We start from the raw sequence: 72,089 nt of genomic DNA on the forward strand, positions 1-72,089 counted from the left end.
TCTTAGCATGCCTCCTTGCTCTATCAGAATTCCCACACACACCTCTACCCACTCGGTATTCCCCCTAAACCCGAACAGCATTGCAGCATGAACGGGAATTTGGATTGAGGAGGGAGGCATGATAGGCTACTCCGTGCAGTTCTGCAAAGCTAGTGTGCCAGAGTGGCGTAGCGGTTAGCGCATCTGTCTAGAGGGTAGGAGAGCTGGGTTCGAATCCAGACCTTGGTACGAATTTTCATTCGTCTGCACCTATGCATCATAAAATTAATATTATTATACACGTATAAACCACTAGAGGACCACACGAAGCCTCTACCTGATGTGAGATTTTCTTAGGCACCATAATTCATTCATCTTCTCAGTGTGCATTTTCTTTCTTTCTCCCGACTAAGTCGTTCCTGTCTTGAATTTTTTGATCGCTTGGCTCACTTTCCGCATGAGTACTCTGTGACCAAAAACAAAATTTCAAATGGCAGCTACAAGAAGAAGAGCAGCATTAAAATGGAACAGAATCGTGACACGTTGAACAACATCTACAGAACTTTATATTCTTACTATATCACAGAAAAGCAAACTGCCGGAACTGTCTATAACCTATATACACGTCTCAAATGTAAAATATGTAGTACACACAAAAATATGTACATATACCGGAACACTGAAGATTCTTTGCAAATAATAAAGGCGAAACGCATATGGCACAAAAATTGTGTTTCGTTCACTATTAGTTAGAAGGTACAAAAGTAAAAATTATCAGCATACCGTAATAGCTGTGACTGAATGTTTTATCTATCTTGTGTATCTGAGTATGTTTCGCCATCGTCTTTCACGTCTATAAATTTTTGATGGTATGCAGGAACCAGCCACAAATTGGTTTTAGGTTATCTTATTCAATAAGTACCATCACTGGTTTCGAATTTACACAGTCCATCATAAGATATCATTAATGCTTTTCTCAAAACATATGATGCGTTTGTTTTATGTAATTAGTTAGCGTGAAATGTCCATCTTGAGCATTTGTTTCCACAGTTTTTTTCCAAGACGGACACTTCACGGCATCTCGTCAGTAAATTCATATCAAGAAAGGATATGTTTTGACGAAAGCATTAAAACTGTCTGACGATGAACTGTGTAAGCTTGAAACCAGCAACTGCATTTTTTGAATAAAGTAACCTAAAACCAGTTTGTGGCTGGTTGCTGTATACTAACAACAATTTATTTCACATAACAGCCGTGGTCACCACAATGCGTGTATTTGACAAAATTTCATCCTTTAGGTCTTCTCTGACTGTGGTAATCCACTTCGTGTTCTTAACGCTTTCTGTGTATTCCAAGGAGTGTTTAGTTTGTCGGCTGTCAGGCATGTTCTTTATATGTCCTTAAAATTTCAGCCCACGTTTTTTTATGCCATGTACTGCGTTAGATACCTGTTCGGTCTTCTGTCTACTCCGCAGTCTGTAGCCTTCTCTCTTATTGGGCTCTAGGATTTTTCTGATGAGTCTTCTATCTAGTTCTACATCTACATCTAGTTTCTTGATATTTTCTATTGCACCCTTCCCCTGACCATCGTTTCTGGCATGATGCCAGTATTGTGATGTCTCACTTTTACTTTACGCAACAAGCATGATTTATTGTCGACATTGCCAGTCTTCTAGGAAGATCTGCTCATCTTTGATCTCTCTGTTCGTGAGCTTTTCGCTCTATGCCATTTGCCTGTATCATTTCCCCAACATTGGTTGTAACTTTTTTTTGTTATCTTTTTTGCCTGTCGCCTCTATTTATTTCTGCCTCTTGCTTTTTATTGATTCTCTATCGCAATCGGATTCATCAGGATTTGTCTTCTGTGCAATTCCTCTCAGAGGACACTTTCCGGTTAGATACATATTGGGTGGAAGGCTTGCTGACCTCGTAGTTTGGCCCCTGTGTAAATACTCGCGTCATAAATGCAGATTTGCTTTTATGCCTTTGATTTCCATGCTATGAATTTATGCATCAATAACTCAAGTTATACATTCTTAACTACTTATTTCTCGTTGATTCAGGCAAATTCTATAACCAATGATAAAATCTGTATAAAGAAAAATTCAGTAAGTATCCTTGAAGCAGCAAGGTCAGACAACTGCTGTTCGCTTTCATAGCCACAGAAAAATCAATACGATGAAAAGAAAGTTTTTAACGACAAGAAATTTTCTACTCCCATTAGCTCAATTCTGCGAGAGCCTAAGAAAAGCCTGTAATGATGGGTGAAGATAATTGTTCACAAATATACACTACTGGCCATTAAAATTGCTACACCACGAAGATGACGTGCTACAGACGCGAAATTTAACCGACAGGAAGAAGATGCTGTGATATGAAAATGATTAGCTTTTCAGAGCATTCACACAAGGCTGGCGCCGGTGGCGACACCTACAACGTGCTGACGTGAGGAAAGTTTCCAACCGATTTCTCATACACACACAGCGGTTGACCGGCGTTGCCTGGTGAAACGTTGTTGTGATGCCTCGTGTAAGGTGGACAAATACATACCACCACATTTCCGACTTTGATAAAGGTCGGATTGTAGCCTATCGCGATTGCGGTTTATCGTATCGACACATTGCTGCTCGCGTTGGTCGAGATCCAATGACTGTTAGCAGAATATGGAATCGGTGGGTTCAGGAGGGTAATACAGAACGCCGTGCTGGTTCCCAACGGCCTCGTATCACTAGCAGTCGAGATGACAGGCATCTTATCCGCATGGCTGTAACGGATATTGCAGCCACGTCTCGATCCCTGAGTCAACAGATGGGGACGTTTGCAAGACAACAACCATCTGCATGAACAGTTCGACGACGTTTGTAGCAGCATGGACTATCAGCTCGGAGACCATGGATGCGGTTACCCTTGACGCTGCATCATAGACAGGAGCTCCTGCGATGGTGTTCTTAATGACGAACCTGGGTGCACGAATGGCAAAACGTCATTTTTTCGGATGAATCCAGGTTCTGTTTACAGCATCATGATGGTCGCATCCGTGTTTGGCGACATCGCGGTGAACGCACATTGGAAGCGTGTGTTCGTCATCGCCATACTGGCGTATCACCCGGCGTAATGGTATGGGGTGTCATTGGTTACACGTCTCGGTCACCTCTTGTTCGCATTGACGGCACTTTGAACAGTGGACTTTATATTTCAGATGTGTTACGACCCGTGAATCTACCCTTCATTCGATCCCTGCCAAACCCTACATTTCAGCAGGATAATGCACGACCGCATGTTGCAGGTCCTGTACGGGCTTTCTGGGTACAGAAAATGTTCGGCTGCTGACCTGGCCAGCACATTCTCCAGAGTTCTCACCAACTGAAAACGTCTGGTCAATGGTGGCCGAGCAACTGGCTCGTCACAATACGCCAGTAACTAGTCTTGATGAACTGTGGTATCGTGTTGAAGCTGCATGGGCAGCTGTACCTGTACCAAGCTCTGTTTGACTCAATGCCCAGGCATATCAAGGCCGTTATTACGGCCAGAGGTGGTTGTTCTGGGTACTGATTTCTCATTATCTATACACCCAAATTGCGTGAAAATGTAATCACATGTCAGTTCTAGTATAATATATTTGTCCAATGAATACCGGTTTATCATCTGCATTTCTTCTTGGTGTAGCAATTTTAATGGCCAGTAGTGTAGCAAGGAAGAGAGTTTACAGAAGAATATACAGTATCTAAACAGTGGCTGCCCCGAACCAATATAGTGGACTCACAACGAGGGTTTTCATCTACTCGAATTGCGTTTAGCCGCGTGCTGCTAGCGCAGTGTTGCGACATATGATGGCAAACTAGAAAGTAGCACTACACACGAAGTGTTCATTACATTGCACGTTCAGCATTTATTATTTATTTTCTCTAATATAATTTCATGTCATCGTTTTACCATTGATTTCAACCCCACTGATTCCATTCATTTCATTTTGGCCGATTTCATTCAGTTGACCCATATCACTCATGGCAAAATAAGGTACATTAGTTCATGGTTTGGATCACGAATGGAGCTGTATAATGTGTAATTATCTCTGGGAGTAGTATTTGGATACAGTTGGAGGAATAAGTTTATCCATTTTCAGTTCGTGGAATGGTAACTATGTCTGATTGGCAATAAGTAATGATAGAAGGAATGTCAAACACTGTCACTGTAAATAACATTAAAAGAAATTGTCACTGGAGACCCATGCAAGCTATACATTTATGAGGTTAGTATGATTATTCACCATACCTCACTTGATAATGGCTGCTGGTCTTCTGAAGAATCTAATGTGATGACTGAAGTAACTCGCTGTAGCAAGGATTAAACTTTTTTTATCACTGCATAATAAAAGGTACATCAACGACAACGGAATTTGGAGAGACTGCAGATGTGACCAGACAGCATAATCGCTCCCAACGTCGCCACTGTGGCCACGAAGGCCCGTACATAACTCTGAAAATATGAAACGATGAACTGTGGAAATGTTGGAGACAATACAAAAGAATCATTAATGAAAATTTAAATTTTAAAGGAAGTATAATTTGGTATTATTTATTTACTTTCATAACCTTCATACATGGATAAAAAGTATAGTAACTGAACTGTCAAGCTGATAAAAGCCTCTTTTTTCACTTAAACTGTATGTATGTAAATAAACGTCAGATTTCAGGAACAGAGCTAAGGAGCTAGCCGAAAGTCTTAACATCAAGAGTGAATGGAAAGGCTGGAAGGGAGGTTGGATGTCCTAAAAAGAAAAACACTATTCCTCACTTTCACTCAGAAGGTGTAGGTTCGATTACCACTACAACAAGACTTTTGTAAAGTCACCTCACTGGATTTCCGTTCTTCTTACAGCTATTTCTCCTCCCTGCCATCTTATAGAGCAGGGTCTCAAGAATCAGACAAGCTGAGGAAAGAGCAAACAGTACAGGTTGAAATGAGTCAGCTGTTTCAAAAAAAATTTTAAAAAATCAAATATTTACTAAAAATGAGTAAGACAGTTCCTCACAAAAATCAGCGAATCTAAGCTCTAATTCCAGTCTTGGTGAATTTTCATTTTTCACAACACATTCACTAGAGTTTGTTATAGTTACTTGTTTCTTAGAATGTAGACACAGTCCAAAGATTAACTTTAAAGTACTGCCTTAATTACATGATTATTTTTTTATCGCAGTTTCAAGTTCCTTCTAAAGACCGCTTCTAAATGTATCTACCGAAAAATTAGCTTCAAACATTTACTTGAAAACGGCCCTTAGGGCAGCGAAGTTGCTCCTATAAACGTCCGCCATCGCTATTTACACCTCACCTAAGATATCGCGAAGGCACAAACTCTCTCTCTCTCTCTCTCTCTCTCTCTCTCTCTCTCTCTCTGGCGCGCGTGCGCATTCGAAAGCGAGAACAGTTGAAACTCTTTGCGCAGAAACAATTGCCGGCGGAAGCAGGGGCGGTGGCGCCTCTCGCGGCCGAACTGCGCGAACGGCGCGAGGCTAATTACGCTTGAAGCTGAAATATCTGGCCGTAACGCCGGAATGCGCAAATCTGGCGCATTATTAACATAATCGGATGTTAATGAATTTCATTTTGCAACAGTGGCGGAGCGGCAGAGGTCGGGCGTCTGATGCCACTTTAATTAATAATTCCACGCGACCTAAAATTCGGTGGCGCAGGGCCGTTGTAACCCGGCTGCCACCGAAACTGGGTCGTAAAGTAAGTGGGGGTTTCCCCATTACGCTGAGAGCCAACAAGCTGTTTCCAGAGTCTGTATAGAGGGTGGGAGCTGTAACGCAGGTAACAGACTTCCACAAGATGAACGCACTCTCTCTTGCGGCACATTTATTGCCTTATTTTCTAATTTACACAAATCTAACGAAAGTGCGCCAAATTTCATTTCAGCCTCAATCATGAAGAGTGAGAAATACCTTGAAACATGATTCACATGTTCTATACACTCCCTCTTGGCCAACAGCCTGAATAAAACAGTGTATGAAGGCATAAAGGAATGAAGGATATTACCTGCCAGTGGACACTGATTTACATCAATGGGGCAAACTGAAAATTTGCGCTAGACAGGGATTAGAACCAGCGTCTTCTGCTTACTAGGCTAACGCGCTGATCATTACGCCATCCAGACACAGTAGTCCCCATAACCACACCCCGACTACCCTTGCACAACTCTCGTCAGACCAAATTTCTTAACTTATTCCACACACTGCTGACATAGTGCCCCAGCTCATGTCCGCCCCCGGCAGCTGAGTGGTCAGCGCGACAAAATGTCAATCCTAATTGCTCGGGTCCGGTTCCCGGCTGGGTCGCAGATTTTCTCAGCTCAGGGGCTGGGTGTAGTGTTGTCCTACTCATCATCATTTCATCCCCATCGACGCGCAAGTTGCTGAAGTGGCCTCAAATCGAAAGACTTGCACCCGATGAACGCTCTACCCGAAGGGAGACCGACATTTATTTTTTGCCCCTGCTCATTAGCCTCATTACTCGCTGTCATGTTAATACTGTTAATTATGAATATGTGTTGTCTGTTCTTTCGGATATGCCCAAAAGAACTGATACCGTTTTGAGCCTGCATCCACTATGAATCAAGACACAAAGGAATAAAAGACATTAGCTGGCACTGGGTATTGGTAATGAACATGGAAACAGCATCAGTAGTGCGTGGTATGAAATGAGAATTTGGGTCCAAAAGGAGGCGTCGTAGTGTAGTTCGTGCAGTTGGGTTGACCACTGTGTCCAGATGGCATAGTGGTGAGAACATCTGCATAGTAAGTTAGGGACCTGGGTTCGAGTCCTGGTGCAGCACGAATTTTCAACTTGTCGTATTGATATAAATCAATGCTCACTGGCAGCCATGTCTTTAATTCCTTTGTGTCTTGATTCATTCTAGCTGCTGTGTCGAAAAGGTGTGTGTTCTTTTGGATATGTCCGAAAGAACATATTTAGGAAGAGTGGCTATGGTGAACAGAACGATTGTTGGTAAGTTTCCCCTTTTTTGAGTCATCGGTCTTTTGACTGGGCCGGCCGCGGTGGCCAAGCTGTTCTAGGCACTTCAGTCCGGAACCGCGCGACTGCTACGGTCGCAGGTTCGAATCCTGCCTCGGGCATGGATGTGTGTGATGTCCTTAGGTTAGTTAGGTTTAAGTAGTTCTAAGTTCTAGCGGACTGATGACCTCAGATGTTGAGTCCTATAGTGCTCAGAGCCATTTTCTTTTGACTGGTGTGGTGTGGCCAGCAACGACTTCCTCTCCTGTGTAACAAGGATGAATCCTGTAGGAGACAGGAAAACTGAAATTTGTGAGTGGTTCACCAACATCTGTGAAGAAAATGAACTTTTCAACGAACTAATTCTTTGTTCGGATGAAGCAACCTTTAAATTTAATGGATCGATCAATCGTCATACCTGCGGGCTTGCTCCAATTATCTAGAGATACCGGCATTTATTAGCAATCGAAACGTCGTAAGTTCCGTGTTCGAACCCCGCCGCTGCCTACATCATTTTTCAAAAAAAACATCATCAGTAATGGCGGCCGAAGACTTACGGCACAAGAAGTCAAGGCTTGTGAAAGAGTGTGGAGGAGCGGACAGAGGTTCGGGGTGGTCTCTTGTCCTAAGGGTTGGAAACTATCACAAAGGCCGGCTGAATCAGCAATGATCAGTGGCATGAGGATGCAGAAGGCAATTGAAACCAAGGCATTAAATACATGTGATATGTATCAACAAGACATGTGGCCTGTAATTGCAAAATTGTCATGATGATCTCTCCAACGACAAAATATTCCGAAATAGTCCGCGTTCAGATCTCCGGGAGGGCACTACCAAGTGCGAGGTGAACAAAAAGTTGGATAACCAACGAAACGACAACGTTCTATGAGACGGGGCGTGGAACGTCAGGACTATGACGTGGTACGGAAGCTATAAAATCTGAAAATGGAAATGCTAAGGCTCCATCTAGATATAGCGGTGGTCAGTGAAGCGAAATGGCAAGAAGGAATTCTGGTCAATTGAGTATATAGGGTAATATCAAAGCAGCAGAAAATGGTATGGCAGGAGTAGGATTGTTCATGAATAGCAAGGTAGGACAGAGAGTGAGTTACTGTGAACAGCTGAGTGATTAGGATGTCCTCATTAGAACTGACAGCAAGCCAAGTCAGACAAACATAGTTCGGGTATACATGCCCACTCCACAACCTGAAGATGAAGAGATAGTTTTGTAAACCCTCGTCACCAGTTTTTGTAAAGGTCTCGCGGCTACTGCTGTGGAGGCCGAGTTGCCACTGTTGTTATGGTGGGCGGAATTTGTGAGTTCGTAAAAATGCTTCTGATGCAGTACACCGCTAAGACAATTTCTCCCTGCCACTATTACATAGCTATTCCCCGGAGTCATGTAACAGTATAGGAAAACGTAGGTTCTACAACACTCCAGTAAATTAGTAACAAAGCCACACAAATGAGTTAAAATGGTTTACTGATCTTGGCGACTTGTTGAATAATAAAAATCTCCAACACTGCTTGTAATATAACACAAAAAGGCCTCAATGGCCAAGTGCAAATAATCGTAGGTAAACTTCTAAGAGTTCACTATATGACGTTCCCTCCTTGTCCCAATACTTGCATATATGTACAGATTCTAGTAATAATAATCTTCTATGGCTCAATGCCCTGGTGCTAGTCTTTAAATAGGGTGTCAGTTCAGCGACCTGTGTCTCCCTAGTTATAATTGGAAGGAGAAACAGCATTGTTCGAATTTTTTGTTTTATTATCCACAAAATCGATTTTCGCTCACTTAGTGACCATCCTCAGTGCTGTAATATACAATTAAAATTGGTGGGCGCTGGTATCAACAACCTTAGAGCTTTTGCGGATAATAAAACAAAAAAATACGATCAATGTTGTCCTTAGAGCTCTAAGCTTGTTGATGCCATTGCCTACCAATTTTAATTGTATGTTACAGCACTGAGGATGGTCACTAAGTGACCGAAAATCGATTTTGCGAATAATAAAACAAAAAAATACCACCAATGCTGTTTCTCCTTCCAATTATATCCATTATCTGGTCGTGGCGCACAGAACACTCCATGGGGTCGCCAATCTCCCTAGTAAGTTATCATACCTGGACAAGGCGACCACCAGTTGAAAGTGCAATCCGAAACACGTTTCGTTTCTGGCGAATCTCAGTAACAGGGCAAAGTTCACATGTCCCCAATTGTGGGCTACCTACATCAAGAGTAAATTTAGCTGATTTATAACACCCTCCCCTCCCTTAACCAGCTGTTTTGTTAATTGATTTATGACTACCTAGGGGTTGATTTATGACCCCATTGGGATAATATTTCCTTTTGAGAAATTCCCCATCCCTCGCCCTCCTCCTCCCCATAACTGAAAAATCTCCAACCCCCCCCCCATGTCCCTCACCGATACAAGCACATTTTTATATCAAATTGATTGACTAATTAATTAAATTGATCAATTAATTATCGCAACCCCTCCTGGGAATCCCCCAGTCCTCCCTTCCCTACCCAACCAAAAAAAAAAAAAAAAAGGTTCAGTCTGTGCTGGAGAGAAAGGATCTCATGATACAGAATTGAAGTCAATGTCAATTATACATCAGAGGATATACTGTTTATTTATAAAATTCAATTTTCAAGTGTTGGATGTCTTTATTTGGCGGGAAAAGCTCACATCCAGCAACTACATATCTCAATTCCGTAATTATACTGCTACAGATTGGAGGTGTTGCCTTGTTGGAAAATTGTTGTTGCCCTGGACCAAGTGAGCTTCTGTACGTTTCCATCCGGTCATTGACGGATTGTCTCGGCCGGCAATTGACCGTGGCGATGTTGATATGTCCTCAGCGCCGCTCGTGGTGCTGGTGGAACTTCGCAGGTGGCGATTCTCTGTGACGCTGGCACCAGCTCGCACCTTTGCGCCCGTGGTGTATTTGCCCTAGTGTTGTTCGGACGACACAACAGAAAGCATATGAAGATAGTGAACGATTAATTAAACACATAAAGGGAAATGAAAGTCTAATAACCATGGGAGGCAAGAATGTACGGAAAGCAGTAGAAAAAACGGTTGCAGGAGGATATGGGCTTGGTACTAGGAATGATAGAGGAGAAAGACTAATTTTATAATGTTACTTATAATCCGTCTTGATTGCAAATTTTTTTTTAAATTCATATGACCGGTTTCCGTTCATTCAGAACCATCTTCAGATCTGATATTTCAGTTACAGGAGTAACCCGTCCAAATTCAGCAACTTTCACATGCAGGTTTCGGTTCATTCAGAACCATCTTCAGATCTGATATTTCAGTTACTGGAGTAACCCGTCCAAATTCAGTAACTTTCACATGCAGCATGTGAAAGATCTGAAGATGGTTCTGAATGAACCGTAACCGGTCATATGAATAAAAAGAAATTTGCAATCAAGACGGATTATAAGTAACATTATAAAATCACTGATTCCTGTTATCCCATCAGACATTATGTCTGTTTTTGCAAAGAAAGACTAATTGAGTTCTGCTATAAATTTCAGCTGGTAATAGCGAATAGTCTGTTCAAGAATCACAAGAGGTGGAGTTATACTTAGAAAAGGTTGGGAGACATGGGAAAATTTCAGTCAGATTGCATCATCATCAGGCAGAGAATCCGAGATCAGATATTGAATTGTAAGTCGTACCGTGGAGCAGTCAGAAAACAGTTTACTATTGACGAGGAGTAGGCTTAAGTTTGAGAGATTAGGCAGCAAGAATTAATAAGCAAAGAAGTGGGATACGGAGGTACTGAAGAATGAAGAGATATGCTTGAAGTTTCTTAAGGATATATATATCGCGATAAGGAACAGCACAGTAGCCAGTTCAGTTGAAGAGGAATGGATGTCTCTAAAGCGGGTAGCCACAGATATTGGAAAGAAAAACCTAGGTACGAAGAAGTTAACCACGAAGAAACCATGAGTAACACAATAAATACTTCAGCTGATCGATGAAAGAAGGAAGTACAAAAATGTTCAGAGAAATTCAGGAATACAGAAATACAAGTCACTTAGAAATGAACTAAATCGAAAGTGCAGGGAAGCTAAAGCAAAATGGCTGCATGAAAAATGTGAAATTAAAAGCAAGGGTGGTAACAATAAGAGTGCAATGTCAATTCCACTGCTATACGCAGAAGAGAGAGCAGATAGATGGAAAGAGTACACTGAAGGTCTTTATGAGGGGGAAGAGTTGTTTGATGACGTGATAGAAGAAGAAATAGAAACCAACATAGGGGAGATAGGTGCTCCAGTATTATAACCAAAATTTAAAAGAGCTTTGGATGGCTTGAAATCAAATAAGGCAGAAGGGACAGATAACCCTCAATCAGAATTTCTAAAATCATTGGGGTGCAGATGTATGAGTCACGCGATAGGCCATCTGACTTTAGAAAAAAAACATCATTCACACAACTCCAAAGGCTGTAAGGGCTGACAGGGGCGAGAATTATCGGAGAATCAGCTTAAAAGGTCATTCATCCAAGTTGCTGACAGGAATAATATGCAAGAATGGAAAAGAAAATTGAGGATGTGTTGATGATGATCGGGTTGGCTTTAGGAAAGATAAAAGCACCAGAGAGGCAGCTTTGACGTTGCGTTTGACGATGGAAGCAAGGATAAAGAAAAATCAAGTCACGTTGATAGTATTAATCGACCTGGAAAAAGCGTTCGACAATGTCAAATGGTGCGAGTTATTCGAAATTGTGAGAAAAATAGGAGAAAGCTACAGGGAGAGACGGGTCATATACAATATCTACAACAGCCAAGAGGGAACAAGAAGAGTGGAACAGCGAGAATGAAATGCTCGAATTAAAAATTTATAAGACAGGGATGTTCTATATATACGTCGAAGAAGCAACTACGGAAATAAAAGAAAGATTCAAGAGTGGAATTAAAATTCAAGGTGAGAGGATGTCAATGATAAGATTCGCTGATGACGTTATCCTCAGTGAAAGTGAATAAGAATTGCAGGATATGCTGAATGGAATTAATAGTCTAATAAGTACAGAATATGAATTTAGAGTGAATCGAAGAAAGACGAAAGTAATGAGATGTAGCAGAAATGAGAACAGCGAGAAACTTAACCTCAGGAACGGTGATCGACGAAGTATATGGCCGTAGTACAAGATGACTTTTATAAACGAATATACTCTCCGAAACGACAAACATATTTGCAATTGTCACGTTGAATTGTGATTTACCTGTTGCTACTATGGTCTAACGCGCTTACATAAAGTACCAAATGCAATTAAAATCTCAAAATACAGCTAGAGTACATTATAGCCTTAACGATATAGCAGGTAAGAAACGAAAACCATATTCTAACTCACACATTTCGCGTTTATTTACTTATTTTATTTTATATTCGTATTTCTCAATGAATTTCTCTTCAACAACAGATAAATGTAAATATTATGGTCTTAGAAAATTACAGGTAAGTAATGACAGTCAAATATTGTCATGAGCAGTAAATGACATTTCTTTACTTTTTTATTTTGTGTTTATAGTAGCTCAATAATTATTAACTTTTGGCAACATCAGGGTGGTGTAAATACTACTGTCAGGACTGTAAACCGGATACTTTGCTCCTGTGGAAATATTGCCTTCAACGCCTGGGCCGTAGTCCAGTGTTCAGAATTATACTCAGTCAGTTTGGGTAATTAAATTTTCAGGGAATATTGACAGAAGCATTTTGGGCATTTATTCTTTCAAAGCACAGTTTCTAATTTTATGCGTGATTTTTACCTTGTTAATTTCGTGTATTAGAATTGCAAGTAACGTACTGTGACGTCATGTACTGTAGTACTGTGCACTGCACTGCATAATAGAGAGTTTCACATGACAGCTTCTTCAGTGTACTGCTTCAGGTTTCTTAAAGTTACACGGAATACAGTTCATATTACAATACATACACAGACGAAAATTAAGAATAGGAGACCTTGCGAAGGGCGTATCACAACACTTTTTTTTCTCGCCAATTTCGGTTGAAAAAAATGTGGTATTTGTTGTGGGACTTCGTGGAATATTCCCGCTTCAGCCCCTATAGTTTCATGAATTACCGATAACTGGCGGCGCTTTGCGCAACCTACAAAATGTCGTCTGTAATGGAGGTGCAGTCCAACCAGAGAGCGTTCATTGAGCTTGTTTTGGCGGAGAACCAGAGCATCGTAGATATTCCTAGGCGCTTGGAGAGTGTCTACGGAGACCTAGTAGTGAACAAAAGCACGGCGAGTCATTGGGCGAGGCGTCTGTCATCATAGCAACGAGGTCGTGAAAACCTGTCCACTCTCCCGCGTGCCGACCGGACGCACGCAGCTGTGAAATCGAAGAGACGAGTTCTGTGTGTTCGTCGCCACAAAAATGCAAACAAACTTCTTCTCCGCGACAGGGCAACGGCTCACATAAGTCTGCGCACCCGAGAGGAGCTCACAAAATTTCACTGAACTGTTCCTCCTCGTCCACCCTACAGCCCACATCTCGCACCTTCCGACTTCCATCTGTCTGGCCCAATGGAGGATGCACTCTGCAGGAAGCAGTACGTGGATGGTGGGAAGGTTATTTGATGAAATATTGTGCCCGTTGCACACTGACATCAGGCAGTTCACTCGTGAACTACTTCGACATGAACTACGCCAGGAAAACTGAAGACACCTCATTCAAAGTGTGCCCAAAAGGATTCAGGTCGTCATATAGGGTGAGGGTGGACACACCCAATTGTAATGTGCACCCATATATTTCGAGATGCTTTCGACCAGACGCTTAGTGTGTGACACTGTCGACAACAGCAGTAAGATAACTCACATACTTACACATACATGGGTTAATTCTTAAACTTCCTTTCTCTTTTGGCTTTTTGCCGTTCAGTTTTTGCAACCCTGGTATCTCTGCACCCTTGGCGGGTCCAGTATCTACACCCATGTCAACATACATACACACGTACAGACTCCGCAAACCATTGTACCACTACTAGTTATTTCCTTTCCTTTCCACTCGAAAATAGAAAGAAAAACGAATGTCTATATGCTTCCGTATGAGCACTAATATGGTAGCGGCAGTACAATTGTTCTGCATTCAGCTTCAAATGTCGGTTCTCATAATTTTCTCGATAGTGTTCCTCGAAAAGAACTTCGCCTTCTCTCCAGGGATTCCCATTTGAGTTCCCGAAGCATATATCTAACACCTAGGTATTGTTCGAACCTGCCAGCAAAATGAAATGCTTCGATGTCTTCCTTTAATCCGTCCTGGTGCGGATCCCTAACACTCGAGCAGTATTCAAGAATGGGTCTCACTAGTGTTCTGTATGCGGTCTCCTTTACAGATGACCCACACTTTCCTAAAATTCTCCCAGTAAACCAAAGCCGACCATTCGCTTTGCTACTACATATCTTACATGATGGTTCCGTTCCACAGCGCTTTGCAGCATCACGTCGAAATATTCAATCGACATGATTCTATAAGGAGCTCATACTACTGCTAATTCGAACGATACAGGTTTGTTTTTCCTACTTATCGGCACTAACTTACATGTTTCTACATTTACAGCTAGACGCCACTCATCACACCAACTACACACATTAAAAAAGTGTTGCATCACCCCGGTTCACAGAACTGAAGATAGACGTTGACTGTGGGAACTGTATCACAGACAGAGTCCATTTGACTTTTCAGAGATCGCACTAAACCAGTCCCAAGATGTAAGCAACCATGCATGAGCAGCGCCTATTAGATGGAGGGGGTCCGACAGCCGATCAATTCCAGTCATTCCATCAGGAAGGAGGTACACGGCTCGTGTTGTCTATAGTTCAACCATGCTTAGACGATCATATCGCGGTTCGATCGCATCCGCATTGTTACTTTGTGCCAGGAAGTACTCTCAACAAGGCAAGCGTCCAGGCGCCTCGCAGTGAACCAAAGTGAAGTTGTTCGGACATGGAGGAGATAGGCAGAGACAGGAGCTATCAATGACGTGCCTCGCTGAGGCCGCCCGAGGGCCACTACTGCAGTGAATGACCGCTACCCGTGGATTATGGCTCGGAGGAACCCTGACAGCCACGCCACCATGTTGAATAATGCTTTTCGTGAAGCCACAGAACGTCGTGTTACGACTCCAACTGTGCGAAATAGTCAGCATGATGCGTAACTTCACACCTGACATCCATGGAGAGGTCCATCTTTGCAACCACGACGCCACGCAGCGCGGTACAGCTGGGGCAACAACATGCCGAATGGACCGCTCAGAATTGCCATCACGTTCTCTTCATCAATGAGTGTCGCATATGCTTCAACCAGACAACCGTCGGAGACGAGTTTGGAGTCAACCCAGTCAGGCTGAACGCCTTAGACACACTGTCCAGCGAGTGCGGCACGGTGGAGGTTCCTTGCCGTTTTGGGGTGGCATTATGTGGAGCCGACGTACGCCGCTAGTGGTCATGGAAGGCGCCGTAACGGCTGTACGATACGTGAATGCCATCCTCCGACCGATAGTGCAACTATATCAGCAGCATATTTGCAAGGCATTCGTCTCCATGGACGACAATTCGCGCCCCCATCGCGCACATATTGTATGACTTCCTTCAGGATAACGACGTCGCTCGACTAGAGTGGCCAGCATCTTCTCCAGGTATGTTCCCTATCGAACATGCCTGGGATAGACTGAAAAGGGCTATTTATGGACGACGTGATCCACCAACCACTCTCAGGGATCTACGCCAAATCACCGTTGAGAAGTGGGACAATCTAGACCAACAGTGCTTTGATGTACTTGTGGATAATATGCCACTATGAATACAGGCGTGCATCAATGCAAGAGGACGTGCTACTGGCTATCAGAGGTACCGGTGTGTACAGAAATCTGGACCATCACCTCTGAAGGCCCCGCTGTTTGGTGGTACAACATGCAATGTGTGGTTTTCATGAGCAATAAAAAGGGCGGAAATGATGTTTATGTTGATCTCTATTCCAATTTTCTGTACAGGTTCCGGAACTCTCGGAGCCGAGGTGATGCAAAACTTTTTTTGATCTGTGTAGCAATTTCGTCCAAGTCATTTCATATTCTCCTGCAGTCACTCGACTTCGACACTTTCCCATACACCACAACGTCATCAGCAAACAGCTGCAGATTGCTGTCCACCCTGTCCTCCAGATCATTCATGAACACCACTGGCCATTAAAATTGCTACACCAAGAAGAAATGCAGATGATAAACGGGTATTCATTGGTCAAATATATTACACTAGAACTGACATGTGATTACATTTTCACGCGATTTGGGTGCATAGATCCTGAGAAATCAGTACCCAGAACAACCAACTCTGGTCGTAATAACGGCCTTGATACGCCTGCAACTTCAACACGATACCACAGTTTATCAAGAGTAGTGACTGGCGTATTGTGACGAGCCAGTTGCTCGGCCACCATTGACCAGACGTTTTCAATTGGTGAGAGATCTGGAGAATTTGCTGGCCATGGCAGCAGTCGAACATTTTCTGTATCCAGAAACGCCCTTACAGGACCTCCAACATGTGGTCGTGCATTATCCTGCTGAAATGTAGGGTTTCGAATGAAGGGTAGAGCCACGGGCCGTAACACATCTCAAATGTAACGTCCACTGTTCAAAATGGTGTCAATGGAAACAAGAGGTAACCAATGGCACCCCATACCATCACGCCGGGTGATACGCCAGTATGGCGATGACGAATACACGCTTCCAATGTGCGTTCACAGCTATGTCGCCAAACACGGATGCGACCATCATGATGCTGTACACAGAACCTGGATTCATCCGAAAAAATGACGTTTTGCCATTCGTTGAGTACACCATTGCAGGCGCTCCTGTGATGCAGCGTCAAGGTTAACCGCAGCCATGGTCTCCGAGATGATAGTCCATTCTGCTGCAAACGTCGTCGAATTGCTTTTGCTGATGGTTGTTGTCTTGCAAACGTCCCCATCTGTTGACTCAAGGATCGAGACGTGGCTGCACGATCCATTACAGCCATGCGGATAAGATACCTGTCATCTCGACTGCTAGTGATACGAGGCCGTTGGGATCCAGCACGGCGTTCCGTATTACCCTCCTGAACCCACTGATTCTATATTCTGCTAGCAGTCATTCGATTTCGACCAACGCGAGCAGCAGTGTCGCGATACGATAAACCGCAATCGCGATAGGCTACAATCCGACCATTATCAAAGTTGGAAACGTGATGGTACGTATTTGTCCTCCTCACACGAGGCATCACAACAACGTTTCACCAGGCAACGCCGGTCAACTGCTGTTTGTGTATGAGAAATCGGTTGGAAACTTACCTCACGTTCTCACGTTGTAGGTGTCACCACCGGTGCCAACCTTGTGTGAATGCTCTGAAAAGCTAATCATTTTCATATCAGAGCATCTTCTTCCTGTCGGTTAAATTTTGCGTCTGTAGCACGTCATCTTCGTTGTGTAGCAATTTTAATGGCCAGTAGTGTATATAGAAAATACACTGGGGTACTCATGGCGATATCCTTGTCTCTGATGAACATTCGCCGTCGAGGACAGAGTACTGGGTTCTGTTTTTTGGTTCAAATGGCTCTGAGCACTATGGGACTTAACATCTACGGTCATCAGTCCCCTAGAACTTAGAACTACTTAAACCTAACTAACCGAAGGACATCACACACATCCATGCCCGAGGCAGGATTCGAACCTGCAACCGTAGCAGTCACGCGGTTCCGGACTGATCGCCTAGAACCGCTAGACCACCGCGGCTGGCATTTAAGAAGGCTTCGAGCCATTTACATATCTGGGAACCTATTCGATATGCGCCTACCTTTGTTGACAGTCCGCAGTGGAGCACCGTGTCAAATGCTTTTCCGAAACCTAGGAATATGGAATCTGCCTGTTGCTCTTCATCCACGATTCGTAGTATATCGTGTGAGGAAAGGGCTATGCTTCCTTAAACAATGCTGTTTCGTGGACATAACTTTTTTCGTATATCGGAAATTTATTGTATTCGAACTTAGAAATATTCAATAATTCTGCAACATACCGATGTTAAGGATAGTAATTTTGCGGTTTCGTTCTTTTACCCTTCTTATATACAGAAGTCACCTGTGGTTTTTCCCACTCGCTAGGGACTTCGCTCAGGACGAGAGATTCGTGATAAATGCAAGCTGTTTAAGGGGCTAACCGAACTGAAATTCCGTCCGGACCCAACGACCTATTTGTTTTCGACTATTAGTTATTTCTCTGCCCCAGGGATGCATTTTACTGTGTAGTCCATCGGGACTGTGTGCGATGGTCTTACGACGGGATGTTTGTACGATTCTCCTGCGTCTCTCCACCCCGTCGGTTCGGCGCGAGCCCGCGGACGGGTAATCCTTTATTGATGACCCGCTAACAGCGAGAAAACGTCGCTGGAAACACTTCCAACTTCGGAGAGAACAACTGCGGTCGGAGACGCCGGTCGATGCTGGGAGGAAGGCAAACGGCGCAGCAATTGGCTGTGGCGGAAAGAAGCGGCCCGGCCGGCTGTTATTGCGGCTCGTCAGCTCTGCGGACTCTTTGTGGGGCCCGGGACTCCGGCGTGCAGCACTACAGTATTTCTTGTGGCGGCCGGCGCAGCATCGGAATTTAATTTGGCGGTGGCGGCGGCGGCGGCGGCGGCGGCGGCGGCGGCGTCCGGTCCCCTTGGGGCCCAGCCCGCAGTAGAGGCGAAGCGACTCGACGGGTCGCAGCGGATACAGCGACCGCGGAGGCAACACAAATAACTGCTAATTACCAGTGGCCGTCCCGTCCCCAGGCGTGGGCTAGCTTCCGTTCTCTCTCTTTGTCTCCTCTTCTCTCTCTCACTCTGTGTGTGTGTGTGTGTGTGTGTGTGTGTGTGTGTGTGTGTGGAGGGAATGGAGAGCGTAGGGGGAGGGTGGGGGAGACCAGGCACGAAAGTGAGTCAGGAAATAACGGGAATTTACAGGGCGTGGTGGCCAAAGCAGGCCAATCGAAATACCAGGTGATCAAAAAGTCAGTATAAATTTGAAAACTGAATAAATCACGGAATAATGTAGGTAGAGAGGTACAAATTGACACACATGCTTGGAATGACATGGTGTTTTATTAGGACCGAAAAAAATACAAACATTCAAAAAATGTCCTTCATCTGATCAGAATAGCAATAATTAGCATAACAAAGTAAGACAAAGCAAAGATGATGTTCTTTACAGGAAATGCTCAATATGTCCACCATCATTCCTCAATAATAGCTGTAGTCAAGGAATAATGTTGTGAACAGTACTGTAAAGCATGTCCGGAGTTATGGTGAGACATTGGCGTCGGATATTGTCTTTCGGCATCCGTAGAGATGTCGGTGGATTACGATACACTTGCGGCTTCACGTAACCCCAAAGCCAATAATCGCACGGACTGAGGTCTGGGGACCTGGGAGGCCAAGCACGACGAAAGTGGCGGCTGAGCACACGATCATCACCAAACGACGCGCGCAAGAGATCTTTCACGCGTCTAGCAATACTTTTTTTTTTTTGGTTCTACTAAAACCCCATGTCATTCCAGGCATGTGTGTCAATTTTTACCTCTCTATCTACATTATTCCGTGGTTTATTAAGTTTTCAAATTTATACTGACTTTTTGATCACCTGGTATGTACAGAACGAGTGCAGTGTCCACGAAGTCCCAGCAACATTTCAAAAAATCGTTACCTGGAAGCTACACGGTCCACCCACGTTAATGTGACCGCCGCCCGTGTTCGACATCAGTAACCTCGCTCTGACGGCTGGTGTCAGTACTAACAATGCAGCATATAACTCAACCGCCAAAGAAATTGGTATAGACATGCATATTCAAATACAGAGATATGTAAACAGGCAGAAGACGACACGGCCGTCGGCAACGCCTAATAAGACAACAAGTGTCTGGCGCAGTTGTTAGATCGCTTACTGCTGCTACAATGGAGGTTATCAAGATTTATTTATTTATTTATTTAACCTGATCAGATTAGGGCCATCAGGCCCTCTCTTACATCGGACCAGTGTTCCACACATGCAGCATTTCACACATCAGAGTTACATCATGACCATAGTTTAAATGAGAAAATTAGCTTACTCTAGTGACAATATGAATAAAAAGTAGTGACTAAGACCTAATAAAGTAAATGCAGCAGTATTTTTACGACAGCTGCTATACATACAGATTATGATAAAAGCAATAATAATAACAGTAAAAGAATCAAATAATAATGACAAACATGAGAAATATTGGCAATAGTAATGAAGGTTTGTGCAGATGTACATTAATATCTTGGTGTGTAAAGTAGATTTTTACTAGTATAGCGAGTTTTGGGGAAGGGAGATTTAAGGAGGGGGAAAGAGGGAAGTAATGAGGTGAGATGCATTCATGTACAGAGGAAGGCATTACTGTTGCTTAAGTAGATACGTCATTAACTGTTTTTTGAAGCCGGTGATGTTTTTAAGTTCTCTAGCATAACGAGGGAGGTTATTCCAGAGTCGGGTTCCCGCTACTGTAAAGAACTTGGAGAAGGTGATTGAGCGATGCAGTGGAACGGAGAGGATTTTATTATAATGGGAACGTGTGTTTCTGTCATGTTGTTCCGACATGAGCGTTAGGCACGAGGAGAGATATGAGGGACAGTGGACATTTATAAGGCAGTAGATGAGACAGAGTGTATGGAAATCTCTGCGTTTGTCTGCACGCAGCCAGGACAATTTTGCATATGCCGGTGAAATGTGATCAAAAAGTCGACCGTCACAGATATATCGGACGCAGGCATTCGTGACCAGTTCTAGACGTCGGGAATTTTCCTGAGAGAGGCCTTGTAGGACAATATCGCTGTAGTCAATGATTGGGAGTATAAGCGTTTGTACTAATTTCTTTTTTAGATCGAAAGGGAAGAGTTTTTTATATTTTTGTAGGACATGAAGGGATGCTGATGCTTTTTTGCACACTGCAGTTGCGTGCTCTGTCCAATTTAGATTTGCATCTATTATTACTCCCAAACTCTTTGCTGAAGGAGAGAAGTGGGTTTAAACGTGGTATTATAGTCGGCGCACGAGCAATGGGACACATCTCCCACGTCGCGATGAAGAGGGGATTTTCCAGTACAAGCGTTTCTTGAGTTTATTGTGAATCTGTGAATGTCAGGGATCCGGTAAAACATCAAATCTCCAACATCACTGCCGGCGTTAAGAGATCCTGAAAGAACGGGACCAACAACAACTGAACAGAATCGTTCAATGTGACAGAAGTGTAACCCTTCCGCAAATAGCGCAGGTTTTAATACTGGGCCATCAACAAGTATCAGAGTGCGAACCCTCACATGTGTACCCTTGATGACTGCATGACACAAAGCTTTATAGCTCGCCTGGGCCCGTCATCACCGACATTGGACTGTTGATGACTGGAATCGTGTTGCCTGGTCGGAGTCTCGTTTCAAATTGTATCGAGCAGATGGATGTGTACGGGTATGGAGACAACCCCATGAATCCATGGACCCTGCATGTCAACATGGGATTGTTCAAGCTGCTCGAGGCTCCTTATGGTGTGGCGCGTGTGCAGTTGGAGTGATAAGGGACACCAAATACGTCTAGATACGACAAGTACATAAGCATCCTGTCTGATCACCTGCATCCATTCACGTTCTAACAATCCTACCACAACAAAGGTCAAAATTTAATAATGATTGTGGTGTTGCTCACGCTGCTAAATACTGCATTTTCGGGCAACAACAAAGTTATTATGTGTCAGGTGTCATTAGAGCACAGTTAATAAAGTCATTTCATGTAATAATGAATAAACTAGACACTCATCTTTTCGTGTTTCCCACGCTGGTATCGCTGTAAAATCATGGCCCAATCGTCGAAAATCTAGGTGGTGATGATTCCAAGCTCGGATGCAAAGAGGCCTAGGTTTTATTCTGCTATATTCAAAAGTTTTGTAGATGCGCTTCACAAACCATTCTTGAAGATTACACTTTTGCAGGACAATGGTGATGTAAAAAAGTAATCAGCACTCCGAATTTAAGTTATACTTCTTTTTTTTTACTTTTGCTGCAATATCACGTAACACACAAAACATCACTTCACAATACAAAACACACTCGAAAACATCTTCCTCACTGTTAAAGTTCACATTTTATAAACTGGCTACAATTTGAGTCTCTTTCCAACATGACGTCCAAGACTTGACTTTCTCAAGGTCCGACTCTCTAACTAACTAATAATCACTTACGCGCCCAAAATTCAGAGTTACAAATACGTCAAAGATCATAGTGACAAAAGAAAGAATACACATAAGAATAATAGCATTGCAACATAAACATATCGACGTATCAAAGTACCTCTACATTAATGAAATCAAATCTGAATGTTGTCTCAGAAACATGTTAACTACTTTACAGAAACACAGTAGAATATTGCTGGTATCGAGAGGTTCAGGTGAGCTGCCGTAATGGTTACGTAATTCAAGTACCATTAGAATGTCCATTGTGCATTCCGCCGGCAGCAGGAAAAAGCGACACCCCCACATATCCAGAAGTGCTACACAGTGGCTCAAGGAACACTCTTCTGAGTTTAAACACTCCCTCTGTCCACCAGACTCCCCAGACATGAACATTATTGAGCTTATCTGGGATGCCTTGCAATGCGCTGTTCAGAAGAGATCTCCAACCCCTCGTATTCTTACGGATTTAAGGACAGCGCTTCAGGGCTCAGGGTGTTATGGTGTTATTTCCCTCCAGCACAACTTCAGGCATTAGTCGAGTCAATGCCACTTTGTATTGCGACACTTCTGCGTGGTCGCTGGGGCCTTACACGATATGAGGGAGGTACACCAGTTTCTTTGGCTCTTCAGTGTATAAAGCATGACGGGGGAACATGGAAAACAGTGTAGTTGTTACAATGCGGAAAACGAGCAATTTGTCTGACTCCAAAATGGTAAGAGCACTGGCTTTCATGCCGAGGGTGGAAGCATTTCTGAAGTGGCTAAGTTTATAAGCTGTTCGAATGCTGCCGTGGTTAAAGTACACTGTGTATGGCACAATGGCGCTATCCAAATCTGGGATCGAGGCAACTATGACGCACCACGCACATTAGACAGCTGGAGCGAATGACAGCTGCAGAGATGTGTACACGCAAATAGACGTGCAAATGTTGAGAGCTGCCCAGCCTGGTGAACCAAGGGACTACTAACTATCTCCTCAATGACCGTTCAGCGAACGTTGCTGTGTATGGGCCTCCACTGTAGACTTCTTCTTTGTGCACTCATGCGGACTGCTGTTCATCAGCGAGCAAGGCTGGAATTTCCCTGCCTGTACCACAACTGGATATCCACTAAGTACTGAGAGATGGCCTGCGTAGATGAATCACATTTAATGCTCTATTGGACAGTTGGCCTTTCCCGTGCACAGAGCTGCAACAGTTGATGAAAGTGCCTAGATCTGAGGATGGAGTGGTATGGTTTGGCGAATAGTTTCATGGGATTCCTTGGGTGGTTTCATCTTTCCGGAAGGCACACTGGATAAGCACAAGTACGAGGTTTGTCCGGAAAATACGTATAAAAGATGAATAATGTCCTTATGTTACAAGTTGCAGTCACCGCCAGGTGGGACAACTGCTGTAATCAATCCCATCAACGCTCAGTTCGAGTCAGAGCACTCTGCGTGAAGGTGGGAGTGTGCGGCAGCTTGTTGGCAGTTACCCTTTTTCACCTGCCGTCGGCATGGAGATCTCTCTGATTGAGGAACAGCGCGTCAACATCAAGTTTCTTGCAAAGCTAGGCAAGAATGGCCGTGAGATTTTTGAGTGTTTGGAACAGGTTTACGGAGACAATTCTCTGAAGGAACCAACCGTGAACAAGTGGTTAAAAAGGTTCCGAGATGGCCGAGAAGAAGTGAACGATGACCCTCGCCCAGGACGGCCGTTGAAATCGAGTTCCGATGCAAATGTTGAACGAATTCGGGCATGTGTTCTTAAAGACCGTAGATTGACAGTCAGAATGATTGCTGACGAGCTGTCAATCCCCAAAACAATCGTTCACGAAATCCTGACAGAAAAACTTGAAATGAAGAAATTGTTTGCGAAAATCGTACCGAAGCTCTTGACGCCAGAACAGAAAGCAAAGAGGGTTGAGTGCTTTGAGGATTGGTTGGAAGCGGAGGAACGAGGGGACTTTCTCAACCGAGTCATCACTGGAGACGAGTCCTGGTTTTACGAATTCGATGTGGAGCTCAAATCTCAAAGCAAGGAATGGAAACTAGCAGGAGAACCGAGAACAAAAAAGTCGCGAAAATCAAGGTCCAATGTGAAGACAATGTTGATTGTTTTCTTTGATTCTAGGGGCATTGTTCACAAGAAATTTGTCCCTTCCGGCCAGAGAGTGAACGGAAATTTTTACGTTCAAGTTCTGACACGTCTCAGAGCTCGTGTGGCCCGAGTTCGACCGGAGTTGGCAAAAGGGGGCAGGTGGATCCTTCATGACGACAATGCGCCCGCTCACACGTCGCTCGTTGTGCGCGAGATTTTGGCCCGAAGCTCAATCACCGTGACAGACCACCCGCCTTATTCACCCGATTTAGCCCCGTGTGACTTCTTCATGTTCCCGAAATGCAAAATGGTGCTTCGGGGGCGGCACTTGGGAGATGTGGAAGCCATCAAGGCGGAAACGACACGGCAACTGAACAACATCACAACTGAAGACTTTCAGCAGTGTTATCAACAGTGGAAACGGCGTTGGCAGAAGTGTATCGCGTCTCAGGGCGAGTACTTTGAAGGAGACCATATTGTAATACCTGAATAATTGTAAAATAAAGTTATTATTCAACATTTATACGTATTTCCGGTCAAACCTCGTATACATCTATCCTTGGGGACCGTCTTCATCCTCATACGCAGTTTATTTTTCCTCAACACAGTGGCCTCTACTGACAGCACAATGCAAGGTGTCACACAGAGTGCAGTGTACTCTCTTGGTTCAAAGAGCCCAGGATGAGTTTACCGCACTGCCCTGGCCACCAAGCCTTCCAGATTTAGACCTAAGGGAGAATTTGTGCGACCACCTCAATTGGTTTGTTCATGCCACGTAGCTTCAACTGTGAAACCTAGTGGAGCTGGGGATGGCACTGGAGTCAGTATGGCTCTACATCTCTGTCGGTACCTTTCAAAAACTCGTTGACTCTCTTCCTCCAAAAGGCTTTTCGCTGGACTGTGTGCATATACTTTCTTCTGTGGAACTGTGAAGGGCACTTCGACAGGACTTCCATGAAATAAGACTTACAGAACTTTATCAAATCATAACAATGTCCCATCATCAGGAGACGAAGATCCTCAAACTTCAGCCCTACTCTAAACAAACGCATAAGACAGGTACAGTACATATATATGATTGGTGCCTATTCTGTCGGACATTTCTGTTGGTACAGCGGTTACAGAGATATGATATTACCAGAAGCAGGACTTCATCCACCTATGGGCATTAAAATAAATCAGTTTGAAGGTTGATAACTTGTACTCGACCAGGACTCAAACCCAGATACTCTCCTTCTTTATAATGGTCGACTTAAATGCCTTGGCCATCTGGACACGCTTTTTGGCCGACCCAAATCCTCAACCTGTCCTGCACAAGTAACACCTCCTTCCATTACCCTCACTGCTCATAACATTTTCAAAGTCCAGCAGGATCCAGAAGACATGGTGCATCTGCACAGAAAGCAGGTCCACAATGTCGAGGCAGTCCAAGGCAACCATTTTAGAGAAGTGGAGCATCCGGGTACGAGTCCCACATCTGCACAAGTTTTCAGCCTTCACCACTGATTTATTTCAGTGCCCGTAGCCAGCTGAAGTCCTGTTTCTCATAATGCTGTATCTTCATGGCCAATGTATCTCCAGTAGTGTCTGACAGACATGTCCGACAGAAAAGACACCACATTTCAGTATATATGTGAATGAGGATACCTCTACGAACTTCCAGTGGAGATGCACCACATCTTCCGACCCTACGGGAATTAGTGAACGCTGTGGCCAGCAGGGCTAAAGGAAGCATCCGCTATTTGCACATAACAGGTTAAGAATATTGGTTGGCCATGAAGCTCCTTCGGACGGCTGAGGCAATTAAGGCAACTGTTCTAGAGAAGCGGAGCACCCGTGTTCGAGTTCTGGTCGGGCACAAGTTTTCAACCTTCACCACTAATTTATTCCAGTGCCCATAGGCCACTGGAGACCTGCTTTCTCTTATATGATTCGTGTATTTATCTGTGAGCTTGAAGCCCATCAGTCGGTGCTCTGCTGTTTTACTGATGAGTCAACTTGTTCAAGAGGTCATTCGAACTTTCATTACCTACGAGATAGTTCAGAAACTCGTTACAATTTTGATTTAGATCTGTCGCCAAAATGCTACAGCTGTTGTATGCTGAAAGATATCCTTAACGTATGAAGGCCACACAATCTTTCTTTGCAAACATTACTTTAAAATTTCAGGAAACTGGTAGTGTGAAGAATAAAATACACCAACGACAAAAGGTGGTTCAAATGGTTCTGAGCACTATGGAACATCAGTCCCTTAGAACTTAGAAGTACTTAAACCTACCTAACGACATCACACACATCCATGCCCGAGGCAGGATTCGAACCTGCGACCGTAGCAGTCGCGCGGTTCGGGACTGAGCGCCTACAACCGCTCGGCCACCGTGGCCGGCACACCAACGACAAAAGAACGCCAAATGATGAGGGAAGTACAACTGTGGTAGGTCACAATCCAAGTGGAACTGTGAGGCATATGAGAAGTGGGATTATTCAAAGCAATATTCTGAAAAAACTACACATTTCAGTGCGTTTACAACTTCGTGGCAATGACTTTCAAAATGGGTTACAGTGTCCAGACGGTGTTAACAAACTTTCAAAGTGATGTGGCATTTCTATGCAATATTTTGTTTATGGATGTATCGTCTCTTACATACCATGGGCAAATTAATCTTCACAATACGCTCTATTGTTCAGTTAAAAAAATCATCGCTGATCATTGGTGAGACTCTAAATAGCCACAAGCATCTAAAGTTCATAACAGATATGCTGCTACAGATAATGGGAGGAATTCGACTGGAGATGAGGCAATATATGGGTCACAGAAAAACTATATAACTCCATTTTAAAAAAGGGATATCAGTGTCATAATTCGGCAGTTACAAACGTCGAACTTACGAAGACACATTCACACCAGACAGAACGGAACATAGCAGAACCAAATGTCAGAAACTTTCATTTATTCATTCACAGGCAATTTACATTCTAGGCGCATAGTGTGATACAAATACAATAGGTACATTTTTCATGGTGCACAAATAAAGAAACCATGACGTATATCTATATAAGGGCATAACACTTACAAAATATGCAGAATGCAAATGTTCTGAATTTAGAACATAAGCAGAATAATATCAAATCTAGAGAAATCAATCATCAGTGGCAGTGCACTACAGCAGACACAGAGCACATCCTAAGTAAGAGGGTTATTCGGAAAGTAAGGAACGATAGGTCACTAAATGGAAACCACAGTGAAATTCCGATGAAGTTTTGCACAGATGTGTTGGGCAGTGTCTCCAGTACGCCCGTCGATCGCGTTACGTCGTTCTTTTTAGTTCTGAGCACACAGGGACCACATAAAGATACCTAGAACAATAGTGTCTCTCGCCAAGTACGATGGCCTGGTGAGAAATTTCGCCTGAAGCTATGCACCCAACATTACATAACTGTCGTGGGATTTCTTCTTCAAGAAAATTCACAGCCGCATTCTCCAGGGCCAATAAAGATGCTCCTGCATCGTTTTCAATTGGAAATGTTTGATTACCCACAATACAGCCCGTTAATTGTTTCTCTCTGAGTTTAATCTCTGCTCACATGAACCTCTGGGTATGAAGACAACATTTTGGCACAGACAACGAGCTATAGGTCAGCGTAGAGAATTGGCGGAAAGCACTGGTGGCTGTCTTCTATAACGAGGGTATTCGGAAGTAGATACAATGCTACGACAAACGCCTAAGTCGGATCGGCGACTATGGAGATAAGTAGCTGGAAGCTGTAGCTAACTGTTCCTTACTTTCCGAACAGCTCTCGTACATAACACGAATTTTTTTTTAATTGTGTAACAGTGATAATCTTCAGTACACTACATAAGAGAAGTAACTCTGCAGTAGTAATATCTTTACACAAAACAAATTCTCCACATGTCTTTCTGTGGCTTCGCATGTGTTATTGTTTGGTATAGGAACAGGGAAAGCTGGATGAGTCTTCACAACTGACAAAACAGATAATAGTTGCTTAGCATGTAGAGAATTTTCACATGAAGTGTTTATTCCCCTCCCCAATTTTAATTTCCTTTTTTTTCAGTGAATTTTTTCTACGAATATTTATTCACCTGGCAACAAACATCTAGAGACGAGTTGAATCTTCAACTTACTTTTGAATATAGTCACTTCTTTTTTGCTCTTCATATTTAGTGACAGACCTCTACCTCTTGTTTTAAACATTTTGCTGAAAATATGATAACTGTCTCTATTTTTTTGTATCGTGCTCATGGAAGTCTCTATTTAATTTATCATTAAAAAGATAATTGTTTCATGTATGTACAAACTAGTTACAGTTAACATTTGTAATTCTTTAAATTTATTTTCGCGTGGTTTCTTAGATGAGAAATTCCACAATTCATTTCACATTGTGTCTTTCATGCAGACTGTCAGTGGAATCGGATGGACAGAATGCAACGTCAGTATCAAATATTCGTGGTAAGCAGGTTTCGACATTGAAGTTGATGGGATAGAGTGGCGTCGTGTGCTTACAATGGAAATTAATCCACTCTTGGCGTACTCACCAATGTCATAACAGTGGATTTTGATTCTTCTTACTCTTCCCTCCCCTTTTTTCTTCTTCTTCTTCTTCTTCTGGGATGAGATAACTATGGATATCGCACCAACTTCAGTTCCTTGTTCATTGTTCTTTTTTTTTTTCTTACAGTAACTCTTTCATCTCTTCACTGTGTTTCTTCTTTTCTTCTGACCACTTCAGACAAGTTTTCTTTCTCTGACCTGCCTCAGAATCCTTCCACATTCGATGCTTTTTCCGCAAACGTTTCTCTGTCAGTTATGTCTTCAGCTTTCATACTATCTTTTTCTAAATCCTCTTTTGGTTCATGGATCCAACTTGTTGACTTCTTATCCCACAAATACCTGAAAGTATTTTTGATTAATCTATTGTCTTGTATTTGATATAAATGTTCAAAATTACATATCTTCTTTTTCTCGTTTCTTCTGACATGCTTTTATGTTTTGAAAACTTCCATAATTATTTTATAATTTCCATATATCTTCGTGCGCCTAATATTTTCATAATTAATAGCATTTGTAGTATTTATATTTTTGTAAATTATAGTTTAATGCTAGACATTCGCCTGCCTGTAGATATTATGGCTTCACAATTGTATTGTAATGTCTTCTTTTTGCTTTTCTTGACAGGCATATTTATTGTAAAGGTGTTTAGCTATACAATTTGCCCTTCCTATTTTATATATCCTCTCGCCTATAGTGGCTTGTTCCAAACCATTTTCTTCGATTATATGCCTAAGATATCACAATTTTGTAACCTTCTCTATTTGGACAATATCTGTTTCCGAAAATATCGATGCATTTTAAATTTTTGTTAAAAATTTATGTTTGTGCAAAAATCCTTAAGCTGGACCTACTGCCTATTTTTCCTGCAAGATTAATTTATATTACAACAGTTGTCACATTTACTGAAAGTGTAGCAAAGTCATCTGCAAATACCTGACAGTTTATTCCAATATTGTTGTTAACCCTTCCCAAACTTATTGGTGAAATCATATTCATTCAGTTTTTCAATCAGACTGTCACTGTTTTCTTTCTAGAGAATAATTAAAAAGAATTTGGGTTAGGCCATCACCTTGCTGTACACCTACGTTTATTTCGAAGTGTTGAGATGTTTCTCCCATGAATTTCACTTCACATACTGTGTCTATAAGTATTTCACAAATTATATTTGCTAATTTAGACTTCACACAAAACTCTCGGATTATTTTATCAATAGTTTTCCTGTGCATAGAGTCAAAGCCTTTTTTAGAAAACAATAAACATTACTGCATATTATGAATTCTGTAATCGGTGGTGAAAGCACTGACTTCCTATAACGCCTAGATATTCACCTAAAACTATCTTGACATCCACCTAAATGCGGTCCAATGTTGTTTTTACTGCATTTGATAAAATATTGGAAATTATTTTATATGCAACTGGTAGCAAAGAAACTCCTACGTAGTAATTAACGTCTTGTTTATTGCCAAGTAAGCAGAAGTAAAGCTGTGAGTACCGGGCGTGAGTCGTGCTTCGGTAGCTCAGATGGTAGAGCACTTGCCCGCGAAAGGCAAAGGTCCCGAGTTCGAGTCTCGGTCGGGCACACGGTTTTAATCTGCCAGGAAGTTTCATATCAGCGCGCACTCCGCTGCAGAGTGAAAATCTCATTCTGGAAACATCCCCCAGGCTGTGGCTAAGCCATGTCTCCGCTATATCCTTTCTTTCAGGAGTGCTAGTTCTGCAAGGTTCGCAGGAGAGCTTCTGTAAAGTTTGGAAGGTAGGAGACGAGATACTGGCAGAAGTAAAGCTGTGAGTACCGGGCGTGAGTCGTGCTTCGGTAGCTCAGATGGTAGAGCACTCGCCCGCGAAAGGCAAAGGTCCCGAGTTCGAGTCTCGGTCGGGCACACGGTTTTAATCTGCCAGGAAGTTTCATATCAGCGCACACTTCGCTGCAGAGTGAAAATCTCATTCTGAAAACATCCCCCAGGCTGTGGCTAAGCCATGTCTCCGCTATATCCTTTCTTTCAGGAGTGCTAGTTCTGCAAGGTTCGCAGGAGAGTTTCTGTAAAGTTTGGAAGGTAGGAGACGAGATACTGGCAGAAGTAAAGCTGTGAGTACCGGGCGTGAGTCGTGCTTCGGTAGCTCAGATGGTAGAGCACTCGCCCGCGAAAGGCAAAGGTCCCGAGTTCGAGTCTCGGTCGGGCACATGGTTTTAATCTGCCAGGAAGTTTCATATCAGCGCACACTCCGCTGCAGAGTGAAAATCTCATTCTGGAAACATCCCCCAGGCTGTGGCTAAGCAATGTCTCCACTATATCCTTTCTTTCAGGAGTGCTAGTTCTGCAAGGTTCGCAGGAGAGCTTCTGTAAAGTTTGGAAGGTAGGAGACGAGATACTGGCAGAAGTAAAGCTGTGAATACCGGGCGTGAGTCGTGCTTCGGTAGCTCAGATGGTAGAGCACTTGCCCGCGAAAGGCAAAGGTCCCGAGTTCGAGTCTCGGTCGGGCACACGGTTTTAATCTGCCAGGAAGTTTCATATCAGCGCACACTCCGCTGCAGAGTGAAAATCTCATTCTGGAAAATAAATGTTCATTCGCAGCTACATGTCTGGAGTCCTGGTACTGTACCACCCTGGTATGGCAGCCAAGAGAAAATGGTGTGTCGGGCATTTTAAGGTGAACAACGCTGCAACAATCCATGCTGAGTTGATGAAAGCGGACAGCAGAAATGCACCATCATGAGTCGCTTCCACTATGCTCAAGCAAGTCCGAATGACAAAGGACGAAGCAGCAGATCATCTCTCTGTGAAGAACCAGGAGTCGCAAGGAAAGAGATAGCTCCGGTGCTTGAAAACCGGCGAATCACAACTGAGAAGACTGTGGAAAAAGGGAAATCCAGCCATGCAACAATATCCATCATGTTACACAACGTTTTGAACATGACAAAAGTTGTTGCCCTCGGTATTACACGTCTGCTCACAGCCATTTAAAAAGCGTGCCAAACCGAGGAAACAGTAGAAATATTGCATGTGTCAGATGAATCTAGATCGCTTCTTTAGCCGCCTAATCGCCATTGACGGATGCTGGGTGTATCACTATGTCCCCAAGACGAAGGAACAGAGTAAGCAGTGGAAACATGTGGATTCACAACCACCAGATATGTCGAAGAACCAACAATCATCAGGCAAGATGATGGTGAGTGCTTTTTGGGCTTCTGTAGTGTCGCGCCAGCGATCATGCTCGAAAGGGGGAAGCCATCATTTACGCACGTTACTGCAATCACCTGACGAGTTTCGAGGAAGTTGGTAAGACAAGTAATGAGAGAAGCTGTCTCATGTGGTTACTTCCTCCACGACAACGCCCCAGCTCATCCTGCACAAGACATAGTCATATGTGCTGCTTCTTTCGGCTAGAAAATTTTATCTTAGCTCCATGTTGTCCTGGCATAGCGTTCAGTGTCTTTTTGCTCATTGCTTGGTTGAAGAGACCATTGCATGTTAGACACTTCCAGAATGATGATGAGGTGATCTTCGATGTAGGACGTATCCTGAACAGCTAAAATGTAGACTTCTGTAACAAAGATGTCTGTCTAGCCATCCATTGTTGTGTAACAGCTTAGATCACAGCAACAGTTAACAGTTATAATCGAGGTGCAATCCATCGTCAACATTCATGGTCAGTGATCTGCCTTCTCAGCAACCCTAGCAACAGTATGATATTTCTGCACTGGACTTCTACAAGTCAACAGCTGGTCTGGAATATTAACCAACCCTCAAGCGGCTTTGGCAGTTTGACCCATTACCATATGCTAACCATCACACCTCGGTCACTGACTTCTGCTCGAAACACTTCGGTGTGACACAGAAAAATGACATCTTCTGTGTGGTCATTTCTCAACAGCTATATTTACTTCCCAGGGCCACCTGGTCTTCAGTCTAGCCAATGTAGTGGCACCCAATCTGTGTTAGCAAGGCATCACACCAGACGATATTACAATACCTTCTGTTAGTCAGTCACCACTGTGAGAATGACGATGTTCTACTGATGCAATCATTGTAGGTACATCTAGGGTCACAATGTGCCAGAAGACTCCAGACATATGATGCAGCCGTCACCACTACCACCAACCCATGAACCGACGACCACAAATGGTTCAAATGGCTCTGAGCACTATGGGACTTAACATCTATGGTCATCAGTCCCCTAGAACTTAGAACTACTTAAACCTAACTAACTTAAGGACAGCACACAACACCCAGTCATCACGAGGCAGAGAAAATCCCTGACCCCGCCGGGAATCGAACCCGGAAACCCGGGCGCAGGAAGCGAGAACGCTACCGCACGACCACGAGCTGCGGACCCGACGACCACATAACTCTGTTCTGCTGACGTCTGGTGATTGCTGCTATCCAGCCCTCAGTCCAGAGCTTGACTCCGCGCAATGCCATCATCTGCTGCATCGCAGGGACGCTGGACTCCATCGCTAGAAGACGCCATTCTCTGCCGCTGGTGGCATGAGAGCCATGTCCAGTGCTTCATCTCCCGCTGTCAAGTCAGCATCGTCCGAATCGGCATTCATCTTGCCAGCAACCTGACTCCCAGGTGTGTGCGAATGTTGCAGGTCTCACACCGCACCTGTCACATGTAGTGGAAATTTTACGATAGGCAAGCAGCACCAGAGATGTGGGTTCATCCATATAATTCTCCAAGTCAGATGGAATGATAAAGAATTCTTATATACACTCATGTTTCACCTCTGTTATTTCAGAAACCATTGCATTTTGGAATCACTCCTAGCTTCCTCGCCATCATCAAAATCCCCTTGACACCTCCATGTGAGATTGAAGGTATCCTGATAAGCATCAAGACGGCCCCCACCACTCAGTAGTGGTCATTACATCCTCGACCCATTACACTGGGTGTCGCAGTTTGTTTTATGGTTGTGAACTGTAGATTAAAACTGATGAAAATGCAAAAAGGTAGGAAATTAAGGAGATGGGACACGGATAAGTTGAGAGAACCAGAGTTTGTTGAAAGTTTCAGAGGAAGCATTAGGCAACAGTTGACTAGAACATGGAAAGTGAATACAGTAAAAGACGAATGGTTAGCTTTAAGAGATGAAATAGTGAAGGCAGCAGAGGATCAAATAAGTCAAAAGACAAGGCCTAGTATAAATCCTTGGATAACACAAGAGATATTGAATTTAACTCATGAATGGAGAGAATTTGAAAATGCAGCAAATGAAACAGACGAAAGGAAACACAAACATCTAAAAAATGAGATCCACAGGAAGTGCAAAATGCCTAAGCTGGAATAGCTAGAGGACAAATGTAAAGATTTATGAGCATATTTCACTATGGGAAAGATAGATACAGCATACAGGAAAATTAAAGAGGCCTTTGGGGGAAAGAGAAGCAATTGTATGAATTTCATGAGCTCAGATAGAAAGTCAGTCGTAAGCAAAGAAGGGAAAGTTGAAAAGCAGAAGGACTACATAGATGGTCTATACAAGGGAGATAAACTTGAAGGCAGTATTAGAGAAAGGGAACTGAAGGTACATGAAGATGGGAGAGGAGATATTACTTTGCGTTTAATTTGACAGAGCTCTGAAAGTTTTAAGTCGAAACAAGGCCCTGGCAGTAGACAATATTTCATCAGAATTACTGATAGCACTGGGAGAGCCAGCCATGACAAAACTCTTCTATCTGGTGGGCCAGATCTGTGAAACAGGCTACATACCCTCAGACTTAAAGAAGAATGTGATAATTCCTAGGAAAGCAGTTGCAGGTAAGTGTAAAATTACCAAACTATCAGTTTAATAACTCATGCTTGAGTTAAGGAAAGGAAAGTGTTAAGGAAAGACAAACCTACATTTAAAACATCTGCAGACTTAGAGAAAGCTTTTGGCAATGTTGACCGGAATGGTAATTTTTGATGATAGCGGGTTTTTTTTTTGTTACTTTAAAATGAACATACACAGTCTCAACCACAAGAAACTATTATTTTCATTTTTGAGGTTACTTGTTTTGGTCTGTTGTAGAACTCCAAGAACAGTCAGCGTTCGTGGAGACATAATACCTGCTCCATTCACTGCCACTGCCTCATGGTATGAGGTCTAAACAGATCGAAAACGGTAACCTCAAAAAGAAAAAAAAAAAGGAAAGTTTCTTGCGGTCGAGACTGTTTACGTTCATTTTGACTGGAATACTCCCTTCGAAATTCTGAATTTACAGAGAGCGAAAGGCTATTTACAACTTGTACAGAAACCAGACGGCAGTTATAAGAGTCGAGGGGCATGAAAGGGAAGCAGTGGTTGAGAAGAGAGAGAGACAGGGTTGTAGCCTATCCCCTATGTTATTCAATCCGTACGTTGAGCAAGCAGTAAAGGAAAAAAAAGAAAAATTCGGAGTAGAAATTAAAATCCAGGGAGAAGAAATAAAATGACATAATAATTATCTCAGAGACAGCAAAGGAGGTGGAAGAGCAGTTGAAAGGAATGGACAGTCTCTTGAAAGGAGGATATAAGATGAACATCAGTAAAAGCCAAACAAGGATAATAGCATGTAGCCAAATTAAATCAGATGAAGCTTAGGAAATTAGATTAGGGAACAAGACACTTAAACTAGTAAATAAGTTTTGCTATTTGGACAGCAAAATAACTTGTGATGGCTGAAGTATGGAGGATATAAAATCTAGACTATAAGTGGCAATAAATGCATTTTTGAAGAAGACAATTTTTTAACATCAAGAATAGATTTAAGCGTCAGGAAGTCCTTTCTGAGAGTATTTGTGCGGAGTGAGCCATGTATAGAAGTGGAACATGCACGATAACCTGTTTGGATAAAAACAGAATAGAAACTTTTGAAACGTGGTGCTACAGAAGAATGCTGAATATTGGGTCGATACATTACGTAACAAAAGAGGAAGTACTGAATAGAATTGGGGGCAAAAAAATTTTTGACACACCCTGACTAGAAGAAGGGATTGGTTGGTAGAACATATTCTGAGACATTAAGAGATCGCCAATTTAGTGTTTACTGGAAGTGTAGGGGCTAAAAATCGTAGAGTGGGACCAAGAGATGAATAGAGTAAGCCGATTCAGAAGGACGTAGGTTGCAGTAATTATTTGGAGACGAAGAGGCATGCTCAGAACAGTGTAGCATGCAGAGCTGCATCAAACCACTCTTTGGACTGAAGACCAGAACAACAACAGTTACAGCTTAATGACTAAACCTCATATGTTTCTCAAAATCTGGGTGAAAAAAGGCCTGCATTGTACATTAACGACAACATAAACTGATGAAACGATTTTCAATTAAAGGCTTTTTTAACACTGAAACAGCCAGTTGTGTTAAAGGATAAAAGTACAAATGTTTTGTCGATAATTGTTGGCTAGAAAGAAAATAAAATACAGTGGATAAGACAAAGGTGCCCTATGTTCAGCCTTTAAAGTATTGTTTGATGTATTTTTATTATTATTATTTTTTTGGCAAATAAATGTTGATGTTCTGAAATATTTGGATGACGCTTTCACTATTCCTTCATTTCTCAGCAGCATGAAAACTTTACAATTCAGCTGTTGTCAAGAACATCAGTTATGTATCTGTCTTTGGCCATTAATAAACTCTGTCACTGGTAGTTCTTTAATTCTGGTGCTATAATTCGACTTTTTATATCATTCACCATTTGGTACTGAACTGAGCAAAGTGAGATGTTGTCTTCCCATCTACTCTGAACATAGTTCCAATTGGCAGTGAGATTTCCTTCTGTTCCATTTCATTGCCCTCCAGAGTAAAAAAAACCTTAACACGGCATCTGGATCCAAAAAGCGTACAAATACTACATAATTTACTACATCTGAACATTATGAGGACATTAACATAAGATTGATAGCAAAACAAAATTAATAGTTCATACTACCATAAGGTCTAATTTCATTATACACTGCGAAGCACTAAGCACTGTATAAGATTTTGTAAATGTACATACATACAGAAAGAATAAAGTGTACTAAATTAGCAAATAAAAGACCTACCTGTACAAAATTTGTTTAAAATGTGTGTGATAATGTCACATATACCACAGTTACCTGTATACATTTCATCTACTTAGTTTTTGTACACTTTTTGAAGAAAAAGCTTGACTTAATAGGTTGACTAGAAACTGGTTCATTTATGAAAACTAGTCATGACTATATAGTGCTATAGCAACTACTTGGTGGTGTGAGCATCGTATGCTCATACGTTGGTTTAGTACATGCAGTAAAACCATGAGCCAGGTCAGTGATGAAAAAAATTTTAATAAAAGTATTTTCTTCATGTGGTTTTTAGTGTGCTGAACACTAACACCGCAAAAGAGCAGTATCAGTTGCCGTTTTCCTGTAATTAAGTCACAGTATTTTAAAAATTACTGTTTTAAACGATTTCAGTGATACATATTTCATATACTACTTCAGTTAATAACATCAGTTGTGAATTATACAGTAGGAAACGAATCCTACATTGGTCCAAAATAAGTTGTACCGCAAAAAAATCTTTGAAGTGTAGGGATAAAAAAGTTAGGCAAAAAGAGTTACAGTACCAACTTACTCTGCGCATAGCATTAGACCTATTAGAAACAGTTGCCAGAAGATGGAGACTGTTTAAACATCTCTGTAAGAAATTTCCTGAATGAACAGATGGCACTCTTTTGGATTTCAAAAGTGATGTTTGATTCTAATTTTTTTAAAGTAGTGAAGCAATAATGTATTTGCTTCATTCTATTATCTTTTACATTTGGATCATGGTAAGTGAATATGACAGCTTCCTCTATGAAAGACTACTACCTTTCACAGCAATAACCCCTTTTAAATGCTGGAGGCCGTTTTGGCAACAAAATGTTTGAACATGTGACTGTAGTTTGTTAGGACCCCCATGTCCTAGCTGAAATAACTCACGACAAAAGTAGTTTTAGCAACATTTGATTAATGAAAAATTAGGTTTTGGTCCTAATTACCAGAATATGCCAAACCAATGAAAACCAAAAAAAGACAAGAGTTGTTTTTTAAACAAACTTTTCAACTCTTTGAATGCAATATTGGTCGTATGCAAAAAGTAAGTCGAAAGATGTGAATTACACTGCAGTATCTATGGATAAAGCTCTGAATGGAAACTTCAAAACATTTCCAGAAAATTCTTAATAAGAATTTATCATACATCTGCAAATAGTTTAATTATGTGCCAGTACTTAGATATTAACTTTTTATCAAACTCAAGAGACAAAATAGAGCTAGGAAACATACATTCTTCTTCTCAATTATACCATTCATATTTTAATTAGAGTAAGACATAATAATCGCATTACCTTTGATTTCACGATTATACATGTTGAATCCTGTACCTTTAAATGCTAGGTAAAAAATATAATTTATCAGACCCCAAAACATGAACATAGTTGCAAGACATGTACTGAAGTTAGGTGATCACTGTTTTATATCTTACAGTGCAGTTCGCACATCTAATATAAAGTACATAAAGAAAATGCTGCCACAAGAATACTGGTGAGTCTTCTACATATACAAGAAGTTAAAAAAGTATTCCATATTTTAAAACGTGGTAGTACACACCAAATCGAGGAAAAGTCATTGATAAAAACTGGCACTGTAATGTATACCTTAAGAGCTATGAGCACTCTCATCTGCGCTACTGTGAAACACATGTACTGCAAGTTCTTTGTTATTATGAACGACCTACAGAATTAAGAAAACAAAAGAGAAGTCATTATTCTGCTACTGTGATACAGAAGAGCTTCTAATTTAATCTGCTTGCTATTACACATGAGCTACACCTGTGAGGCGTTACTAAAGGATGTAGTCACTGTGATGTCATTCATAGTAAGGCACACTTCTGCACAATATCTAGGCAATCGTGAAGTCCCTAAAAAATTCCATATTGGCCGTGATGCACTGGCAGGCATTGGTGACGCATTCCTGAAGTGCTTGCATATACTAAAGATTTCAAAAGTCTTCATTTCCCATGTGAAATAAGACGCTTCCATTATACCAGTCAGTACGAAAACAAAACTACAATCTAAAAGGATTTCACGCATTTATCAAAGCACAAACTGGTTCCCTTAGAACTAATGATGTATGCACTGCACTTACTCATAACTGTGAATAAGGTTTACAGTACCAACAATAACAGATGTTTACTACAAGCTGTATTCACAAACAAAAACAGAGGAATCAAGGTCTGTAGAAAAATTTAGGAATGTCTCCTGATTTGTTTAATGCATTTTGTAGGTCGTTCTTAATAACAAAGTACTTGCAGTAGAAGAGATGTGGTTCACAGCAGCGAATTTGAACAAGTCCTTAAGGCGTACATTTTAGAGCCCATGTTTGTTAGACATTTTGGTTCATACTACCACCTCTCAAAATATGGAATACTTTTATTAAATACCCTGTACACTCCATAAGCCATTGTACATGGAGGAGGGAACACTGTACCACTATTTTCTTTCCTATTTTATTACGTATTGAGTGAGGAAAAAAAGCGCTCTCTACAATGTGTACGATAAAGCTAAGCACTTCTTGTGTAGGGTGCTAGAAGCTTAAGCACACAATTTCCACCTAGCACTTTAGCTGCTCAGGCAGGAGTATTGGTGTGCGAGCACTTAGCGTGCCGCGCTATTTCTTAGCTAAGGTTGGAAACCTGGTTTCCATCTATTCCTCTGCCCCTCTTCCCCCCTCCTGAAAGGTATCAAGTTATATCGTTCAAATAATACATGCCTCTGTATATGTCTTAATCTGTCTTACCTTCTTCTCATGTTCCCTACCTGACAGCTGAAGGCCAATTTACACTGGCCATCACAGCACTTCACGGCACTGTCATGTCATGGTATATTCACACTTTCAATTCACGTCATGTGATCTCAACTCACATGGCTGCCCCCAACTGCTTTTTCGCAGGAACTGCGTTCTTCGCGAGGTGATACTCAACTGTTTTAATGCGGGAAGTGCACATACACAATGTGGTAGCATTTATAAATGGATGCTGGAGTCCACATTTGTACGAATGTATCGTTTACCGGACTCAAACGATTTGCAGCTTGCAGGGGTAGCCTGCATACACTGATGAGCCAAAACATTATGACCACCTGCTTAATAGCTTGTTTGCCGTGTATGGAAAAAAATTCATAACTAATTCAGGGTATCACGGAACTAATAGTTTGTTGTTGTGTTTGTGGAGGTACGCTATGTGTTAAAAAGTATCCAGACACCTGGCTGAAAATGACTTACAAGTTCGTGGCGCCCTCCATCGGTAATGCTGGGATACCGTGTAGTGTTGGCCCTCTCTTAGCCTTGATTACAGCTTCCACTCTGGTAGGCATACTTTCAATGAACTGCTGGAAAGCTTCTTGGGGAATGGCAGCCCATTCTTCACGGAGTACTCCACTGAAGAGAAGTATCCATATCGGTCGGTGAGGCCTGGCACGAAGTGGGCGTAACAAAACATCCCAAAGGTGTTCTGTAGGATTCAGGTCAGGACTCTGTGCAGGCCAGTCCATGACAGGGGTGTTATTGTCGTGTAACCACTCCGTCACAGGCCGTGTATCATGAACAGGTACTCGATCGTGTTGAAAGATGCAATCGCCATCCCCGAATTGCTCTTCAACAGTGGGAAGCAAGAAGGTGCTTAAAACACCAATGTAGACGTGTGCTGTGATAGCGCCACGCAAAAAAACAAGGAGTGCAAGCCCCCTCCATGAAAAACACGACCGCACCACAACACCACCGCCTCCGAATTTTACTGTTGGTACCGGGCATTCGCCATACCCACACCCTGCCATCGGATCGCCACGTTATGTACCGTGATTCGTCAATCCATTCAACGTTTTTCCATTGTTCAATCGTCAAATGTTTACGCTCCTTACACCAAGCGAGGCGTCATTTGGAGTTTACCAGTGTGATGTGTCGCTTATGAGCAGCCGCTCGACCATGAAATCTAAGTGTTCTCACCTCTCGCCTAACTGTCATAGTACTTTCAGTGGATCCTGATACAGTTTGGAATTCCTGTGTGACGGTCTGGATAGATGTCTGCCTTTTCAACTGTCGACGGACTCTAGCAGTCACGAAACGAGGTCGACCTTTACGCTTTTGTGCTGTACGTGTCCCTTCACGTTTCCATTTCGCTGTCACATCGTAAACAGTGGACCTAAGGATGTTTAGGAGTATGGAAACCTCGCGTACAGAGGCATGACACAAGTGACACCCAATCATCTGATCACATTCGAAGTCCGTTAGTTCCGTGAAGCACCCCATTCTCTTCTGTCACGATGTCTAATGACTACGTGGCAGTAGGTGGCAGCACAATGCAGTGAAAAACGTATGTTTTGGGGGGGTTGTACTGATACTTTTGATCACATGGTATATGTGGTATTAGATTTCTAAGCACAGGTCACATAATTCACCTACATAATGGGCCGCTAATTTGTTTACGATGTGATGGCGCCTGATGGTGACCCAGACAGGTTCCATAGGATATACATCAAACGAATTTGGTCACCAAGACATCACAGTAAGTTCACTATAATGCTCCTCAAACCACTGTTCTTGCTCTGAAACACAGACAATTACACTGCTGATAGATGACATCTTCATCAGGGAAGACATCGAGCATGAACGTAATGCAGCGTGTCTTAGATTACTACCACAGGTCCGATGTAAGTGCAGGATAATGTCTCCCATAGCATAATACGCTCTCAGCAGCCTGCGTCTGTGGTGTGTTTCGAGCCGCCACGAATATGGCATTCATGGAGACGACCATCGACGTAGTATAGTACAAATGTGATTCACCTGACGATTCGACATGTCTCCATTGATCGACAAGCGAATGTCGATGGTCCCGTGCCCACTGAAATCGTAATTGACGATGTCGCTGGGTCAATATGCGAACACGCAGGGGTGCTCTTCTGTGGAACTACATGTTCAACAATGTACAGTGGACGGTGTGCTCCGAAACATTTGTGCATGCACCAGCATTGTGCTCTTTCGGCAGAGATGCCACAGTCCACCTTCTATCCTACTTAACGGGAGCAGACATGCCTACGAACCCCACGTTCTGTGGAGAGTTATGGATGTTCAACCATTTAGCACCTAGTGGTAGTTCAACAGTCCATCTACGACAGTAGCCCATGAACACTCTACTAGCTTCGCCATTTTCGAGATACTCGTTCACAAATTCTGCATGATAATAATGTGCGCCTTGTCAAAGTCGCGTCTCTCAACGAATATCCCCATTTGCAGCCCATGTCTTCGCTATCGTGATCCCCCGTCTGTCTGCTCTGCTTACGTACCTTTGTTACGCGCCTGCAACAGCACCAGGCGGATCCACCGTCGTGGTCGGCAGTGGTCATAGTGTTTTCGCTTATCAGTGTATTGTAGAGGGAAGACAGAAGCTTAAAACAATGCAAAAAAGAGTGTATGTCCCAAAAATTTCATTACGTGGTACAGAAAGGGGAATTTCACACACTCTACAAGGAGCTCAAGGGAGAGGAATCTGAATTTCATAAATATTTAAGTGGAAACACCATTTTTTCATTTCTTACGTCCTACTGCACCCAGAATTACTAAAAGGAACACTGTGCTGTAAGCTGCCATCAAATCCTGTGAAAAATTGTTTCGTCTAAGGTGAAGTTTAGTTGTCAGTCCAGTGTAAATTTTTGTCATGTCATCCTCAATACCCTTCCCTTGAAGATCTATGGGTTTTCTTTACATCTTGTATTTGGTTTTTAATAGTTCTAGTGCTTTATTTGTTCTGGCGTTAGCTATTGAAAATGCAAAACTGTTTTACACACAGCCCAGAAAGCTACTTAACAATAAGTAAGGCTCCAGAAACACATATTTAAATAGTCAACTCTAACATATTACTTCATGTAGACTTCACAAAAAAAATTCTTTTTTCACTGTTGCAGTGTCTGAAGGTTTCAGTCCATTTTTTATCAAACATTATAAATGCCTGACATCGTGCAAATCAATTTCACTTGATGATCTATCTGATTCTACACACAGTACATTTTTCGCTTCAAGTTGCGGCCATACTGAAAGCTGTTTGATTGTACAATATTAAATATGGTACCAGTATGTATAAAAATCTACTTTATAAATGTAATAGAGTGATAGTAATTTGGTACACACTTGTCGCACAATTCAGACTACTGCCTCTCTCCTTCAATTAATCTTTCATCATTCATCACAGAATTACAAATTAACAAAAGAAGAAACGGAACGATTTATAACAAATAACAAAAATAATGAATAACAATGACCTAGAATAACAACTGATATAAATCACGCAAATCACAACAAAATGAAGTTTGGAGATGAGCACATGGCTGTATATCAGAAGGAAATGAAGACCTTTGGGGTCACGTGATCAACAGCAGATGGTGGCATCAGCTGTCAAAACATTTTTTCCTGAGGAACCTTGGACGGTACCATGATGTGATGTGACATGAAGGCCAGTCTTTTGCCTTTGGATATATCCCTACAAATGTTCAGTTTTCCATTAACTGTTAACTGTTCCAAAAGGCACCTGTGAGGAGTTCCCCAAAGCTGAAACCAGAAGCAGTGCCATCAGTTTACCCGAAATTGCCAAAATATCTGACAACAGTTGGATCCTCTTGCAGAAGGTTACGTGATGCAGAAGTGGAAATTTTGAAGAAGCAGTGGTAAGAAGCTTGGAAGATTATAAGCAATACAGAGAGCAGAATGGTGTTAACAATTTGGAAGACATATAAATATTTTTCAAGTGTTATTCATATCAACAAGAAACAGTGGTGCTGTATTAAGAGTGAACTAAAAATAGTGCTGTGTTTTATCAGTACTATATGAAAATTGCAATCAATGCTACTAACAATCAACGGATGTTAGATAGATTTCTTTATTACATTTTGTGTTTTAGGCATATTGCACCATCAGATGACCTGTCAAAAATATTTTATAAAAGAAATATACCTGCAAGGTAATCCAGATCAAGAGATGACACAGAATTGTATGCCACACATTAGGATGGAGGTAGCACAAATGATATTCATCAAGTAACACAATTGATAAAATAATCTTATACACAACGTGGCATGTACAAATTCACAATTGTAAGCCACTAGCGTGGACAAGAATAACATAATAAACATTTGAAGGAAATACTGTGTAAGCAAATTAAGGTTAATAACTGCACACACAATCAACATGTGCAGTTTGAAACTGCATATGTTGGCTAGTCGGACGAGTCTCGTTTCAAATTGTATCAAGCAAATGGACGTGTATGGTTATAATTCTAGCAGGACAATGCGATACCCGACAAGTCCAGAATTGCTACAGAGCGGCTCCAGGAACACTCTTCCGAGTTTAAACGCTTCCGGTGGCCACCAAACTCCCCAGACATGAACATTATTGAGCATATCTGGGATGCCTTGTAAAGTGCTGTTCAGAAGAGATCTCCACTCCTCGTACACTTACAGATGTATGTAAAGTCCTGCAGGATTCATGGTGTCAATTTCCTCCAGCACTACTTCAGACATTAATCGAGTCCATGTCATGTCGTGGTAAGGCACTTCTGCATGCTCAAGAGGGCCCTACACAATATTAGGCAGGTGTACCAGTTTCTTTGGCTCCTCAGTGTATGTTAGTCAGTATGAAATAGTGGTGAAATGTGTAATTCATCTCAAACTGCACTACCTAAATACATCTGAAAACACAGTGTATGTGTCTAATTTCGGCGAGAATATTGACAAAATCAGAATTAGTGAACAAAGTAGCATAGCCATTATCAATTCAGAGAAAAGAATATTTCTGAAGATATCTTACGAAAAAATGGCCTCTTTAGCTAAATGTAATTTTTTGTAATGCAATAAACGAAGTCAAATTATCTAATAGCTGTATTTTCTAATAAACTCTTCTGGTAATGGCACATACCGTTACAGGGTAATAACACAGGGCTAATTACCTATCCACTTTCATCAGACTAATGGTTCATAACAGGGACGGGAGAATCTAAAGAGGTACTCAAACAAACAAAATTAACTTCGAATCCTGAGACCACACAAGAAATTGGTAAAGTACAGTCGAGTATCCAGTTCGAGTCCATGTCCAAGCGAGAGTATGTGCTGATGATTATAGTAAAAGCACCAAAGTCTAAAAACAAAGTGAAGTGTTGCTGCCCAAGTTATGTTATATTCAATTCAAATGCAATGCAAATGAATCTCGATTCACAGTGAAGCACTTATCGACCCAAAGATACATCACAGCTGATACAGCCGATATGCAAACCACCCCACATCTTATGCTAACATGTGCCAAGACTCTGGTCATAAGTGGTGGACACAGCACTTCATCAATCGGTTGTGCATACCACCACAGACAGCAAAACATGACGGTGCAAGGAAGATACAAATATCTGTCTATGAGCAGTGAAAGGATCAGTAAATGTAGTGACTGGAGTAGTATGACTGCTATAGAGAATTTAGGTCAATCACGAGGGCTTAGCTAGTCTTCCACCTATGCACTGTGGATTTGATGGGCTGTTGGGGACTACAGGAAGTTAAAATAGCTGCAGCAAGATAGACAGATATTAGGAAAATGCTTCATTATTCCGCAAGCTACAGCAGATACAGATGTGCACCCTCCTCCAGTGATCTCAACAAGGCATTGATCCACAAAGTCTTCATATTGGATTAGTGGTGGCTGTCCTAGAAGGTCATGCACACTTCTGGGAGGCAGCTCATTTACACAGCACTGAGTAGTGCCAGCAGCAGTGGGGGCGGTCAGCTAGGGAATTCTTACAGGAACAAGTGATGTGCTTAGCATAGGTGGCCATTCGTAGGTGAAGGTTTCACTGGATTCAGCAGGCACTCCAATAGACTCCAAGGATTGTGACCTACGGCTGGCTGGAAGAAGGCTGTCTGACGTGACACACAAGTCTGCCGTAGTCTGTCGCCAGACTATTCGCTGACACTTTACTGCTGCTTTGTAATATTGGTCCTACAAAGCTATGGAGTGATATAGGACACCTGATACGTCTAGACACGACTCTGATATGTGACAATTACTTAACCATCCTGACTGATCACCTGCACCCATTCATGCCCATTGTGCATTCCGATGGACTTGGACAATTCTAGCAGGACAATGCCATACCCTACAAGTCCAGAATTGCTACAGAGCGGCTCCAGGAACACTCTTCTGAGTTTAAACACTTCCGGTGGCCACCAAACTTCCCAGACATGAACATTATTTGGCATATCTGGGATGCCTTGTAACGTGTTGTTCAGAAGAGTTCTCCACCCTTCGTACTCTTACAGATTTATGCAACGTCCTGCAGGATTCATGGTTTCAGTTCCCTCCAGAACTACTTCAGACATTAATCGAGTCCATGTCATGTCGTGCATGGACTGTCGTTTAATGCAGTGCTGCGTCGATGCAGTCTTATCACACAGTCTATGGGTCAGTCATGTTGCCAGCAGGCAGCCTTTGGATCTGTGTCCTAAATACCCTTTGTGGCGTGATATTCTACACGTACTGCAACATAACTTTTCTCTGCAGAAAAATTCAGTCCTTGAACTTAGTTTGGTGCTCTTCAGGTTAAAACTAGTTACAACAGATACTCAAACGCAATTAGAAGAAACGTGTCACTTTACAGTCTTTATAGTTCTGGTAAATGGCTGGTTCCATAATATATATACAATGATTAGCCAGGACATTGTGACCATCTACTTAATAGTCGGTATGTCCAGCTTTGGCACTGACAGAAGCAGCGATGCTCTGTGGCATGGATGCAATGAGGCTTTGGTAGGCCGCTGGAGGGATTTAGCCCCACATCTGCACACGCAAGTTACTTAATTCACGTAAATTCCATGGAGGAAGGGCATCAGCTCTGACACCACTTTTAAGCACATCCAAGATGTGTTCGATCAGACACAGGTCTGGCGAGTTGGAGGCCAACGTATCAACCGGAAGTCGGCATTGTGTTCCTCAGACCGCGCCTTCACACTCTTGGCCTGTAACGTGGCGAATTATGTTGTTTAAAAATGCCATAAATGGTCATGAATGGGTGTTTGTGGTCTCGAAACATAACAGCTAGCACATTCTTACCCACTTTAAATTAGAAGTATATGTTGACTCCTGTAATGATAATCTGAGAAGCATAATTAGTAGGTCATGTGAAATATTGTATCTGTGAAATATTGTACATGTATATTTCGTGAATTTACTGTGAAGAGGGGTACTTCAAGTGTAAGTGGACCGGCTACCTGGTGGCACTATATTTTTGTGACCGACACTGTCAAAATAAAACTATTTCGTCAATTTGCTGAGTTAAAAAGAAAAATGAGTGATGTTATTGCAAAAAGTACATATGGACCCTGCGAGGTCACTGACTTTCGCCAGTTCTTCGACAGATTTGAAAGTGGCTACCGTACCAATGAGTTTAGTAAAAATAAGAGGATGTTCTCTTTTGGATGGAGGTGACAGTGGAAGACTTTGTTCTTCTTTGGTGTGGAGGTATAAAAGCAGCACATTGATATGATGGCTTTTCTTTGTTCCATTGTAACAATCTCAAGATGTGAATAAAACATTTTGGAAACCATAAAAACAATATCTGTAGCACAAATTAATAGCATACAATTGATCTATCACACACGTTTGGCCGAGAATGACGATTTAGGATTTACTATGCTAACACACGATACACGTTATAGCCATTTTTCTGATTCGTTTTGCTGTGAGAGATGAAACAAGAAGAGAAGGGTATTTTCTTGTGAAACAACTTTTTGGTGAAAGATTAAATATTACACAAATATACTGAAAAAAATTTTCATCTTCATAGAAGGATTGCACCTCTTATATTTTCCTACGATAGAGCGTTTGCTTGGAAGGTTTTACTTACTGTCTGTACTATGGTATGATCTGATGCCTTATGCTAATAGTACTGTTAATATCTGACACATATCTGACTGATACGTGTCATTGCACTTAAACAGGTGTCATTAGACCCAGTGAATGTTTAACGCTTGATAGAGACTGTAACGTTTAGTTTGATTTATGTGTGTGCATTGATTGAAATAGTAATTATGGTGATTAATATACTGAGATTACTGACTAAAAAGTACTCATGGCCAGGATAAAAACAGGCATATAGCTTTGAAGTTTTCTTTTTGCCCATGAGAAGAAAAATTTACCTAAAAATAAACAAACCATGCAGCTGCATCACTTTTGACAAAAGAGACAAGAGATGTGAAGTCAAGAGAACTCAGCCCAGAGTTGTATAGACATGTAATTTAACTGAACACAAATAAGAGTAATTAAATCAAATGGTTCAAATGGCTCTGAGGACTATGGGACTTAACAGCTGTGGCCATCAGTCCCCTAGAACTTAGAACTACTTAAACCTAACTAACCTAAGGACATCACACACATCCATGCCCGAGGCAGGATTCGAACCTGCGACCGTAGCAGTCGTGCGGTTCCGGACTGCGCGCCTAGAACCGCGAGACCACCGCGGCCGGCAGTAATTAAATCATTAAGTATTCATAAACTTGAAATGTATTACTGAAAGCCACATCACATAAATATGTAGCTTAATTTACTCAACATTGATTAGACAGAGACTGATTTACTACAATATGGGAAAGGGAAGTTTAAATTTTTCTATCTGCTATGAGACAATACAACGTAATATTTACATGTTCACTGAAACTCAGAGGGTTGCAAAATGTAAATTAGGGGATTCATATTTGGATATATGAACCAGAGACTGTTTACAGACATACAATTGCCTCACTTGCATCATTAACTAATGAGAAAAAGCTGACTCAATAAGCGGAATTATGGTAAAAAGGAAGTACTTATGCAATGAAATGAAATCTAAGAGCACATGGAAACTGGAAGTTAGTGTTAGGAGTTTGCCACCTCCTGCCTCCTCCATCTGATAATAAGAGATGTAAAATTAGGCTTGTTAAGAATCGTTACTCAACCAGCAGTATGTCATCTGCACTATATGAGAAGCCACATGGTTTTACAGCATTTGAGCTGCAATCGTCACTCATATATAATGTAAACTGCAGCACTAGGACTGCAGTTGTAGTTGTGGATCATCTGAATAGCAGCACGTCAATAAAATCACTTGAAGGAGATACAGAGACACAGGAACTGTCTATGACATGTCTCGCTCAGGCCTCACAAGGGCTACTACTGCAGTGCATGGCCGCTACCTACGGATTATGGCTCGGAGGAACCGTGACAGTAATGCCACCATGTCCGTGGCGAGGTCCATCTTTGCAACCACGATACCATGCGGCGCGGTACAGACGGACCCAACAACATGGCGAACGGACCGCTCAGGATTGGCATCACGTTCTCTTCATTTAGGAGTGTCGCATATGCCTTCAACCAGACAATCGTCGGAGACGTGTTTGGAGGCAACCCGGTCAGGCTGAACGCCTTAGACACACTGTCCAGCGATTGCAACAAGGTGGAGGTTCCCTGCTGTTTTGGGGTGGCATTATGTGGGGCCGACGTACGCCGCTAGTGGTCACGGAAGGCGCTATAACGGCTGTACGTTAGGTGAATGCCATCCTCTGACCAATAGTGTAACCATATCGGCAGCATATTGCCGAGGCATTCGACTTCATGGACAACAATTCGCGCCCCAATCGTTCACATCTTCCTTCAGGATAACGACATCGCTCAACTAGTGGCCAGCACGTTCTCTAGACATGAACCCTATCGAACATGCCTCGGAGAACTTAACCATCTTAAGGACATTTTCAAGAAGAACGGATATAACGAGAGTCAAATTCGACTTGCTTTCAGACAGAATGCACAAGCCCAGCAAAGAGATAACGAAGAGGACTAGAAGACAGTGGCGTACATGCCTTACGCCAGCAAAGTATCCAACGATATCGGCAGAATTCTGGCTCGGTGTAACATCAAATGTGTCTTCCACCCACCTCCGAAAACTCGTGCCCTGCTAGGTACAGTAAAAGATGACCTGGGGCTTCGCAAACCGGGTGTTTACCGTATTCCGTGTAAATGCGGTAAGGCATACATCGGGCAAACTGTACGGACAATCGAAGAAAAATGCCACGAACACAGAAGGCACACTGAACCCAAGCAGCCTACAAAATCTGCGGTTGGATACTGGAGATGCTATGGAGTACGCGAAAACGGAAGTTTTACGGCAGGCTTGGGCTGATCAACTGAGACGCCGGGTTCAACCTCAGGAAAGCCTGGGACCCAGCACTCAGCCAACTAAAAGCACAGAGCCGACCCAAGGCGACTTTCGCGCCCGACGGATGTCACAAGACATCTGATGGTCCACAGTTCGCATCCAGCAGCCAGCAGTCCGCTGCTCTCCACCATCCCTCACGCAGCGCCGCGTGCGCCAAGACGCGGGGTAATGGGTGGGCAGCGATCAGAGTATATAGGGGAAGAGATTCAGCGGAGATGCTCAGTCTGCAGGCATCACCTGCAGATGACGGCAAGGAACGCTGTCCAAATATCGTAGTTTGAAACGACTGCACGAGGCTGGAGACCCGAGAATAGTACAAACAGTTTATTCGCCGGGAAAGCCTAAGATCTCACATCAGATTCCTCGACGGGGAGGAGATGAACCAGAGACTCAAGAAGCTGGATAAGCTTCGCGAAGGAGCGTCTACTGAGCTCTCTCGTCTTCCTGATGTGGTGCCGTGACCACAGCATAATACCGACATTCGCGTGGATTACCGAGCACTGCGGCCGCCCACTTGATCACAAGAAGAGCTAAGAGTGGCGCTTGTAAGGGAAAGAATGCGGTACGCCCGTCGGCGGCTAGACACGACATCTAAGGCATTACTCGCACTCCACTAAGAGATGGCTTGTTTGCTCTCACCCGATTCTTGGGAGTGGGTCGACACTGTCTCTTGGGCTCATGCGGACCTGTCTCGACACAGTGTCACTTCTAACCAAGGCTCCATGTTCCAACGTCCGGCAGCCAGAGAACAACAGGCGCAAGAAGTGCAACGACTAACCGTAATCAGCTTCACCGGAAAGGAGATTGACGAAGCAGCAAAATCAGTTCTGGAAAAGGGACTAAATTTCGCACCAACACTGACTACTATACCCATCGCAGACTTCATCAGTGGTAAAGAACAAGTAATTTCCACCCTACCCAGCGAAGAAGCAGAAGAGATATGATAGGAAACGTGCCGTGCGATTACCAAAGCCGCTCTACCGAGGCTGAACATCACGAAACCAGAAAGAGCTGCCATTCGGGAACTACGGAATGATCCTGAAATAGTTATTTTACCCGCCTACAGAGGAAATGCAACTGTACTGCTTCCATTAGCAGAGTACAATCACAAAATGTACGACCTACTCGAGGATCCAGCACACAGATAACTGAAGGCAGACCCGACCAACAGGGTGAAAAAGAAGACTATTGAGCTTCTACGCCAGTGCCTGCCGAAGGAAATCGTCAAGAAGCTCCGACCTCGAGCTGCTGCACCCCCAAGGCTCTATGGGTTACCAAAGGTGCACAAAAAGGATGTTCCTTTGCGCCCTATCGTCAGCAACATAGGCTCTCCAACGTACCAGCTAGCCAAATATTTAACGGCGGAATTAACCCTCACGTCGGGAAATGTTAGCATCACATCAGGAATTCTGTACATTTCATTCAACGGCTCCAGGAGCTGAGCCTCCGTAACCAGGACCTCATGGTGAGCTTCGATGTGGTCTCACTTTTCACCAGAGTGCCGCTTGATGACTCTCTTAAGTTGATTAGGGAGAAATTCAACCCGAAAATAACTAATCTTTTCGAATCTGTCCTCATATCAACATTCTTTGTCTTTGATGGAAACTATTACGAACAAACGGATGGTGTTGCCATGGGGTGTCCCCTTTCACCGGTGGTAGCAAACTTGTTTATGGAGGACTTTGAAAAGAAAGCACTGGAGACTGCAGCACTGAAGCCTATGTGCTTTTACAGATATGTTGATGACACATTTGTGAAATGGTCACATGGAAGACGAAAACTTCAAGAGTTTCTCCAACGTCTGAATTCTCTGTGTCCTAACATCAGATTCACCATGGAGGTGGAAGAGAATGGTGAACTCCCGTTACTGGACGTCCTAGTCAAGCGCGAAGTGAATGGCGCCTTAGGACACAGTGTACACAGGAATCTGTATCTCCACGCTACCAGCTGCCATCATCCTTCACAGGAAGGAAGCCCACACTGATCTGTATCTCCACGCTACCAGCTGCCATCATCCTTCACAGGAAGGAAACCCACACTGATCTGTATCTCCACGCTACCAGCTGCCATCATCTTTCACAGCGTGAGGGTGTGCTGCGAACACTGGTACACAGGGCCCGCGCAATATCGGATGAGGAAAGCCAACAAGGAGAACTTAACCACCTTAAGGACGTTTTCAAGAAGAACGGATATAACGGGAGTCATATTCGACGTGCTTTCAGGCAGAATGCACAAGCCCAGCAAAGAGAGAACGAAGAGGACTAGAAGACAGTGGCGTACCTGCCTTACGCTGGCAAAGTAACCAACGATATCGGCAGAATTCTGTATCGGTGTAACATCAAATGTGTCTTCCGCCCACCTCCGAAATTTGCGTGCCCTGCTAGGTACAGTAAAAGATGACCTGGGGCTTCGCAAACCGGGTGTTTACCGTATTCCGTGTAAATGCGGTAAGGCATACATCGGGCAAACTGTACGGACAATCGAAGAAAGATGCCACGAACACAGAAGGCACACTGAACCCAAGCAGCCTACAAAATCTGCGGTTGGATACTGGAGATGCTATGGAGTACGCGAAAACGGAAGTTTTACGGCAGGCTTGGGCTGATCAACAGAGACGCCGGGTTCAACCTCAGCAAAGCCTGGGACCCAGCACTCAGCCAACTAAAAGCACAGAGCCGACCCAAAGCGACTTCCGCACCCGACGAAGGCCACAGGACATCTGATGGTCCACAGTTCGCATCCAGCAGCCAGCAGTCCGCTGTTCCCCACCATCCCTCACGCAGCGCCGCGTGCGCCAAGACGCGGGGTAATGGGTGGGCAGCGATCAGAGTATATAGGGGAAGAGATTCAGCGGAGATGCTCAGTCTGCAGGTATCACCTGAAGACGACGGCAAGGAACGCTGACGAAGAACAGTACAAACAGTTTATTCGCCGCGAAAGCCCTAAGATCACACATGCCGAGGATAGATTGAAAAGGGCTGCTTATGGACGACGTGACCCACCAACGACTCTGAGGGATCTACGCCGAATCGACATTGAGGAGTAAGACAATCTTGATCTACAGTGCCTTGATGAACTTGTGGATATTATGGCACGACGAATACACGCATACATCAATGCAAGAGGACGTGCTACCGGGTATTAGAGGTACCGGTATGTACAGCAGTATGGACCACCACCTCTGAAGGTCTCGCTGTATGGTGATACAATGTAAAATGTGTGGTTTTCACGAGCGATAAAATAAAAGGCGGAAATGATGTGTATGTTGATCTCTATTCCAATTTCCTGTACACGTTCCGGAACTCTCGGAACTAAGGTGATGCAAAACTTTTTTTTATGTGTGTATATTTCGTGAATTTACTGTGAAGAAGGGTACTTCAAGTTTAAGTTGACCTGCTACCTGCTGGTACTATACTTTGCCATTGACACTAACAAAATCAAATGTCTTTCGTTAATTTGCTGTGTTAAAAAGAAAGATGAAAAATGCTATTGCCATAAATGTATATATAGTCCCTGAGACGACAATGATTTACGCCATTTGACTACAGATGAGTTAGTAGCATTTCTGACAGCAGGATGTCATAGCCAATCTCTCACCTGGTAGTTGTGGATTTGATGGGCTGATGGGAACTACAAAAGTGCGTCGGGGGTAATGGCAGCCACTGCAAGTTAGACAAAGTTCAGGGAAAGTCATTATTTATCAAGCTAGACCATATACAGAAGAGAGCCGTCATGTGGTAGGCTTTGATCCGTATCTTCATACCGATGTGGCAGTGGCAGTCGTCTGAGAACGTCACATGTACTGTAGGGAGGCAACACGCTCACAAGGCGCTAGGTAGTGACAGCAGAGTGCTGAAGCCTGAAGAACCTGTGGTTGCTACTGCTCGTATCGACACGGTATTAGCTTGCTGCTTTCCATGAGCTGCTTGGCGGTGTTGAACCTTGCACCATGACCAGTAGCTGGCTGGAGTAGGCTGCCTGACTTGACACACAGGTCCACTGCAGTCTGATGCCAAAATCTTTGGTGACCCTTTCCTTGCTGGTGGATAGCTATATGCAGCAGTCCTATACTGACATTTTTTGCCATTTTGTAGCAGTGGCATTGTAGAGACACCATTTTCTTTTGTGTGTTTTCTTTTATGATAAAAAGAGACTTGCGTAGTGTTTAAGCTTACAATGTTGATAATTCTGGAAATATCATTTCTTTCTTGTCTTGTCACTTCATTCGTTATGTGTTCTCCTCCTAGCCTCTCACTGTATGGATGTGTATAAATATGTAAGTAACCATTTTGGAGAAAATAAGTACAATCAAATAGACACATCACATGGTGCTTATTCATTCTGCTAACACTAATGATATATATGTATTCTAACAGCACATACTTTGGAAGTGTCAGTTTGTTTGTTTCAAGATCAGAATTAGGTGGCGTAGATGTGATCTATTAAGTTGCCATTACGGCTATCTCATCAAAATAATTATTAAGTACACACCCAAAGCAAAAGTGAAAAAAATTATCACACTTCAAACATTTGAAATTCGTAGTCACATAACAGTTACCCAAATACTTCTAACACACAGTATTTTGGGTTTTTCATTTAACACTTGATTTGATATGTCAGTGTAACAGTTACGTTACACTGGCAACAGAAACCAGTACAGAGCTGTTAAAACATTCTGCTATATGTATAATCTTATTCAAAAATATGTATATACGGTGCTTGCTTTTTCACTTAACCATGCGACATGTATGAAAACACAAAGTCGAGACTGATGTGAATGAAAGAGGAAAATCTCTCACATAAATCAAGAAATAATTAAATGAAGCCATAAAATACAAGAAACTGGCAAAACATAGAATATAGAAAATTGTTAAAATTACGATACTATCGCCTACAACAAAAGAAGGTAGGGCATTGTTCCACTCATTCCATACTAAATAGTAGTCTTGCTTTCAGCATCGGTACAATCTATTTATTTGAATCCTTTTTTTTAGTAGAGATTTTGTAATTTACAAATTTGTAATTACTGGATTGTTATTTTACATTACGTACGACAGCCACAAGACTGCGAATGTTCATGGTTATGTACATGCAGTTTGAAGCAGGAATCAGCAATTGTTTTCAAAGAAACATTTCACATCGAGAAACCTGTTCTGCACGCAAATATCATCTGTGATTTGTTCATGTACTCACAGTAATATTGTCAGCATTAGTTTCTCGTACACCATTATGGTTACGACGAGAAATCAGCTTACCATAGCAAGTGATTCAGAATGAAGTAACAGATTTAAATTGTTTATTGCAAACAAATTAGGAAAAATAAAAACACATTGCGGTAGTCACTGCATAGAGGAAGATTTAAAGTTTTATGTTCGCACAGACACTATACCGTACACTCAACGTAAGCGCCATGTGTTGATAGAGATACGTCGAAATGGAAATCCTTTGCGTTCCACATACAAATCAAGAAGTCCCCGTTTAGTGAACCGACAGCTTCAACAATTCGATTTCTTAGCTCTTGCAGAGCAGGTGCTATAGGTGGGGACAAAGATTCTGTCTTTAATGTGCCTCCACAGAACAAAAATCGTAATATATGAAGTCTGATGACCTGGGAGACCAAAAGCAATGAACGAGATCTTGTTTTCCACCTCTTCCAATTCAACGTTGTGTGATGGTATTGTTAAGGTAACGTTGAATCTCAAGATGAAAGTGCAGTGGGTTGCTATCATGCATAAAAATGAAATCATGGAAATCTTCATGAAGTTGAGGAAACAATCAATTTTGCAGCATTTCCAGGTATGACATCCCTCTCACAGTATGCTCCCCGAAAATGAAAGGTTCGTAAACTTTGTGAACAAAAACAGTACGAAGCACGTACAAGTTCGGAAACTCTCTTGTATGTTCGAGAACGATTCCAGGATTTTGCAACCACCAAATTCTTACGTTATGGCGGTTTACTTTACCTGAAAGATGGAAAGTCGATTCGTCTGAAAAGATGAGTCATTCGGAAAAGTGTCCTCTACCAAATCTTTTTTTTTTTTGGTCATCAGTCTACTGACTGGTTTGATGCGGCCCGCCACAAATTCCTTTCCTGTGCTAACCTCTTCATCTCAGAGTAGCAGCTGCAACCTACGTCCTCAATTATTTGCTTGACTTATTCCAATCTCTGTCTTCCTCTACAGTTTTTTCCCTCTACAGCTCCCTCTAGTACCATGGAAGTCATTCCCTCATGTCATAGCAGATGTCCTACCATCCTGTCCCTTCTCCTTATCAGTGTTTTCCACATATTCCTTTCCTCTCCGATTCTGTGTAGAACCTCCTCATTCCTTACCTTATCAGTCCACCTAATTTTCAACATTCGTCTATAACACCACATCTCAAATGCTTCGATTCTCTTCTGTTCCGATTTTCCCACAGTCCATGTTTCACTACCATACAATGCTGTACTCCAGACGTACATCCTCAGAAATTTCTTCCTCAAATTAAGACCGGTATTTGATATTAGTAGACTTCTCTTGGCCAGAAATGCCTTTTTTGCCATAGCGAGTCTGCTTTTGATGTCCTCCTTGCTCCGTCCGTCATTGGTTATTTTACTGCCTAGGTAGCAGAATTCCTTAACTTCATTGACTTCGTGACCATCAATCCTGATGTTAAGTTTCTCGCTGTTCCCATTTCTACTACTTCTCATTACCTTCGTCTTTCTCCGATTTACTCTCAAACCACACTGTGTACTCATTAGACTGTTCATTCCGTTCAGCAGATCATTTAATTCTTCTTCACTTTCACTCAGAATAGCAATGTCATCAGCGAATCGTATCATTGATATCCTTTCACCTTGTATTTTAATTCCACTCCTGAACCTTTCTTATATTTCCATCATTGCTTCCTCGATGTAAAGATTGAAGAGTAGGGGCGAAAGGCTACAGCCTTGTCTTACACCCTTCTTAATACGAGCACTTCATTCTTGATCGTTCACTCTTATTATTCCTTCTTGGTTGTTGTACATATTGTATATGACCCGTCTCTCCCTATAGCTTACCCCTACTTTTTTCAGAATCTCGAACAGCTTGCACCATTTTACATTGTCGATCGCTTTTTCCAGGTCGACAAATCCTATGAAAGTGTCTTGATTTTTCTTTAGCCTTGCTTCCATTATTAGCCGTAACGACAGAATTGCCTCTCTCGTCCCTTTACTTTTCCTAAAGCCAAACTGATCTTCACCTAGCGCATTCTCAATTTTCTTTTCCATTCTTCTGTATATTATTCTTGTAAGCAGCTTCAGTGCATGAGCTGTTAAGCTGATTGTGCGATAATTCTCGCACTTGTCAGCTCTTACCGTCTTCGGAATTGTGTGGATGATGCTTTTCCGAAAGTCAGATGGTATATCGCCAGACTCATATATTCTACACACCAACGTGAATAGTCGTTTTGTTGCCACTTCCCCCAATGATTTTAGAAATTCGGATGGAATGTTGTCCATCCCTTCTGCCTTATTTGACCGTAAGTCCTCCAAAGCTCTTTTATATTCCGATTCTAATACTGGATCCCCTATCTCTTCTAAATCGACTCCTGTCTCTTCTTCTATCACATCAGACAAATCTTCACCCTCATAGAGGCTTTCAATGTATTCTTTCCACCTATCTGCTCTCTCCTCTGCATTTAACAGTGGAATTCCCGTTGCACTCTTAATGTTACAACCTTTGCTTTTAATGTCACCAAAGGTTGTTTTGACTTTCCTGTATGCTGAGTCTGTCCTTCCGACAATCGTATCTTTTTCGATGTCTTCATATTTTTCCTGCAGCCATTTCGTCTTAGCTTCCCTGCACTTCCTATTTATTTCATTCCTCAGCGACTTGTATTTCTGTATTCCTGATTTTCCCGGAACATGTTTGTACTTCTTCCTTTCATCAATCAACTGAAGTGTTTCTTCTGTTACCCATGGTTTCTTCGCAGCTACCTTCTTTGTACCTATGTTTTCCTACCCAACTTCTGTGATGGCCCTTTTTAGAGATGTCCATTCCTCTTCAACTGTACTGCCTACTGCGCTATTCCTTATTGCTGTATCTACAGCGTTAGACAACTTCAAACGTATCTCGTCATTCCTTAGTACTTCCGTATCCCACTTCTTTGCGTATTGAGTCTTCCTGACTAATGTCTTGAACTTCAGCCTAATCTTCATCACTACTATATTGTGATCTGAGTCTATATCTGCTTCTGGGTACGCCTTACAATCCAGTATCTGATTTCAGAATCTCTGTCTGACCATGATGTAATCTAATTGAAATCTTCCCGTATCTCCCGGCCTTTTCCAAGTATACCTCCTCCTCTTGTGATTCTTGAACAGGGTATTCGCTTTTTCTGTAATCTTTTCTTCTACTCCTTCCCCTACAACTGCATTCCAGTCGCCCATGACTATTAGATTTTCGTCCCCCTTTACATACTGCATTACCCTTTCAATATCCTCATACACTTTCTCTATCTGTTCATCTTCAGCTTGCGACGTCGGCATGTATAACTGAACTATCGTTGTCGGTGTTGGTCTGCTGTCGATTCTGATTAGAACAACCCGGTCACTGAACTGTTCACAGTAACACACCCTCTGCCATACCTTCCTATTCATAACGAATCCTACACCTGTTATACCATTTTCTGCTGCTGTTGATATTACCCGATACTCATCTGACCAGAAATCCTTGTCTTCCTTCCACTTCACTTCACTGACCCCTACTATATCTAGATTGAGCCTTTGCATTTCGCTTTTCAGATTTTCTGGTTTCCCTACCACGTTCAAGCTTCTGACATTCCACGCCCCGACAAGTAGAACGTTATCCTTTCGTTGATTATTCAATCTTTTTCTCATGGTAACCTCCCCCTTGGCAGTCCCCTCCCGTAGATCCGAATGGGGGACTATTCCGGAATCTTTTGCCAATGGAGAGATCATCATGACACTTCTTCAATTACAGGCCACCTGTCCTGTGGATACACGTTACGTGTCTTTAATGCAGTGGTTTCCATTGCCTTCTGCATCCTCATGTCGTTGATCATTGCTGATTCTTCCGCCTTTAGGGGCAATTTCCCACCCCTAGGACAAGAGAGTGTCCTGAACCTCTATCCGCTCCTCCGCCCTCTTTGACAAGGCCGTTGGCAGAATGAGGCTGACTTCGTGCGCTGGAAGTCTTCGGCGCCAATGCTGATTATTTAACAAAATTTAGGCAGGGGCGGGGATCAAACCCGGGACCGAAGACGTTTCGATTATGAATCAAAGACGCTACCCCTAGACCACGGGTACCTCCCAAATCCTAGAAACCAAAATGAAAAATTCGTACTTTCTATTGTGGTGGCTTGGACGCAATTCCTGCAGTAGAGTAACTGCCGCTTGTAATGCTTCATATGCAAAAGTCATTCAGATCGCTACACACCATTGTTTGAGGAACTGAAGTTCCTGGTCTGCCCATCTTGTACATTTCCGAGGGTTCTCTGTGAATGCATCTCAGATACCCTCAACATTTTCATTAGACATGCATGTCCTACCAGTGTTCTTCCCTTTGCATATACAACCCACTTCCAAGAATTTTTTACCCAAGTCATAAATTGCTTGTGCAGAGGCGGCTTCTTGCTGAATCGACTGTGGAATGCACATTGCACTTGATCAATGCGCTGACTTCGCGCAAATTTGGACACACAAAATGATTTCTCTTGTGGAGCAGTCGACATGTTGCTACAAACAAACAACACAGCAGCTTTGTCAAAACTTTGAACCTCACTCTATCCAGTGAAATGAGCAATGTGTTTCTATCGTCTATCGTTTGTCTGTAATTAGGAATTGAAATCTGTTCTTTCTTTTTGAAACAGGCAGTACTAAGATGGATTTGTTAAATGCATAAAATGTATCACATCAAGTACCCAAGGGTGGATTCGCCAGTGAAAATGTAGATTACTTTTCCACTTCAGGAGGTGAGGTAATGTCAGTTACTGTGAGCAGAGATATTGCTTGGTCTGTTGTTACAGCATTTGATCCTGTTACGCAGATTTTACAATAATTAAAAACTACAATAGGTATTGTACTTTGACTTATTACCATGAACCAAATACAAGAGAGTATGAAAGCTATGATGGGAACTATCATTCAAAATTATGATACTACACTTCAAAACCATGCTATGGGTAATGATATCAGAATGTTGACTAATGATACGGCTAGTCAGCTTGCACATATCAACGAACAAATTAAAGATCAAACCATGCAGTGAAGTGAAATATGTACAGAGCAAAGCGCTTCAGTACCGACAGGTAAGAATGAGCTAGAAAAAACACAGAGAACTACAACACAAGATTTGCCTCGTGGTAATATGGCATATGATTTCAACTAAGTACTGAGATAGGTTAATCTGAAGATGAATGGAATGTGGTTATGGCACAAGTAAGAAATGGTACAGCCTATGCAGTTGACACTAGTGATGTTTGCAACAGTTCAAGTACACAGTAATAATCAGTTACTACAAATGTTACGATTAAGAGTACATGGGCAAGGATAAGTATTTCTTCTGTTTTGTTAGAAGAAATCTACTAAACACAAGCTGTTTCTGATATACACATCTATGACAGATAATAATAACAATGACAAAAACTACAACAACTGTTGCAGCGTTAGCCATAGTCACAGCTGCACGTAAGGTTGTGTTGTCGTGATCCATCACGGGACAGAAATGTTAATCCAATGGCGTAACCAATAACACTACCACTGCGCTACACACGACATGTAGAATGCAGCCCACCTTCTATTAATAAAGTGAGATGTAATGGGAATCCAATCAGTTACTGTCCTCCCGATCTAGAACAATACACTGAACATGATAAAATCACAATATATGATATATTACACATACTAGGGCAACCAGAATGGGATGGAGCTAGCTTAATTTCCAATAGTAAGAGATCCCCATGGGAACAGTTACTTATTAGCTTATGCATCTAATAATAAAATTAAGGGATTATATTCCCACAAGGACACAAATAAATTCTTTCACTAGTGCTTGCAAGTAATTAATGGAGCTGGAAGATCCATCTGAAGCTCAGGAACCATAACTCTGTAAGTTATGTCATAATTCTAACTAATGCAGCAGGTACCATTGGGTACCTTCAGACCATAACAGAACTACAATGAAATAAAAGAAACAGCTGTTAAATTCTCTTCATGGAATAAGCAACATGCAAACAATTTTTTCATAATGTGGGGCCACAGTCATAATATATTTCTTTAAAGTCAGTACAGCCATTAGACTGTTTTTATTTGCAGTGTTACATTTACACTTACACAATCATGATTTCGGCTTCAAAATGCCATTAACAAGTGTCTTAAGTGTTATATAGTGCCTAAGATGGCATAATGTCGTATTTAAATTCACAATGTGTCTAATAGTGAATTTTAAATACGACAGTTGTTTATTTGCAGTGTTACATTTACACTTACACAATCATGATTTCGGCTTCAAAGTGCCATTAACAAGTGTTTTAAGCGTTGTACAGTGCCTAAGATGGCATAATGTCGTATTTAAAATTCACAGTGTGTCTAATAGTGTATTTTAAATACGACAGTATGCCATCTTAGGCACTGTATAACACTTAAAACACTTGATAATGGCACTTTGAAGCCGAAATCATGATTGTGTAAGTGTGAATGTAACACTGCAAATAAACAAGTCTAATGGCGATATTGGCTTTAAAGATAGCAACATGCCGTTTCTTTAACTCAAATGCTTTAGTTCTGTTATCCAATGTGATTATTGCTATTATTGTTATTATTAAGTTAACTAGGATGCACCAGTAACTAGCTGCTATACATCAACAGGAATGTACTTCTTATAGTGAGTGATGAAAAGTGACAACCACTGTAGCATTAGGTTAGGTTTATAATAAGGAATCGAAGTCGATTGGTATGACCCTAATAGTTAGTTAAATGCAGTTTGGCTGGAATAATGTAATCTTATATATCTGTCAAAATGAAACTATATATATAAAGTTTTAATACAGGAGATAATGTGATCACAATTTGGGAACTATGTAAATCGCTATGATCACTGACAATGAGCTGTTCTCTGTCTCTAACCATTAGAGGGAGACTGAAAGGAAATAGTAGAAAACAATGAAAAAAATGATAATCTAGAAATGGAAAATCACAGCTCTGTAATGATCTTACAGTGCCAAATCCAGCATGTTATCTTGCAGATAATGGTTAATAATAAGATTCATTACTATCAATTAGTAAATGACAATATTATTCATGATGTGTCAAAGACAATTCCCTAGACAGAATTTTTTGAAACTTATGTGGTGTACTAAATCTTAACAATACTAATCCAAAAATTTCGAAAGAAGTGCAAAAATTAGGGCAGGGCAAGATACTTAGATTTCTCTTATGTTTATTTGAAATTGTAAATATGAATGCATGTATTTTTGTAGGTTGTTAGTGTATAGTGTATATGTCTGATGGGGACACTATATGTGCTAAACTGTGTTTCTGTTCAAATAATACAAAATATTACCTCTTAGCCGATTGTATGCTCTCACTGAAAATGAAAATAATTGTAAACTCAGATTCCCAGTTGATCAACAGGCAGATTACTTGCGAGTCAGGCTGACAATGTATAAAGGGCTCTATGAGTAAAGCAAGGAGGAGAACAAACTTAATAGACCCAGTTTAGGTAATTAACTGCGCTATGTACGTTTAGAACTCTTAATGAAAGGGACAAAAGATGAAACAGTGGTAGATAGTGATATGAAATAATGGTGTCATCTGCTGGAAAAGCTGGCTGACAGTGAAAGTGTGTTTCACATATCAGTGGTAAACTGTTGCAGGGACAGACAGTAACTAAGGGGCTTCACTTCTTCCTGTGAGTAACAACAAATGTAGTAAATTCGCTGATAGCTCATACATACATCCAGAATCTTAAGCATATCAGTATTGAACATGTACAGGCCAGTCTGTGTGACAGCATGATGCAACATAAATTTGAGCCACCCTGTGTTGTGGTTTGAATTTAGTTGTTGTCGGCGATCTGGTGCAAGCACCTGCATTCTTAACTTTCAAAGAGCATATGAATGGCGTTTAAAAAATTAACACACAGAGGCACAGTATATTGTGCCAGTAATTGATTTTCTATAAATGGACAATAAACTAATAAGGACACAGTGAGTCTGTCTACAGTTTCCCTTAATAAGTTGCACAAAAATTATAACTGTCATGGGCATGAAATGATACTCCATTTTCTAGTTGGTTCAATTAGAAAAAACAGATTAACTGCATTCTGAAGTTAACATTTCTTTCTGCACATGCATATATCTCACATGTGCTGCTATTCTAAATCCTGTTTGTGCATCCTGTCCTGTAATACACCAAATGTGAACATCATCATAACCTTCGGGAAACCTGTCCTGAGCAGCCTGAAAGTGCCCAGTCCACTGACTCCAAAAACCGTTCTTGGAAAATTCTGGCTTACAAGGATGGGTCTTGGGTTGCCGTGCAACTAAGTTTGCAGTCTTCTGTGTGCTGTTGACCATCAGCAATGCAATCACCATCAGTTCCTTGAAGGTGAAACTTCCAATGAAACTAATATAACTTCAAGAATTTACCATTTTATCTAAAACTTTTTAAAGAAAGAAACTATAGTAAAGATTAATTAATTGTACACTTGTGTCATGTAGTGTGTGTGCGTGCGTGTTTGTGTGTGTGTGTGTGTATGTGTGTGTGATTGAGTGTGAGTGAGTGTGTGTGTATGGGGGGGGGGGGGGGGGAGATTAGGCTGCAAACAAACATTTGCGTGAACTGATTTAGCCTACTACTGAACATTTCCATGAACTAATTTAGTCCACTGATTTAACACAGAGTTGAACATTTGTATGAACTAAGTATGGTCTGCAGGTTTTGCCACAGTTTTTACTCTTGGGGTTTCTCTATTATCGCTTGCCCAGGTGGGGAAATAATAATCAATTAACTCGTTCAGTGTAATACGTTGATCCAAATCTTAAGTATACGAATCTGACATGTGCAAATGAACAAGTTTTTTTAGAATCATACATAGCATTAAATACTTGTTATCCTCACACTTTAATAGTGAAAATATCTACAATTGATTTCACCATGCAAATGTTACTGTTTTCATGCCTCTATCAAGCGGGCAGTATAGCGACACAGTTTTCTTTTCCAACTTATTTTGCAAGGCAATTAATGTTTTCTTTTGTGACAAAAAGATACCTATACCATGCACAAACGTAGAATGCTGATAATTCTGGAAATACCTTTTCTTTTTGTCTTGCTACATTCTCTTGTAACTTCGTTCATTATCTGTTCTCCTTCTCGCCAGTAACTGTATATATGTGTGTGTGTGTTGTGGGGCGGCGAATAAGTTGTAAAAATAATCTAATTGCTGTATAAATGCTTGCATGTAGAATCAGTCTCTGGCTTTTAGAATGTTGTTAATGCTGTCTTTCGCCGTTCTCAACACTGGCTCTCTATTTACTTTTTAGCACCCAGAAAGCGATTTAACAAAACGTGGAGCCAGTAATTAGAGATCCTAGTGCCCACTTTATTGAGAATACCATTATAGCTGCAGCTTATAGCTCTGAGGAATTAGGAGATTGTCCGGGATTTCTAATCAAAACGGTTTTCCAAAATAGTTGAGTATATTCTGAAATTCACTGATAAAAAACACAAGTATCCCTACAACCTAACTAACAGAGCAGTTCAGAGTCTAATGCGCTGATGCAACTATAAATGTCCGAATTAAATGTTGAAATGAATGCTCGCCATAATTTGATGAAAATATTTCATCAAACGCCACGCTAAATATTTGGTAGAATGTCTGTTCCGTGACGGCACTTGAAAATACGACAATACGCAAACTGAAGCTAGATAATGAAAATCATCCCAGAATTAACACTTCACTTGGAATGTTTTCATGGTTCCGCGTATCTCTAGTAACTTAATACGGCACCCGAGGCTGTATGTAGCAGTGATACCGACGCGACGCGGCTCCCGACACAGATGGCGTGTCATTCAGCGTCTGGAGAGAACTGGGGCCTTGCTTCCTCGCGCAGCGTTCTTATACATAAAGCCGCGGTGCGGACGGCGAAGGGAACGCCTGATCAAATCGGCTCTCTCGACTAGCCGCTGGGCTAGTGACGCACCACTTCAAGTTACATAATAATTTATAGCTTCTTTTGCTGATGGCCGATGAAGCTCTTAATTTAATCGTGCATTCAGCACGCAGGTAAGTATTGATAATAAAATTTTGACGTGGCTAAGTTAAATATTTTGGGCGAGAGAATTAATTTAATTACACTGCGCGCAGTAGATGAGCTCTGAACTGGCCCTTTTGAGATCCGCTATCGCTATAATTTTATAGGTATTAAAAAGAAACTTTACACATCTTCATAGTCATAGCGAACCTCCAACCTATTTAAATCTAAACATCCTAGCCTTATCTATTAGCCTACTTAATCTATCTTGCTTCCTTCAGTTTTGAGACGAAAACCACAAAATCATGAATTTCCACTAAAATCTTAATTTGTGAAATCCAAAGTACTGTTTTTAATAAACCATTATGAAAGCTGAATCTAAATATAAATTTTGAAGTCTCTAGCTCTTTTCTGTTGCGCCAATGATTTTTCCAGAAAAACGTCCAAATTTCGAAAATGGCTGAAGTTATCGAACTGATATTTAACACACATTAATTTAGTATTATTTCTGACATGCTAGAAAAGTTTTAGGTCATTTGCTTGATTTTTAAGGTATTGCGCAACATTTATGATGTCAGAGCTAGTTACAGCAGGCTGGCTGGCACACAATGGAAACTGATGTGAATTTACTACAGCGTGAGTAGGCTGCTTCCCTACATTACCCTCTACTTAAATTTTTTGTTTATGAATGTCAATGAATGAAAAAACAAATTTAATTACAAAAAGGGAAGCAAGAGTACAGTTTTAACTCCCTATGAAAAATCAAAATTGAAATATAAACCTGTAGAAACATTAAAGAAAACTGATTACCTACATTAATTATTTAAATTGTAGGCATGTTCACTGCCTTTTAAACAATGTCATTACTCAAAATTTTAAGCAAAGTCAATGAAATATTTTGGCATACATATTGCCTTAGACAAACAAACACATACAAATTGAAAAATTATGAAAATCTTAGATCCATTAAATACATTTTTACATACACAAATTCAAAGAAAATAACATGATACATAAACAGATGATTATCTCTTAGCAGTCTTTTCTAAACCTGAAAGAAAATTTCACAAATAATTTTTACACACGTGGTTGTAGCCGCTTTGGCTGGCGTCCTACACTTCCATTCACAAGGGTAGAGGAGGGGAAGTTGCTATGGTGTGCGTCCTTCACGTTCTCTCTAAATTACATGGGGGAAAGGGGAGGGGTCACTGTGAGTTGTGTCCAAGTCACTCCACGCTTTCACGCAGCTACCAGGCTGCCATTATCTGGTTTGTCCTGTAGAACAAACAAAAAGAGTGCCTCAGACTCTGTTCACTTAATATCTATGGGTGGGTCACAATGATATGGGGATATATACATTTTATCCTTCAATATTTTGCTGTAACAAAGTTAACAGAACTTTTTCAATTTTATTCTCGTGGTTACTTAATTGTCATAAAATCGGTAAACAAATGGCTCCAAACGCCGTTAGTCATGTACTAGAGAAAATTTATGCTCCTAAGGCATACAATCATAAATCATATTTAATCTGAATTTATTATTTCTGGGCCGGAACACTGAACCAATGCTCGGTACATTCCTGATACATTTGTATTTCAAGCACTTAACTGACTCATCTTTGATTACCTTATTCTTAGAGATAGTATGAGTATGATTAGTGGTTGTTTTCTCAGCTTCTTTGTACATGTGAGTAACTTTTGGTAATAGTACAGTTGTGAGTGTTCAAAACACACTACGTTTAGTTGACTACTAAATCCACTTATTGGTCCTCTGCTGTTGTCAGTTCCACATCTGCAATTACGTACTTACTTACTTTCAAGGGTATTTATTGCTGAGCTACAATAATGTTTCACGTCTGTCAGTATGTTATTTATTTATTTTGCTAGTGTATGTACTTATTTAACACTCACTCTATTAATATTTAAAGCATAGGATAGCACATTTATTTCATATTCATAGTGTATTGCAGCTGATTAGTTTGCTCACGTGGCCATCCATTCCACTCGATCGGACGTGAAACCTCAGGTAGTCTCTCTCAGACCTACCACTAAAGTGCATCAAGTAATTATGGACGAGCGTAATGCTAAATTCCTTAAACTTATAGGACACCATGAGCTGCTCTGTCTCATCTAACATTAGGGTACCTATGGTCGCATTCACGCCTCCAACTCATAACCTCAATACGTGTAGGTGTATCCTGTCACACACTACACTAAAATAATGGCCAGCTCCAACCTTATAAATACTTCAGGGACGTGTCCTTCACGTCTCAACCACAAACACTGCTCAATTCTATTACACTGCCTTTCCTTGCTACACCAGGTGAGTTTAATCTTACAACTTATCTGCATATTTTTCCTAACACTAAGCAATCTCTTTTACTATTTCTTAGTTAGCTCTTAATGCATACACTAGGTTTCACTACCACTTCAGATCCTGCTTGTACATGAATTCGTATATCTTTTTAAATTACTGTTGGTGGACCATTTCCAATAAAACAACACTTTGTACTTACTATATTACCAGGGTACTATACATAATTGTTACTCAAATACATTTGTATCTTAATTACTTCATACTTCCCTATTGTTTGTCACTATTAGGTTTGTCACATTAGGTATTTTTCTTCACTAATCGGTAGATAGAATGGTTACATAACTCATGGCTTGATAGCCATGACAGAAAATTTTCATGTCTGGAAAGAAGAGGTCGAAATTTTTGAGGACAGGAAAGAGGAAGAATGAGTGAGACCTGAAAGGGAAAGAAGATCTCACACAGCTGGGACTGCACAGCTGCCACACTGTGTAGAGGTTACAGAACAACCTCCTCCCTACAGCATTCATTAGCTTAATGCTGGCTTGATAGTCATAACGGAAAATTTTAGTATTTGGAAAGAAAAGGTCGAAAATTTTAGTGGATAGGAAAGAGGAAGAGTGAGTGAGACCTGAAAGGGAAAGAAGATCTCACACAGCTGGGACTGCACAGCTGCCACACTGTGTAGAGGCTACAGAACAACCTCCTCCCTACAGCATTCATTCATAACCTTTGACCACGCCACGTCGTTCTGAAAATACCTTATGATGCCTTTTTAGAACCTGTCTCAGTTCTTCCTTTTGATTGTCTGAAATCTTATCGATTTCCTGCAATTTACCTTCTATTTTGTCTAAAATAATTGCTTCTTCTTCTTCTGTGTTCAGCTTATTTGTACTAAGATTAACACCTTCGTCCCAATACCTCCTATTTTTCAGAACTCGTATAGGCAGCTCCCAAGTTTCATCATCAGTTACTACATGTTTATCACTAAAAGGTACTATAATTACTCCGGTTATTGGCAATACCATTTTTAACTGTCTTCTTTCAAAGTCAACAACACTCTGATATTTTGACAAGAAATCTATGCCAATTAAAACCTCAATACTGAGATTGTTTACAATTAAACATAGATGATCAATTAAATTACCATTAATGTTAAAGGGTAGTAAAGCTTCTTGCTTTACCGTTTTTGAAACCTTGCCAGTAGCACCAATTATTCTTAGTCCTGATACCCTCATGACTGTAAGCTTGTCTTTACCAGGTAATGCATCAAAAAAGGACTGAGATATTGCACTCACCTCACTTCCACTGTCTAAGAGACAACGTACATTGATACCCAACATATTCACTATTATTATAGGGTGTCTTATTCTAGGTTGTACAGGTGGTTCCTCACATTCATCTAGTAGTTCCTTTTGGATTTGTCTCCAACTAAAGTGATCGACATCTGTCTTCATTACATTTAGGTCACAGTGTGTAGGGGTTTCCTGAATTACATTTTCAGCTGCCTTTTCCAGTCGGTCTATTAATTTTAAATCGAAACACCGAACGACTTCATTACATTTAGTTTGCTGAACATAACCCAAATTACTGTAGTCTGAGCGATTCTGCGCCTCCAGACCGGGCATAACATTAGTTACAGCTAAACCACTTTCACCATTATCGTCGGTTTCCTTCTCAACTGACAACTGGTCACAGCTACTGGGTTCATCGACCCTCAACAGCCTACCCTCTACATTCTCACTTATCTCCTGTCCTAAATCTATTAGTACATTATCAACATCCTGCACAGGCACTTTAGATAAGAGCACATCATCTTCATCGTAAATATAAGCATGAATTTCTTCTGCTTCTTCACCTGTCAATTCACTATTTTGTAGCTCTTCCCTACTGTTACACTGCTGCGCCTTCTCTTTCTCTTCCCACTTAGAAAGCGTCTCTAACACGGTATCTATCAAATACTGTGAGTGATCTAATATTTCTGTTGTATCCTTAGATGCTACCGACACTTCATCCACCTGTTCAGTTTGAGTATTCTGATCTGTCTTACCAATTCCCTTAACTACTGGCATAGGAAAAGTAACCGCCTGGTGAGCGCCAGTGTCCTCATAGACGGGAACTAGTTTTCCTGCCTCGGCCTACTACTGTTTCCTTTATTTTCACTATAGTTAACTGGCATAGCATTGTTTTCCGTACTGTGGTTTACATGCATAATTTTGTTTGGCACAACATTACTGTCATTTGGATGCCATTGTTGGTTCTGATAATTATTTCCCCAATTCCTACCTCTCTTAGGATGGCGAACACCTACTGTTCTAATGTTTACTTTGCCATTTTGCTCGTTCCTAAAATTACTACTATTGTTATTAGCATTTCTGTTATTACGTGCCTGCTCCTCATTGGCAGCAACACGTTCTACACGTTCCAGATACTCAATGAAACGATCCAGATTGTCTCTAGCGGCAGATATAATTCTAGTTTGCCAGTACGATGGCAGTTTGGCTTCAAGACCCAGTATTATCATTTCAGGTTTCAGCTTTTCGTCCAAATGTGATAAACGTGAAATCCATGACCTAGCAAACTCTTTAATAGATTCCTTGCCTGCATTGAAGCGTTTTCCACTCCAAAATTCTCTCAACACTTCATTTTGCTTATTACTAGACCAATATTCATTAATGAATGCTGTTTTAAACTCCGCTAATGTTTTACACTTCAACATAACATCAGCTGACCAACGCATGGCGTCACCTGCTAAATGGCTTTTAATAAATGAGATTTTCTCTCGTTCAGACCAAGTTGGTGGAATCACATCTTCAAAATCGTTCCAGAAATCTAGCGGGTGGATATTTTTATCTGGATCAAACCGCAAAAACTGCCGACACCCGATAAAAGCGGCGTTTGCAGCTACAACTTGTTGTATACTACCATTACCAGAAGTTACTGAAGCTACTTTACTCTCAATGTTAGCAATGTTAGTACTGATATTTTCTACTCTCAATTCAACATTATCTACTCTTTGTACAATATGAGTAGTATCAGTTTTGATTGCATTTATGTCTGCTAGACATATGTTTACTTTTATATTAACATCTTTAAATCTATCTGAGCACAGTTCAGACTCCGCCTCGATCTTTTCTGTTAACTTGTGCTCCAGCTTCGCATCTTCCATTTGGAAGTCCTTGCGAACCTCAGCAACTTCGGATTTTACTGTTTTATACATTTCAGAGAATTGTTGAGCAACCTTTTTCCTAATATCCTCATGGTTGTAATCAATTTTATAATTCAAACTGTTTATATCCTCTTTCAACTTATTGCAACCAGCCTTGAAGGTATCGTCCATTACCTCCAATCGTTTATTAAAATTTGTTTGGCTGGCCACAATCTAAGACTTTAATTCAGCATTACTGTTTTTGACCTGTTCACTTATTTCAGACTTTAACTCAGCTGTCATTTGTGCATTACTGGCAGCTATTGCTTGTAATATAACATTTAAATCAATAGCCCCAGCATCTTTGGGTTGCTCACTAGCTGGCTTTTTATCACACTCAGGTGACGAAAAACTAGCTCCAACACCAGAATCATCAAAACTAAATGAAACTTCTGATTGATTAGTCATATCTAACTTCTCCTACTTAAACTCTACCATCTCTGATGACTGTTTCATTTTTAATTCATCAGAGAAACTATCATCCAATAAATTTACCATTTCTACTTTCCGCTTTACTACAGGGGTCTCTATTATTGAATCATTGCCCCTTCGCACACTACTGTCAGGAGACAATACTTCATATTTCACTTTAACCTTACTACTTTCATGCATATTTACACTCGAACCGTTGTCTGGATTTACAGTTCCCTCAACAGACATGGGTTCTGATATAAGTTTAACCTCAGTTTCTTTTGGCGGTTCCATCGCCGACAGTCTTTTAGTGCAGGTTAGTAAAATTTTTAACAGCTTTTCACTTAACTTAGTTCCTTCTGCACGACGTATGGCGTTGCCGGCTCGGCGTACCAGGATTCCTGATGTGACGTGGCACGTTGAACTGCAGACGGCTCTCCGACGGCTGTTGTGTGTTTGCGTGGCCCGCAATTGCAGGCGCTGCGCCGGCTGCTCCAGCGGACGACTGCGGTGTGGCGAGACTGGCTTCTCGCGATGCCGGCAGAACCGCTAGACTCAGTGCCAGCTCCGTCAATCCAGATGCGTTGTTAATCCAATTGCGTCGTCCACATGCACACGTAACACATTCACTGTTCTATACTCAGTTGCGTGTCGCATTTCACTCACGAATCCGAATAGTTAAAAATCACTTTCACTTAGTTGATTTCCCGGCCGATGCACCATATGTGGGGCGGCGAATAAGTTGTAAAAATAATCTAATTGCTGTATAAATGCT

The sequence above is a fragment of the Schistocerca piceifrons genome, chromosome 9 (genome assembly GCF_021461385.2).
Source record: "Schistocerca piceifrons isolate TAMUIC-IGC-003096 chromosome 9, iqSchPice1.1, whole genome shotgun sequence".
Lineage (NCBI taxonomy): Eukaryota > Metazoa > Arthropoda > Insecta > Orthoptera > Acrididae > Schistocerca > Schistocerca piceifrons.